The sequence below is a fragment of the Littorina saxatilis genome, linkage group LG2 (genome assembly GCF_037325665.1).
Source record: "Littorina saxatilis isolate snail1 linkage group LG2, US_GU_Lsax_2.0, whole genome shotgun sequence".
In the NCBI taxonomy this organism is placed as follows: Eukaryota; Metazoa; Mollusca; class Gastropoda; order Littorinimorpha; family Littorinidae; genus Littorina; species Littorina saxatilis.
In genome coordinates, this window is record NC_090246.1 from 51,718,160 (window position 1) to 51,789,679 (window position 71,520).

Consider the following 71,520-nt stretch of genomic DNA (forward strand, 5'->3'; position numbering starts at 1 on the left):
CGTTCCTATAGCAAAGTGGTGTCGAATGGCAAATTCGCTTCGTGACCGGAAGTTAATGCCGGAGTGTATACAAGATCCTGACCCCTGTATATTCTCCAAGCACGTATAGCCAGTGCGATAGGCAAAAGCTATACACACTCCGAGTGTGTATACAACTCTAAGCCTATGAAATTCCCTCTTACAAATCGTTAGGAAGTAGCCAATGAAAAATTAGTCTGAGGTATTGACTTCCGCCATCTCTTTTTCGGAGTGTACACAGGGCTGGCAATAATGTACACTCACATGGTATACAGCCATTTCTAGGTCGATACACACATTTAGTGTGTTCCAAACTGCCGTGTAGCATCAGTTTTGTGTGTGTGTTTGTTTTTGTCTGTGTTTGTCCCTAGCGTACTTTGATACATGTACCATGATCGCTCAGATGGTTGCGATTTGCTCTCAGGTTCTTGAGGTCGTTGGCTTGAAATTGAATCCTACCATGGTTTTTGTTTTTTTGTGTGTTTTTTTCCTTATCTATATATATACGACTTGTGTCTGTCCGTCTGTGTGTCTGTGTCTTCGCGATGCACGGCCAAAGTTCTCGATGGATCTGCTTCAAATTTGGTGGGCTTATTCACAGAGACCCCGGACACAACCTGATCGATGAGATATTTCAACACGTGCTCTCAGCGCGCAGCGCTGAACCGAATTTGGTTCCACCTCAGCTACCCGGGCCCCCATACCGACACACCAAAGCTGCTACACCACATCACAACGCCAAAGTTCTCGGTGGATCTTTTTCAAATTTGGTCACCGTATTCAACTACACCCCGGACACAATATCATCGATGAGATATTTCAACACGTGCTCTCAGCGCGCAGCGCTGAACCGATTTTGGTTTTTGTGTTCATTTCACCATTACAAGTAACTCTTCCTTATCTTCTCCAGGTTTTCAGCGTTTACCTCCCTTCCTTCGTATGGTGCACTATAGTATCTTCGGATATTCCCGGCGTTCTGTTACTATTTTTAGAAGGTCACCGCAGTGTCCAGAACGTAAATTGGACCCGTAAATTATCCTCACTGTAAAAGTGCAAAGGTCGAATCAATTTATAGCCACGCGAAAAATACACTGTCATCTATCCCTCTATATATACAGCTTCTCTGTTTTTGTGTGTGTGTGTGTGTGTGTCTCTCTCTCTCTATGTGGGCAACACCTGTGGATTGTTCAGTTCTGTTTGTGATGTGGTCTGGCGGCTTTTGTGTATTTGTATGTACTGGCCTTCCTTTGAGAAGCCATAACAGATCAAAAGGGCTTAGAGATAAGCTCTAAATTGCTCAATCCTGTTTGAGTGGAGTTCGCCTCCAAAGGTGATTAACACGATTACATTCATCGACAAGGATGGGACTCGATATGGTCAGGAATGGCATTATGGCCACTGAATCATTTTCGTGCTGTTCCCATTCCACGAATCTGGGAGGGACCTAAGCTTGGCGGGTCCATTGTTCGGACCCGGCAAAGCCGGCGTACAGCTCTAAGTATTTCATCCCGGCGAAGCCGGCTACCCGGCGAAGCGGGTATTCCTCTAGTTTTGTATAAATCTGTTAACTTTTTAAAATTGTATTCTTAACTCTCCTTTCCTTTTATTTGCTCTATTCTACTTTATTCCAAAGCATTTTGGTGATCGAATTGAGATCAGTGCACAAAGCTAGTCAGTCACGAGTCACTGCAGCCATTCCTCCGAGTACCAAGCAACGTGACCCGAGCCGGTTATGGGCAGCATTGGTTTAACAAAATGCAGTACACAAATGAACATGGAAACAAACAAAAAACACCAAATTGTGTTTGGCAAAACATAAGCCTGCTTCGCATCAAATTTATTAGAATTTAGACCTATGTCTCTGCTTCGACAGAATCTCTGAGACCTGTGAACCGATCTCTTGCTACGGTCAGTCGCGGTCATTAAACTTCAAAGAAATCTTTTAATAAAATGAACGAATCGGTAGCTTGAGGACAGTGTCGGTCCCCGAGCCAGGGAGCTTCAGAACCGACTTTACAGTGCTTGAGCCCTCATGCTCAGGTACCGACTCGTCGGTGCTTGAGCCCTCAGGCTCGGGAGCCGACTCGTCGGTTCTCCAGCCACAGCCATTCAGTATATGGACAAATAATTCCAACAAACCCGAGGAGAAAGTTTCTCTGTTTCTGTGTCATATTATACTGAATTTACAAAAAGGAATGAGGTTCTTGATATAAATAACTTATCATTTGCCAGAAAAGACATTTTCAACCAGAGGCTAATCTATTATAATTAATATATTATATAGTTTATCATCAGCTCTCTACATATCATTCATTTTTGTATTGTTTCAGAGTCAGGAGCAGCCATTTGCACATACTACCTCACGTCAATTTGCAACAAAGGAGCTGCCTGTCCATACCGTCATGTCAAGGGAGATCGCTCAGTTGTGTGCAAACACTGGCTACGGGGGCTTTGCAAGAAGGGAGATGACTGCGAGTTTCTTCACGAATATGACATGTCCAAAATGCCTGAATGTTTTTTCTTCTCAAAATTTGGTAGGTTATCACAACTTATTCAACCGTGCAAATGCAGTGTTCTCTGAACCTAAAAATTTATGTTACCAAATTATAAAACTGATTTTCAACCCTGAAATTGGTAAAACTGACAATGCTTTCAAAATTCTGCAAGTTTCAGAATGGCAAATGTCTGAGAATTTGAAAAGTCTGCAGTTTACCTTGTTTTGATGTTAGGTGATTTGGAACTGGTATTAGTACTGGATGGGCCTACTTTCCACCTTCCACATAATGATTCATTAATTGTTTTTGCTTTGCTCTGTTGCAGGTCAGTGTAGCAACAAAGACTGCCCATTTCTACACATTGACCCAGAGAATAAAATCAAAGACTGTCCTTGGTATGACAGAGGCTTTTGCCGACATGGTATGGGATCTGTTTTCAGCACCTGTTAAGTTTTGATAGCAGTATAACTGTCAGCAAACATTCTTTGCTAAATATTGTGCACATGTATCTCTTTTCCCCACAGTCACACATGTTTCAGACTAACTTGATGATGTGACTTATGACTACCACTGTCAGTGAATGAATAACATTAATGATAACAGAATACATTGAACTACGTACAAAGTGCATAATTCAGAACTTGGGCATGACACAGATGGTGAAGAAAGGCAGCAATGACTATGAGAATTCATGCCTCTCATATTTGACTCCATCAGGGAGGGTTTTGGCCACTCACATCAAATCTGCTTAAAATTGGTACATGTGTGTCACACTGGTCTCATCCTCCGGTTCTGATAGATTGAGAAGATTATTTTCTCAATAGCACACACTAAAAACGGTTTAGTGCCGAATAGTGTAACACAGCAAAGCTCCTTCTAGTTTTTGTACAGGAATGCTCAGATTGGTTTTACCACCTTGTTCGAAGAATGTTCAAGCCAACCACAACAGCATTCAGAAACTCCCTTAACAATAAGTTTCTTTTGTCTACAAACAGGGCCCAACTGCAAAAACCGACATGTGCGACGCGTTATCTGCCAGTGCTACTTGAACGGTTTCTGTCTTGATGGTCCCAATTGCAAATACGTCCAGTAAGTAGAACTGCCATTAATTAAAAGTGTTAAAGTAATTTTCACCGTTATTAGCAACATTGGGGTAATGAAGTTAGCTTTACTATAAACATGTGGATGAAAGATTCCAGGAATAGTTTCTTGCATTTTTAATATTGTGTGCATACAGAGTTAGTAACAGGCAAACATTTATTTCATGCAATTTTAACATTTTGCTTGCCTGCTTTAAGGGAAGCAAGGTGGGGTAATTGAACTTTACTTACAAAGCATAGCAAAACTTACATGTTTTAATGTAAATGTGAAGGGGAAGCACTGTAAATCTCTTTTTCATGCTATAATTAATGTATAAAGGGTTGTTTCAAAGATAATATTTTCAAAAAAGATATTTTCTGAGCAATAATCTCCTTGCTCATTGTGTTTACCAAAGGTGCGTCATTCTTCAGTATGCTTCACTGTTAGTGTTACTGTTGTGTATGTGTTCTGTTTGTATTTTCCCTTGTTTAATTTTTCAGTCCCAGCTTTGACATCCCGGCCCCTGACCCCCAGCAGCAGGCCAAGAAACTGGCTATTGTGTGTCACACGTGTGGACAGGCAGGCCACAAGGCCCTCTACTGTCCTCTCAACCCCAACCAACCTCCACAGTCAATGGTGAGTGGGACACACAGAGGAGACAGAATGCTCCTGGAATTTGTCAAATGAATGTCAAACTTGTCTCTGACCAAGGAGGGTAAAGCCCTGCTTCCTTTCACCATTATGCGACTATATAGCTAGTCTGATGAACACGTGGGGGAATTCGGGGGCTGTGATTGGATGGTATCTCCCGATCATCAAAGCATATTGCTGCCAAAGTCGGCCATTTTCCGCAATATCCAAAAGCATATTGAGTAAAATGGCCGACGCATGGTTCCGGTTTACACATCTGTACCACGCGGCGATGTTTCTATCGAAAACAGCATACACTGACAACTTAAAAAGCTGTTTCAACAACTGTGTTGTGAAATCGAATGCATTTGGAGTCAGTTTTTCTTCCAAAGTCAGAAAGCGTGTAGCTGCCGAAGTCGGCCATTTTCCGCAATATCCAAAAGCATATTGAGTAAAATGGCCGACGCATGGTTCCGGTTTACACATCTGTACCACGTGGCGATGTTTCTATCGACAACAGCATACACTGACAACTTAAAAAGCTGGCAGTTTCAACAACTGTGTTGTGAAATCGAATGCACTTGGAGTCAGTTTTTCTTCCAAAGTCAGAAAGCGTGTAGCGGTGTGCATGTCTGCGCGAACATGATGTGCGTAAGAAGTTCGTCTGCTATCAAAACCTGAGATCAACGCATCGACGCAAAAACTGTCATTTTGTAAGTTTGGAACAACGAATCAAGGTCATAACAGCTATATAATCGCTATTATGTTTTCAGCGTAGCAATAGGGTCCGATATTTAGACTCGAACAAGTATAATGCGACTCGTCTTCGACTCGTCGCATTATACTTGTCTCGTCTAAATATCGGACCCTATTGCTACGCTGAAAACACAATAGCTGTTAATGATGATGAATGTGTTTTCAAACTACGATGCACGTGGTTCAGCATAGGAGACTGGGTGAGGGTGGATCCTGAGTCTTGCACTGCTTGAGTCCTGCTCCATTTGAAATAATGTTCTCTTTATGATGATCAGAGGGAAAGAAAGTGTCATTTTCAAATTCAAAAACAATAGTTTTGAAGAAGAAATAACCACCATGGTTGCTCTTATTATTATGGAGTGTCTTCGGGTTTACTCTACACACTCATGGAAAAAAATAACACTGGATATATATACATTAAACCTTGAATGTTTTGGACAGTATAGTCTGATGATTTGATGTTACAAAGATTGTTGAGGTTTAGGGTAGGTATGAATATTTATTTATGGAGTATTAGAGAAGTCATTAACACATACATGTTAACTTTGTCAGTCAAGCTAAGTGAACTCTTGTAACCTAGCTAGAACCAGTCGCTATACTTATATGAATATTGACCAACTGAAGTTTGGGGATGCAAATGTACAGTGTGATAAAGTGTATCAGACATTTTTTTGCCAAAGGTTCTGTCTGTCTCTCTCTCTCTCTCTCTCTCTAAGTATATTCTTGATTGTTATGTCCTTTGGGACACAGTCACTCACTTTTGATTTATTGTTTTGTTTATGAAATTATGATGTTCTGCATAATATCCATTTCTTGCAGAGTTGATGTACTATTGCATAATATTCTGACTCTAATTGACTTGCAAATTTTTGCTTTGCACCTTGTCATGAACATTTATAAACTACAATGTTTCATATAATGCGCTTATGTACATAAACTTATACTGTTTCACTAATTATGTATGTATGTAGTAGTAGTTATTATAGTAGATTTAGTCCCTCTTTAGGGCGAGGGCCAGATGCAAAAAAGTATACCAATGCTTATTCTGTTACCCTCGTAAAATAAAGAATTGTCTTTGTCATTGTCATTGTCTCTCTCTCTCTCTCTCTTTCTCTCTCTCTCTCTCTCTCTCTCTCTCTCTCTCTCTCTCTCTCTCTCTCTCTCTCTCTCTCTCTCTCTCTCTCTCTCTCTCTCTCTCTCTCTCCTCTCTTCCCCCCCCCCCTCCCCCCTCTCTCTTGAATGTGCGAGATCTGCTGGGCAGGGCGATAGAACAAGAGTGTTGGTAGTTGGATGATGGTGTGACTCTATGAAGCTACAGTATGTGATTGTTTTGTCTCAGAGATATTATGTTCAGTATGTTATTTTGCAGTCGGGGGATGGAGATGGAACAGAAAGACATATGATGCGCCGCCCTCTGGAGCAGGTTACTTGCTACAAGGTATGCAATCCTAAATTTTGCATGTATTTTCTCTTTTTACCTGTGTGTGTGTGTGTATCACTATGTGTGTATTTGTCACTGTGTGTGTGTGTATGTGTCACCTTGTGTGTGTTATTGTGTTTGTGTGTACACATGTTTCAGTGTTGAGAGAAAGGACACTGGGAACGGTTTGTACATTTTGTGTGTTTGTGACACAGTTGATGTGTACTACCAAAATATGTACATGTGTTTCAGTGTGGGGAGAAGGGCCACTACGCCAACAAGTGCCCCAAGGGACACCTGGCTTTCCTCAGCCCCAGTGCGGCAGATGTCCAGCCCCACCAGAACAACTGGCACACCCAGCAGCGTGGAGGCTCCATGATCAGTAGTATTGTCACACAGTGACCCCACACTGTCGTGCTGTCTTACTGAGCCTGTGTAGAATTTGTTGTACAGTTGAACCTGTTGTACTTGTTGTACACCTTTACAAACAAACACATACACACACACTCACACATACTACTAACTTACGCACACTCACATACACACACCCACTCTCTCTTTCTCCGTCTCTCTCCGTCTCTACCGCCCTGATATGGCTCTTCGTGGTCGGCTGGGCGTTAAGCAAACAAACAAACAACAAGAAGAGCAAACGCTCGATCGAGTCACTTTCGCAGTTCTGAATATTATATGAGGCATCAGATGGACAGGAAGAAATTGCTATTCACAACACAATGAGTCACGTTCACATAAAATTTGAGCCCGGTCACTTTTATAGTTTCTGAGAAAAGCCCAACGTTAAGTTGTGTGTTGCCGAACAGAAAAGGCTAGTTATCTCCCTTGTTTTTCTGATAACGTTCGTAAAAGGCTACAGATGTAAATACTTTGATGTAAAGAATAATCCTACAAAGTTTCAATCACATCCGATGAACTTTGTCAAAGATATAAAATGTCTAATTTTTCCTTTGACGCTGACCTGTGACCTTGAAAAAGGTCAAAGGTCAACGAAACCATCGTTAAAGTGTAGAGGTCATTGGAGGTCACGACTAAACAAAATATGAGCCCGATCGCTTTGATAGTTTCCGAGAAAAGTCCAACGTTAAGGTGGTGTCTACGGACGGACGGCCGGCCGGACAGACTAACACTGACCGATTACATAGAGTCACTTTTTCTCAAGTGACTCAAAAACTCTCTCTCCCTCCCTCACTCTCTCACTCTCTCACTCTCTCTCTCTCTCTCTCTCTCTCTCTCTCTCTCTCTCTCTCTCTCTCTCTCTCTCTCTCTCTCTCTCTCTCTCTCTCTCTCTCTCTCTCTCTCTCACAGAAACAGATTGATGTGTTAAAACAGTTTACGGATTACCACCAAAGGGACCGACTTAAAGTAGTTGTTATAGATAGTTGGTCATTATGGAAAGGTGAATTAAAGAGAGAAGAAAGTTCGAACCTGTCTATATTGACAACTAAATGGACCGACTTGGTCATTATGGAAAGCTGAATTAAAGAGAGAAGAAAGTTCGAACCTGTCTATATTGACAACTAAATGGACCGACTTGGTCATTATGGAAAGCTGAATTAAAGAGAGAAGAAAGTTCGAACCTGTCTATATTGACAACTAAATGGACCGACTTGGTCATTATGGAAAGCTGAATTAAAGAGAGAAGAAAGATCGTCTGAGATCCCTTTGGTGGTCGTTTTTGTCAGGTGGTCGTTTTTGTCAGGTGGTCGTTTTTGATAGGAGATGGCATGGCAGGTTTGACTGTACCACATAATCGCTACAATGGAAACAAGATAATGTCAATAATGGGATTTGTTAATGATGATGAAATATACCTTTCTTATTATTTCACACTATGTGCGTGAATGGTTGAAGGAGTGTGTGACATTCATGGATGTTTGCTCTGCTTGTCAGCATGTGTCTGCATCACAGTTTGATAGGCTAGTGCATCTTGGTCAATATTACTTTGTGCAGGGGGCGGGGATGTAGCTCAGTCGGTAGCGCGCTGAATTTGTATCCAGTTGGCCGCTGTCAGCGTGAGTTCGTCCCCACGTTCGGCGAGAGATTTATTTCTCAGAGTCAACTTTGTGTGCAGACTCTCCTCGGTGTCCGAACACCCCCGTGTGTACACGCAAGCACAAGACCAAGTGCGCACGAAAAAGATCCTGTAATCCATCTCAGAGTTCGGTGGGTTATAGAAACACGAAAAAACAAACAAACAAACTTTGTGCAGGAAAAAAAAAGAATTTGAGATACAATGTGTAATATTGAATTAATACATAAAATAAGACAGATACATATTTTAGAAAAGGAAAAGAAGAGAAGCAGAAAGTGTGAGTGTGTGTTCGTGCATACATGTGTTTGTGTGTGTGTTGCTGACTAAAAAAGAAAAAAAAAGAATAAAATTTCCAGTTGAAGTTAAATGTTGACTTGCTTTTCTTTGTCAGAGTACGAGTGAGCGAGAAGCTTTGTGTATATGTACGTGACAAGTACTTATGAATTAATATACAATAACATACTATATGTTATGGCAGTAGTTTCTATCTTCTGGAGCAGATAGCAAGCAGAAAGGATTTTCTGTTGAGATTGACTGATGAGAATTCATCTGTTTTTCTGTGTGTAAATGACACCTAGTTAAGTGTTTTCAACATAAAAAATTAATTAGAAGTGCAATGCCAAGGCACTGCATACCCCCAGCGAAGGACACATCCGCTCTCTCTCTCTCTCTCTCTCTCTCTCTCTCTCTCTCTCTCTCTCTCTCTCTCTCTCTCTCTCTCTCTCTCTCTCTCTCTCTCTCTCTCTCTCTCTTTCTCTCTCTCTCTCTAGCTCTCTCTCTAGCTCTCTCCCTCTCTATCTCTCTCTCTCTCACACACACACACACTCCAAGTCACACGCACTCTCACTCTCTCACACAAACTTCGTACACACAAAACACACACTCATACGCACATATAGACAGACGGACACACACACCTTTACAAACACATACACACACACATACTACTAACTTACGCACACTCACATACACACACCCACCCACCCTCTCTCTCTCTCTCTCTCTCTCTCTCTCTCTCTCTCTCTCTCTCTCTCTCTCTCTCTCTCTCTCTCTCTCTCTCTCTCTCTCTCTCTCTCTCTCGCTCTCGGTTACAGAAACAGATTGATGTGTTAAAACAGTTTACGGATAAGTTTTCCATGACAGTCAGAGATGTCTGGCTGCAACAAGGTGTAGGCGATTTGAATCGATTTATAGCAGTATTCAGACAACGATTGTTTGATTGCTTCCAGCAAGACTGGCACGACAGCATCATGAACTCGGAGCAATTTGAATTTTATTCGCTCTTTAAACAAGAAATTCGCGCTGAAGTGTATATAGACCATATTCAGCTCCGCTGTTTTCGAGATGCATACATACTATTTCGATTTGGTATTTCACCCATAAACACTCACAAATGCCGCTATCGAACTGACGTTGTCCCGGGCCTTTTGATTTGCCCTGTATGCAGAGAGGACGTGGAAGACGAGAAACATGTATTGTTTGTATGCAAAGGATATTGTGATTATAGACTTGATGTCAAAATATTAAGAGAAAAAAACCAGAGTGAAGATGCGAACAGTATCATACGTGTTATGTCTGTAGATAAAGGGGATTCAGTGGTGCATGTGGCCAGATTCTTATATTGTGTTTTCCAAAAAAGAAAAAGTTTTTTGGACTAGTTACCCAATGTGGAACAGGTGAACGAGACGGCGATGTGTTATACATAGTTTGTGCCGTGGAATGTTAGAGCAGGTTTGATTGCAAATAATGTATGCTGTTGTAGTACACTTGTGTTGTTGTTGTACCTATTCAAATTGTTGATTTTTGCGCTGGAAATGTTTGTATGTTAAAAAGAGAGAGAGACTGAGAGAGAGAGAGACAGAGAGAGAGAGACAGAGAGAGAGTTTGTGCCGTGGAACGATAGAGCATGATTGAAAGCCGATAATGTATGTTAGTACTGTAAACTTGTTTGTCGTTGCACCTATCCATATTGTTAATTCATGCACTGGATATGTCTTTAGGTTTAAGAGAGAGAGAGTGAGAGCGTGCGTGCGTTCGTGTGAGTATATGTTAGAGAGAAAGAGATAAAACCGGGTGATTGTCCATAAATACAAACACACGGCATGTATTACTGACCCCCCACACCCCTCCCCACTGACACCCCGTTGAAATGAACCTTGTGTGTTTAATCAATAAAATGTCTTACGTCTCTCTCTCTCTCTCTCTCTCTCTCTCTCTCTCTCTCTCAGTCTCTCTCTCTCTCTCTCTCTCTCTCTCTCTCTCTCTCTCTCTCTCTCTCTCTCTCTCTCTCTCTCTCTCTCTCTCTCTCTCTCTCTCTCTCTCTCTCACATATACATACACACATGCACGCACACACACATAAATAACCACACACTCGCTCTCTTTCTCTCTATCTGTGGATTTTGCAAAGGCGTTCGATGTTATTGATCATTCTCTTCTCATCAGGAAATTGTCAATATCTGGCATGCAATGCACCACCATTAATATTCTTAAATCTTTTCTTTTAAATAGAAAACAAATTACATTTACTAATGCATCATATTCAAATGAAAGTTCTTTGAAATATGGGGTCCCACAGGGATCTGTTTTAGACCCATTATTGTTCTCCATTTATGTCAATGATTTACCACTTCAAGTTTGCATACGTAATATACCGGCACGGTTGGCCTAGTGGTAAGGCGTCCGCCGCGTGATCGGGAGGTCGTGGGTTCGAACCCCGGCCGGGTCATACCTAAGACTTTAAAATTGGCAATCTAGTGGCTGCTCCGCCTGGCGTCTGGCATTATGGGGTTAGTGCTAGGACTGGTTGGTCCGGTGTCAGAATAATGTGACTGGGTGAGACATGAAGCCTGTGCTGCGACTTCTGTCTTGTGTGTTGCGCACGTTAAATGTCAAAGCAGCACCGCCCTGATATGGCCCTTCGTGGTCGGCTGGGCGTTAAGCAAACAAACAAACAAAGCATACGTAATAACTGTGAGTTGTATTCAGATGACACTACTATTCATTCTAGTCACCATTCCATAAATTATTTATCAAAAACTCCCCAAGAAAGCATTGATGCACTCCTGAATTGGTCAGAGTTAAACCATATGTCTCTTAATACAAAAACCAAATTTATGCTCATATTAACCACAAGACAGAAACGACAAAATCTATTATCGAGCATTCCACCTCTTTATATTAAAAATCAAGTATTGGAAGAAGTGTCTCACCATAAAGTCCTTGGTGTAAAGACTCATGATTGATAATAATTTATCATGGCATGATCACATTGATTACATCTGTAAGATTGCTTCCCAAAAAATATATCAGTTATCAAAAATAAAACACTTCTTGCATCTCCACTCGCGAAAGATTTGTTTTTACAATCACATCTTGTCAAATATTGATTATGCATCCACTGTATGGGATTGTGCAAGTGCTAATGTTTTGAAACCTTTAGCCAGTCTTCACAGAAGAGCAGTTAAGCTTATTATGCTAAAAAAATCACACTCCTTCAGAATCTGATTATAAAAATTTGCAAGTATTACCATTTCAAAAAAGATTAATGTATAATAAAGGTGTTATAATGCATAAAGTGATGTCAGGATGTGCACCGGAGACATTACGTGATAATTTTATTTTGAACTATAACATCATAACACCGACTCTACGTATTGACATTTTCAAATCAAGCCTTCTTTATTCAGGTGCGGTCCTATGGAACTCACTGCCTATTTTTCTTAAGCATAAAACAAACACAGACAGCTTAAAAAAAATTATATGTCGCACATAATGCAACTAAACATGTGCTGAATGGTTCATCAATTCATTTAAAATGTATGTGCATGTTAAACAAAGTTATAATAATATGCAGATCTAAATTAAGTTATGTTAAAAATTGACACTTTTTATCATTGGAAATTGTACTTAAAATGCAGTATGACAATTTATTTTTAAATTTATATCTGTATATATAATATATTAATAAGTTATGATGTATTAAGTTTGATGTGATAGTTCTTTGATTATATTGTTTTCTGTTCTTGTTGACCCTATATTAGGGCGAGGGCTGGATGTAAAAAAGCAATATTCTTGCTTATCTATTACCCTCGATAATAAAGATTTTGTCTTGTCTTGTCTTGTCTCTCACACACACACGTACACACCCCAAGTCACACACAATCACACACACACATACACACACACACACACACACACACACACACACACACACATACATACATACATACGTACACACACATTGACTCACACAAATCTCATACACACAAAACACACACTCATACGCACATAGACAGACGGACACACACACCCTTGCAAACACACACACACTCTCTCTCTCTTTCAAGTTAAGCTCACTCACGCACTCACTCACTCACTCACTCACTCACACAAACTTCATACACACAAAACACACACTCATACGCACATATAGACAGATGGACACACACACCTTTACAAACAAACACTACACACTCGTACACACACAAACTCACGTACATACACATATCCCTCTCTCTCTCTTACGCACGCACGCACACACACAACTTGATGTGAGTGTGTGTACCTGCCACCACTGACTGTGATAATTACCGGGTAGCACATTCTGTGTGTACTAGTTTCTATATCTATATACGGCTTGTCTGTGTCTGTCTGTCTGTCTGTCGGTCACTTCGCGATGCACGGCCAAAGTTCTCGATGGATCTGCTTCAAATTTGGTGGGCATATTCAGGTAGACCCAAAACACAATCTGGTCGATGAAAATTTTCAACACGTGCTCTCAGCGCGCAGCGCTGAACCGATTTTGGTTTTTCTGTACATCCATTCCCAGTAACTCTTCCTTATCTTCTCCAGTGTTTTGCGCGTTTATCTCCCTTCCTTCGTGTGGCGTCAATCGCGGTATTCGGCTCTGGGTAGTACCCGGCGAAGCGGGTATTCATCTAGTCTTATATATATGCACTGTCCATACAGTACAGCTTTGAGAACACTCATTGAGATTAAAGCACACACTGCAGCAAACCTACCAGAACCAAAGTTCCCAATTCTAATATATTTAGTTAGCTAAGTCATTTCAATGGTTCATTTGTCTAGATAAAGATTTAGATAATAATTATTGTATAAGTTTTTCAGTTATGTATTTATTTATTTATTCAGTTATTTATTAAATATTTTGGCATTATACATAAGTCAAAAAATACTCTTCATAATAAAAAGCAAATTGGCATTCAAAAACGCTCCACTCAAACCATATTCCGCGTACACTAAATCTACAACGTCAACCGGCCCCAACAAAATCTCTACTCCCATCCCCATTTTGAAATACTGCAACTGACAACAGTCTTTCAGACTTCGGAACTTTAACACAATCATATGTGTTCTCTGTTTGCATGTCTGTCCAGTGTTATATTCCCCCATACAGCATATCAACTCTACCTGTCCCAAGATAGGCCAATCCGGCGGTCCTTAGAGGACGTACAACTTGAACTGATTAGTCAGTCAGTCAGTCAGTCAGTCTCTCTCTCTCTCTCTCTCTCTCTCTCTCTCTCTCTCTCTCTCTCTCTCTCTCTCTCTCTCTCTCTCTCTCTCTCTCCATCTTCCCCTCTCTCTCTCAGTCTCTCTCTCTCTCTCTCTCTCTCTCTCTCTCTCTCTCTCTCTCTCTCTCTCTCTCTCTCTCTCTGAAGTTGCCTGCCCCTTTTATTGCAGAATCCCTTACATATGTTTATAATTTGTGCCTTGACAAATCCTACTTTCCCACCAAATTAAAGGAGGCGAAAGTAATCCCGCTATTTAAATCAGGTAGTTCTTCTGACCCCGCCAATTACAGACCAATCTCAATTCTTCCTGTTTTATCAAAACCACTTGAAAAACACATATTTACACACTTGTCCACTCCGGATCTTATACATTCCAACCAGTCAGGTTTTAGAGAAAATCATTCGTGCCACACAGCATTAACAAACCTTCTTGAAAGTTGGCTTAGTAGCATTAATAATAATCAACTCTGTGGTGTCCTATTCGTTGATTTTGCTAAAGCTTTCGACGTTATTAATCATGAATTACTATTAAGAAAATTAGTTGAATATAGAATGTCACCCCAAACCTTATGCCTGCTCTCCTCTTTCTTAGCCGGACGAGAGCAGTCTGTCTGCGTTAATTCAACCGTATCCAGCAAAAGACCTGTGTTATACGGGGTTCCCCAGGGTTCTGTCCTTGGACCACTACTCTTTTCCCTGTATATTAATGATCTTCCTCTTAGTATTAATGATGACTGCGAACTCTTTGCTGACGATACGACCCTACACACTACTGATAAAAAATTAGACAAAGTTTATTCATCGTTGCAGAACAGTGTAGATGATCTCATTCATTGGACGGAGTATAACCACATGAGTCTTCACCCTAAAAAGACCAAATACATGTTAATAACAACAAGACAAAAGAGACAAAACATACGAAACAATCCTCATTCCATATTCATTGGTAACGACGCAATAGAGGAGGTAGGAGATCATAAAGTTTTGGGAGTAAATATCGATAATAATTTGTCTTGGGCCCATCATGTTCGGTCGGTATGTAAAACAATGTCGAGAAAAATATATCAGTTAAATAGAATTAAACACTTTCTTGATCAGCACTCAAGGTTATTATACTTTAACGCATATATACAAACCATCACAGATTATTGCTCAACCATCTGGGACTCTGCCAGTGCTAATATTTTAAAACCATTGTTTAGTTTACATAGGCGAGCGCTGAAACTAATTTTACTGAAACAATCCAGTCTTGTATTTGATGATTATAAGAAACTTAAGATTCTCCCATTAAAAGAAAGATTTAAATTAAATGAAGGCGTGCTCCTTCACAAAATACTTTCCGGCCGTGCACCACGAACTTTCGTCGCAAACTTTAAAGTCAAACCAAACCGAAAGTTTAACGTCCCAATTCCAAGGATAGATCTCTTCAAATCAAGCTTAGCCTATTCTGGTAGCGTCCTGTGGAATTCTCTCCCGGAATTTGTGAGAGTCCCAATGAGTCTCAATACTTTCAAAAAACACCTTTCATTGTATTTAATGTTAACAAGTTACGAAAAATCACAGTGATGGAAGACTTCGTTTAGTTATATTTTCATTTGTCCAAAGCATGAGTGTTCATTATATCCACACAAAAACACTCAAAGCTTTAATAACACATTTACTCATGCATGTGTATTTTGCATTGTTTTCACAACGTTACATATACGACGCTTTATATTTGTGTATAATATGTAATGTGTAAATATTCATATGTTGTTGTTTTTTCTATCTTTTTTTTCTACGTTAATATCCGTGTAAATATGTGATTAGATTAGTCCCCTCTCTGGGCGAGGGCTGGTTGAAAAAAAGCTCGTTGTATTGCTTATGCCACAACCCTCGAAAAATAAAATTTGATTTGATTTGATTTGATCTCTCTCTCTCTCTCTCTCTCTCTCTCTCTCTCTCTCTCTCTCTCTCTCTCTCTCTCTCTCTCTCTTTCTCTCTCTCTCTCTCTCTCTCAGTCTCGAGTCTCTCTCGGCTCTCTCTCTCTCTCTCCATCTCCCCCCCCCCTCTCTCTCTCAGTCTCTCTCTCATTCCTACCTTCGATCACATACAGCACATTAGAGTATATCTCCTATATCTCCCCTCTCCCACGCCCCCTCCCTCCGTCTCCTACCCGTCTTCTCCCCTCTCCGGCAACCTCTGCTATTCTTCATTTCCCAAATTTATTGCGATATGCTTCGCCCGAAGAAATTGACACATTTAATGGGAGCAGAATTTACCAGTATAATGAGTCAGAGATCCCAAAACAGAAAACATAAATCTGTAAACATCATGGCTGCTGCAGTTGCCAGTGTGTGTAATGAGTCAGTGATGCAAGCAAACACTTCTGGTAATACTCCCGGCTTTAAACCTAATGTTTAAAACAAACACAAAAACACCGGCTCACTCTCCCTTCCTTCTTTATCACACAAGCACACACACACACACACACATACACACACCACACACACACTCACACACACACATACACACACATATACACACACAGACACTCACACACACACACACAAACACACACACTGACACACACACACACACACACACACACACATATACTTGCAACCGACCAGTCTATTTTTTTTTAAACTTTATCATTCTTTTCTTCTGTTTTTGTTTTGTTTTAGCTTAACAGCCAAAAGCCCCTGAAAGGTCGCGGGTACAACATTTCTTCAGATAACACCTCTTCTTAATCATTATGGCAGTTCCGTGTGTGTGTCACAGTGTGTGTGTGTTTGTGATTTTTGGTGCCGATTATAACTAAGTGCATGGTCGACATGTCCCGAGGTGCAAGGATGCTCTGATCCCTGCAGGGATCTTTGTTGGTCAATGGGACAGTAGGTATCTTTAAAATCATTCACATTTTTCAATGAATTAATCAGATTTTCACTCTTGTGTTTGATATGAGGAAGAGCTAGAACATATATTATTTGATAACTCGGAGTGGAGTAGCAGACGATGCATTTGATCAACTTACATCGGATGTTGCGGATGATATTGAATAAACGAAATATGAATAGAAAAATATGATCTTTAACAACAAATACCTTTTCTGAAACATGTAATTCGAGATTAGTTTGTGTTTATTCTTTCTAAAATAATTTTTTATGATCTGTAAATTCCTAAATTTATAAAAACCAACATGGCGGCCCGTTTGACTTTCGTTTGTTCTCTCCACGAATCAATTTCATTTTTGTGCAGGTGTCAGTAGACCTGAGAATAGGATTGCGGCAGATGCCTGTAGCCTCAAGTTAAGACGAGTTACTATTGGTTTGCTTCGCTTGAAAGGTAATCCGACACAATTTGTGAAACTGACTGACGAAATAGAAGTCGATGTAAAACTGCATGGCACGGGTCCTTCCACTGGATTGTTTTTACCTAAAATAAATATAAATCAGTCATTCAGTGTAGTCCTTTTTCTCTCAAATATAACTGTCTTGGGTCCTGTCTTGTTTATGCAAATATGAAAAAAATACAGCTTAGTCGGATTTCTGGGTGTAGTTTTTGCTTCTTCAGCATGTGCTCGTGTTTGATTCTACATACATCAAGCATTTGTCGCCCAAAAGTTGCTGATATGTGTGTAGTACACTTTGGTAAACAGTAATAAAGGACTACATGTATATTGTATAGGCCTCACTGCCTTATGCACGTCCTATTCATAGTTCTTGCAGTCCTATCACAATCATTAATATAATGTTTTCTGATAAAAACATTTAATTTAATCCAGCAGATTTTTCAGAGGATTAACAATAACACTGTTAGTACCCTTCATATTAGTTTTGTAAATGAATTCTAATAATTTATGACATGAAGAAATTAAAGAAGAAGAAACTAACCTAAAATCTCTACCTTTCTGTCTTTCATGGCTGAATCGCCGTCAAATTATTATGAGGAGCTGTGGTTTTAATTGATATAATCTTGCTTAACTTATAAATTTTTATTTTTCTTCAGGTCAACCATGCTTCGTTTCTTATCCCGCATTGTGCTGATAGCAGTGTCATCATCGGTTGTGGTTCCTTACACCGCTGCCATGTTGTGTCACTTGCTGTACGGTCGTCAACCCCTGAAACCTCGCACTTTAGTGCGCTCCCTGCATCCCAGGCGTGTGTATGCTCTCAGTGTCGTCATTGTTCAGAAACTGGCGCTGTGTGTCCGCTATGCACCTCTCTACCTGCACTGGCGTCAGTACTACCTGACTGCTAGCCGTGCTATCCTGTTGAAGGTAATAATCACATACACATGCTATAATATGGTAGCAAATGATGCAGTTGCTGATTTTGGCAGCTGCTTTCATTAGCTCTGCTCCAACTGCCAACTTATTTTTAACAATTTTTGATAAAGGTCTTCGATCACGTCATTTCCTGCTTTTTGCAAAAGTTGACTTCACGGTGGTGATTTTTTGTTAGTAAATTCTTTGATTCAGTCCTGATTATGGCATTGCATTTCAGCTCGGAAGCTTACAAATTAATTAATTAGTTTATTCATTAAAGTTGCCACTGAAATCAAATTTGTTATGCAAATTAGGTCTTATTTTAGCATGCTTCACCGAGACCAGCTAGCTCGACTCGTCTCTGTTGAAGGATTTTGACTAACCAGGTTCTAGAAGTCTTGATGATGCCTGATCCCAAATTGTCTTGTAAAGCTGCGGTTATGTTCACTCTTGTTAATACGCTGAGGGGAAGGAGAAAACAAGAAGACAAATTAAGAAATAAAAGAAAAATCTCAGACTGGTGTGTTGCAATAATTTTATTTTTAATCTGAGGATAAATGATAGCTTAGATTGTGTGTGTGTAGATTTTAAATAGCTATCAGTCTTATGGGCTACAATTTGGATTAAACAAACATCGTTTCATAATTTTGTTCAGAACTTGGCGTTTGGAAGGAATAACTGCTGCTTGGATCTGCACTTACCTGTATCACACCGTGTGACTAGCCCCTCCAATAAGCCAGCAGCCAAACCAGTGGTGATGTTTGTGTATGGAGGAGCGTGGTCGTCTGGAAACAAGAGCATGTATGGAGCTGTTTGTGCTCAGCTGGTCCAACGGATGGATGTGCTGGTTTGCTGTCCAAACTACTCACACTATCCACAGGTATCTTTACTTGTTTCCTTGCTTCACATACTGTACTGTAACTGCTTTTACTAGTTTTAGATAACGGTAAAGGTCCCAGTCCCATATCCAATTTTGGTTGTAGGGGAGCGAGATGTTGGGGATCTTATCAATTATAGTTGATATAAATTATATTGCAGACCTGCCAGGAGCATTCTCAGATACCAAGGTGGAGGAGAGTTTTGGATGTGATGTTTGCGGGTGGAGGGGGGTATTTTGTTTGAAATAGATGAGAATGATTTTCTTAGGAAGTTGTAAGAGCAGGTCATGTTTTTTTTTATGTTTCCTTCTTTACCATGAGTAGCTTGATCATGTGGTTGCTCATTCTCTGCCCTCTTTGTGTGGTAATGTTATGTGTTTGTATGCTGTGCAGGGCTGTGTTGATGACATGATTCAGGATATTGTTGACTGTGTCCAGTGGATCTATGACAACATTCATGATTATGGAGGAGACAAAGTAAGTCAAAGCTGGGTCCTCTGCACCATGGTCGTTGTTTGTCATTGAAAAAAAATCGCTATCTATCCCTCATTCAGTTTGTTGTTTTGATTATGGATAAACAATCTCTATGAACATTGGTTCACACGGCTGTCCTCAGTGCTTTATTTCTCCTTAGCTGCAGGCAGGCTGAGCTATTTTTAGCATCCTTTCCACCACCGCTCTTTTCAGCAGTGCTCGCTCGCTCAGAGCCATACACTGATAAGTACCATCTTCCGGTGTAGTGGGGTGTAGCGTGGAAGCATTTGGGTATAACAAGCAAGTGAGCTAAACAGTGTGCTGGCTGCAGCTGTTGTTAGCCTCTGCATTGACTATTTTTAACTCGCACTAAACTGCAGGCCAGGAACAGCCGTGTTCAGCCTTCAATGTTGACACATATTGTGGTCTCTGCTTCTGAAGGCTTCTTGATGGTGACAGTGTGTTATCTGCAATTTTTAAGGACCAAAAGGTATCAATGACTAGCCATTCAGTTAAAGTGATGTCTCTTGTATTCAGGACAGGGTGATGATGATCGGCCACTCTTCAGGGGCTCACCTGTGCACCATGGCCCTGCTGGAGATGCTTCACGACCAGCGACTTCATATCAGTCCCTTCCCGCCAGATGTCTCTGCTGCCGCCGGTATGCTCTTCCATGAAAGTCATTATGGCCGTTTACTGTCAGACCCGGGCCGGGGTGGAGCGAGAGACCCCTTGGAGGACAGTTCAGGATCATCCGAGTCTTTCGCTGTGGTTAGCGAAAATGGCAACGGCAACGGGGAAAGTCAGGCAACCAGTATGCTAAGCAGTGTTGGCAGCACCTCATCAAGCATGGTGGAAGTGTCACGTGAAGACACTTTGCCGGAGGTCTCACCACCACCCCCCAGCACTCAGCAAACAGTGAGTCAGACTGAAGAGTCTGCGGACGCCCACACCCAGCAGGGAGAAGGGGAGGTCAGGGCCGGTGGTGACGGCAGCGAACCGGTCAAACAGTCTCGGCAGGACAGTGGCGAGGGAGAAGAGGACAGCGGGGAGGAGGAAGACGACAATGATTCGATTGTGACCGTGCGGCCTAAAGAAATCGAGAGGCATGCTACACTTATTGAACTGGCCCGCTCCATCAAGGCTTTTGTTGGTAAAGTATACCCTCTGTTGTCAAGAGATACTTTTTCTTTGGAACTAGATTGTACAAACAGCAGCAGTCCTCTGCTTCTTCTTATTTTATTAAGTTACAAGAGATTTATTGAAGTGTAAAGAGTGAAATTGAAAGTTTATTGGTTACAGCTTGCATTGACATTTTTCTCATTGCAAATGATCTTTTTGTCGTTGGATTTCTGGGTTGAAATAGAGAAGCATGTTACCTCAATTCAAAAGTTGAATGTGTTCTGATGCAGGAGCTGCACTAAGTAATTGAAGCCTTCTTTTTTCATCAATTGACTTGCAAGTTATTCAGAAGTGTACACTATTTATGCCTTTGTATTTTCAGGACTTGCTGGTGTGTACAATATTGGTGATCACTACAAACATGAAGCATGGCGTGGGATAGAGGATCTTTCAGGCATGGCTCCTGCTATGTATGGGCCAGACCACTTTGAGCGATTTTCACCTACCACCATTCTTTTATCACTGGACGCTCCAATTAGGTGAGAATTACATACATTGCCAGTTGGTTGTACTCTTTATAGTCTTTTCTGGTCCTCAGCGTTATAGTTGGGTCAGGCATAGGGTAACCCTCCTTTCAAGACCAGAAGAAATGTCAAAAACGGGTCTTATAAGAGAGTTTCTGTAACAGATGATTTTCTGATGGCCGAGTGGTAACGCACTTGTGCTCAGAAGTGAGAGGTTGCGAGTTCGACCCTGGGTCAGGGCGTTAGCAATTTTCTCCCCCCTTTCCTAACCTGGGTGGTGGGTTCAAGTGCTAGTCTTTCGGATGAGACGAAAAACCGAGGTCCCTTTGTTGTACACTACATTGGGGTGTGCACGTTAAAGATCCCACGATTGACAAAAGGGTCTTTCCTGGCAAAATTGTATAGGCATAGATAAAAATGTCCAACAAAAAAACCCGTGTGACTTGGCATAATAGGCCGTGAAAAGTAGGATATGTGCCGAAATGGCTGCGATCTGCTGGCCGATGTGAATGCGTGATGTATTGTGTGTAAAAATTCCATCTCACACGGCATAAATAAATCCCTGCGCCTTGAATATGTGCGCGATATAAATTGCATAAAAATTTATTTAAAAAAAAAAATCCCTGCAAGAAAAGGTCAGTCTCCCACAACCCATACAGACCCGACGGGGTTATTTTTGGAATTCGTCTATTGAGATCACATGAGAGGCTTCATAAAGACAACACAAACTGAGAAAACAGGGTTGTAAATGTAGGATTCAAGGTTGTCTTATTTGACATTCTTGAAAATTCTTCAAATTGGTTGGAATCTTCCTGTAATGTGACACTTTGCTGCTGATAGAATTTTTAGTGAAGTTTAAAAAATCAATTGAATTTTTTTGACGAGGACATTGTATGAGAACCTTTTGTATATGTGGCAATCAATGCTAAACTGCCCTTTTTTGTCTTCTGTGTTTCAGCTTGCCGCGTATGTTGCTGGTACATGGCACAGCAGACTATGTGGTGCCCATCACATCCAGTCAAAAGATGGCAGAGAATCTGGCGCGGGTCTCTGCTGACGTGTCTTTACGTCTGATTCCTGACTGTGACCACTACGACATCTGCTTTGACTTGATGAACCCTTCACGCCGCTATCACTCCTCCTTGATGACCCTTCTCCTTGAGACAGCTAACAGTGTGTTTTGATGACACCTGCTCCTTTAAGTGTGTTATGCATCAAGTAACTACAGCAGTCCAAGGGCATTGATATTAAAGCAGTAATGTTGTGTGTGTGTATATTCTGGCAGTGGCAACAGAGTGTTTGAAGGCTGACTGTGATTGTAGGGCTTTGATTTTCTGCAGCTGCTGCTTGAGAATGACATTAAAAATGCTGATGCTGTGTGTGCATATTCCCAAGTGATGAGAGAGCGTTCAAAACTATATGACTGTGGTTTGAATTACTGTATTACAGTAGTATTAAAGAAAAAATGATGTGTGCATTTCCCTCAACTGATAAGATTGCATTTGGATGGTTACTTTGTAGTTCTAATCTACTTTTTTGATATTTTATTTATTATGAAGTGGTAGTACATGTACTTGTAGGTGAGAGCAGCTAGTTGGATTCTTCAGTGCAAAAACTATGTTATCAGCAAGAAATATTTTGACATAGTGTAAATTGTTTTTGTGTGGTTCTCAGGCGATATGCAAAGTTTCAAATTGAGAAACATCGGGGTGGTTTGTAAGATGGATTTTCTGTTTGACCCGTCAACAAAGTGTTGAATGCTAATCAGAGGGCTGCCAGTGTGTGTGTGTGTGTGTGTGTGTGTGTGTGTGTGTGTGTGTGTTGTAGTGTACTGTATTGTAGCAAAGTAGCTTTATATGTCATGTTTTTGTGCAACTGGTAATTTATTTCTTGACAAATTCCCTCACATAGCAGACAGGCTGGTACTGACTCCTAATTTCCATCTCCTCCCCCAAGACTACACAGACATAATAGTCTGGCTGAGGGGTCAGCGGTGGATGTTTTTTATTATTTGAAAAAATAAAAGCAGCTTTTATATAGTGCTTAAGAAGAAAAGTTGTTCAAAACGATAAATGATATCTTGTGTTAAACCGGCACGGTGGCCTAGTGGTAAGGCGTCCGCCCCGTGATCGGGAGGTGGTGGGTTCGAACCCCGGCCGGGTCATACCAAAGACTTTAACATTGGCAATCTAGTGGCTGCTCCGCCTGGCGTCTGGCATTATGGGGTTAATGCTAGGACTGGTTGGTCCGGTGTCAGAATAATGTGACTGGGTGAGACATGAAGCCTGTGCTGCGACTTCTGTCTTGTGTGTTGCGCACGTTATATGTCAAAGCAGCACCGCCCTGACATGGCCCTTCGTGGTCGGCTGGGTGTTAAGCAAACAAACAAACAAACAAACAAATCTTGTGTTAAAAGAGTTTAGTGCTATTCTTAATAATTTTTGCTCTACCCTGGTTAATTTTTGAGTGATACATATACATGTATGACCAACAATTGGTAAATTTCAACCCTGGAGAAGCCTCAGTAACAGGCAATACTGACCTTTCTAGCCGGTCAGGTGTGCTGTGTGCATGCTTATCACACCTGTCAAGATCTGTTTCATTCCATTCTTTGGTCAGCTTCTGTCCAATGAGCTTGACAGTTTAAAGAAGCACAAGAGTTCAAACAAATATATTAAGATGTGACGTTGAGCGTGTGGCTCTTTTCGGGTATACAATTTACAGTTTTTCTCTCTGTTTATGAAAATATATGTGTACTGGGCCCAAGGTCAAACTGCGCAGCACATGGGCAGTGCCTGTACTTTTTAAATTGACACTGACCTTTCAATCCATGCTGTTTAACCAAGAGATTTAGCAATTTGTACAGATATTAGCTGAACGCTCTGAATTTGTACAGATATATGCACATATTCTTTCGAGTTTAGTCCATTAGGAGGACACGTTTGGGTTAACGTACAACAGCATGTTCTTTTCTCGGGAAAGATTTCTTTGCTTACTATACCGGTACGGTTGGCCTAGTGATAAGGCGTCCGCCCCGTGATCGGGAAGTCGTGGGTTCGAACCCCGGCCGGGTCATACCTAAGACTTTAAAATTGGCAATCTAGTGGCTGCTCCGCCTGGCGTCTGGCATTATGGGGTTAGTGCTAGGACTGGTTGGTCCGGTTTCAGAATAATGTGACTGGGTGAGACATGAAGCCTGTGCTGCGACTTCTGTCTTGTGTGTGGCGCACGTTATATGTCAAAGCAGCACCGCCCTGATATGGCCCTTCGTGGTCGGCTGGGCGTTAAGCAAATAAACAAACAAAAAATTCTTTGCTTACTTTGTTTTGTCTGAGTAGTTTCCTCTTTTTTTTGTAATAGATTTTCTGTCTGTGTTGGCAGAACAAAATTGCGAGAAAGTTAATTAATCAAGATTTTCTGTATGTACATTTTTGCATTCCCCTTTTTTTCTCTTTTGTGGTTGAGCAATAAGCCAGGGGTCATTAATTGCAGAGCCATAGTCAAATGATGTGCATAATTTACATGGAAGAAAATATGGCATGGTGTGCATGTGAGTGTATTTGCTTTTTGTTTGCCTATTTGATGTGATTTAATTTGTTCAATAATCATTTGCAAATGAAAATGCATCACTTTGCTAAAATATTACGCAATCATGAAAGATTCTTTACATTTTTAGCCCTGTTACTTCTTATCATCCCTCACATTCACATTCACATTTCACTTTATAATAATTGTATCATAAAGGTTATAATATTAATTTTCACACTGTTGCATTCCTCATCTTGTTCTGGTTGTTGTTGGTACTACTTATTCTTTTTGATTTCAGTGTATGATAAATATTGTCTCTTTTAGATTTGGCAACTAAACTGAACTGATGACACTTGAAAGACATATTTGAATCGTCTGTTCAATACAGCATTTATAAGTACCCTTTTTAAAACCTTGTTTACTTTTTTTTTAATAATAGTTTGTTCTTCGAAAGCTCAAACTGTAGTTCTCTAAATGCGCATTTTATTATGCTCATTCTATAAATCAGTGTGAAATAACTAGAACGTCTTTTGCCTGAAACATTGCGTAATATGGAGTTAAAATTCTGTCTTGGCCAGCGAGCAGTTCCTCTTAACAAGAGTCTTGGTCATGCAAGGATATTTTTTCAAGTCACAGTGTGAAGGCCACAACAGCACATTTTGATTGGTTCTTACCCCGCAATTGATTCATAGAGAATTGAGTAGGTTCTATCGTCTGAAGCAACGGGAGAATCATTTGCGAGCGACTCGTAGCTTGATCATATGTGAAAATTTGCGTTTGCGTGTGACAGGGCAAATCGTGGCAGACCCATTATTGTCCATCTTCTGTGGTTTATTTAAAAATTGAGATGTAACCTGTCAAGTAAAAAAAAAAATAGACCTCATTACGAACAAATCTAAATCTCTTGCTCTCTGTATGCCTGTCTGTGTGTGTCTGTCAATCTCTCAGTCACTCACTTTTTATTATTTTTTATATCATGAGTTTGTTGGAAGGATTTCGGGAATTATTGGGTTGGATACTTACTTGTTTTGGGTGATAAAATGAAAGTTATTTTTAAGCTATTCACAACCCCCCGCGGGTTAGGGGGAAGAATTTACCCGATGCTCCCCAGCATGTCGTAAGAGGCGACTAACGGATTCTGTTTCTCCTTTTACCCTTGTTAAGTGTTTCTTGCATAGAATATAGTCAATGTTTGTAAAGATTTTAGTCAAGCAGTATGCAAGAAATTTTGGGTCCTTTGTACTGGAAACTTGCATTCTCCCAGTAAGGTAATATATTGTACTACGTTGCAAGCCCCTGGAGCAATTTTTTGATTAGTGCTTTTGTGAACAAGAAACAATTAACAAATGGCTCTATCCCATCTCCCCCCCCTTTCCCCGTCGCGATATAACCTTCGTGGTTGAAAACGACGTTAAACACCAAATAAAGAAAGAAAGAAAGCTATTCACAGACTTGCAAACAAATTTCACATGTAAAACTGGTGTTTGTACGGCTGCTGTTGTAGCATAAAGATTTAACGTATATCTGACGTGGCTGTGTTTGTATTGTCTGATCTGACCTTGCTGTGTTTGACCTCAGTTATCTTACGCAGTGTCTGCTCATGCAAAATGCTGGCGTTGTTTTGCTTTGCTTATTTCATTTATTTATTATTTGATTGGGTGTTTGGTTAGTTTTAAGTTCTTTTGTGGTTGAACTTCTCAGTGCATTTCCAAAGTGAAAGGATTTTGATAAAGCCTATTTCTCCCTTTTTGTATGTGAAACTGCAAGTAATGAAGGTTTGCGTTTAATGGTTGTGATGTGTCTGTTCGTCTGCAGTCTTCTGTGTTAATGACTGTTCATGTATTTATAAGCTTTTAGATTAAATCTGGTGGACTTGTCCTCTGTCATTTAAGTCAGAAGACTTTCATTGATACCCAAGTACTGAAGTTCTATTATTTACTGTCAGTTCCATGTTACTAAGATCTGTTGGCTGTAATGAAATGCATTTGTGTTGTGTTGCATGGCAGATGTTAGATCATGTGTAGGCAGCTCGCACAGCGAGTATTTTATCAGGCGTTGCGTAATCTTTACAAGCAAAGAATAGGTTTGTGCATTTGAAAGAGAGAGAATGGGTCCACTGCCTCATGTACGTTTATTTGTGTGTTTGTGTGAGTTTGTGTTTTTCTTTCAAAGTGATGTTATATTGCTGAAGATCTGCTTCATGCAGTCTGTCTGCCTTGAGAAATGTGTAGACCCTCGAACATGAGGACTGTTAACACTGGGGTCTCTCTCTTCCGTTTTATATAATGATGAAGACTTTACTGAAGCCTATTAATGTGCATGCACACACACACGCAAACACATGCACACGGTATCTTATCATCCCTCGTGAGGTGCACTCCAAACTACAAAATAGACATTCTGGTTCTGAAGGCTGGTAGAAGCCAACATATCAGTGAACAAATGCAGAGAACTTCAGTATCCTAGGCAGATCATCTTGTTTTATTGGGCTAATTGCACATATTGAAGACTTCAACTGAAAGTGTACAGGTATGGAAAAATCGCACACTGTTCAATAAAATGTTGAAATGTATTGATAGGAAAAAAAAAAGCCTGGAAGGTTTGAACAAACCCATTGAATTAAAATGTACACTCCATGACAAAAACCTGTGATTGAAAAAAAACTAACTTTGCAGAAGCTGAACACTACACCTTGCAACTGATATTAATGAAAACTGTTGATGACTATGGCAAGAATGACAAACATGAAGAGCCTGCACTGAACTGAATGAAAAGAACGACTGCCAAGCAATTGTATCATCTCAGAAGGTCCTAAACTGAAATTTAAAAAAAAAGTTTCAGACTACATCATATGTGACAAACGTATGTGTGCAGTGGTTGCACCCGTGAGTCTCACTCGTTGACAAAAGTACATAATGGTAATACTTGTTTGAGTTTAGTTGTACATATGTATTGCTTATTGCATTGTGGCACATACAAGTTACTATGTATCGTCTGACAAGCAAAAAAAAATTAAAGTACAGCTTTCACATTTTACCAGACTTTTTAAACCAATCAGAATCATACAATGCTGGAAAAGTAAGGATAGAAGTCATAGTAACATTAAAACAGTTTCAATCCCAAAGCAAACACTGGAGAAAAGTCACAATAGTAATAAAGTCTCAAATAAAATGTGGACTAATTAAACAAACCTTCCCGAGCTCTCCACAGACTTTTCAGAATTCTAAATGGGTTGACTTGTGACTTGATAAAACTAACATCAAATGCACTGTGTTACAATCCAGCCTCAGCTTTTGTGTTTGTACTTCTAGTGGAGATAATGGCTGATCGTTTTTGAACACATTTTTGGGGGACTGATTTTGAACTTAAATATTTTGACTGCCTTGAACAAATGTATTTAGTACGCCAGAGACAAAATTGTAAAACTGTTTACAATTTTGCAACAGTATGCCTTTATAAGACTTTAAAAAAAAATTAAATTGCCAATGTGGGTTTTTTTTTATAAATAAAAATGCGCATTTAAGCAAGGGACTTCATAATTTTGATTCTCCTCACTAGCGTACTTTCGGGACTATAAGGAGCAACTTTTTTCCTCAACTTTGACCCCTTGGCTCTCTTGACCAGTTTCAGCTGAAAATATTGGTCAATGGCCTCCTGCAAGGACAGAAGCCAGTGCCTTGCAGAACAAAAGAAAACACTTTTGTATGTCTTACATTTAATAGACAAACATGTAAATGTAAACCACAACTCCTATGACCTCAGAAGCTAAACTCAAGTTCCCATTAAAAAGCTGTGTAATTCAACACTCTTCTAATGAGAGGACTTATATTGTTACTCTTGACGCTGCAGCAAATGTATAGCCATTATTAACATTAAACAATACTCATTTAATAGTACAGTAGTCTTTCTTTATTTGGTGTTTAACGTCGTTTTCAACCACGAAGGTTATATCGCGACGGGGAAAGGGGGGAGAGGGGATAGAGCCACTTGTCAATTGTTTCTTGTTCACAAAAGCACTAATCATAAATTTGCTCCAGGGGCTTGCAACGTAGTACAATATATTACCTTACTGGGAGAATGCAAGTTTCCAGTACAAAGGACTTAACATTTCTTACATACAGCTTGACTAAAATCTTTACAAAAATTGACTATATTCTATACAAGAAACACTTAACAAGGGTAAAAGGAGAAACAGAATCCGTTAGTCGCCTCTTACGACATGCTGGGGAGCATCGGGTAAATTCTTCCCCCTAACCCGCGGGGGGTGTACAGTAGTCTAAATAAACTCTCAGTCAAGTATTTCACGTTGTAAACTCTGCATGATATCTAAAGGCTACAATTATGCCACAGTCACTAACATTATTGCATACATATATGGTTTATATTCATGCAAATTTAATCAAATAAAGAAAAAAGTAGTCACTAAGACATGTTCTTATTGGCTGCCCACACTCAATCAGTTTTATACAGTAACTCAACTGTACTTATTCTTGACTAGCTATTAGCTATTTAGTCAGAGTGGTCTAATTTATTATTTTGAACATAGCACCTGAGAAAATACATCCAAACCAGACCAGTTGACCAGTTCCTACTTTTAGTACATTCCTTGGTTCTTACATCTCTTCAATTCTGGCAGCTGATTTTCGTTGTTTATTCTTCTAAAAGGGTACCACTAACTCAACTTTAACAAATAATCTTGATCTTACAGCTTTTACCAAACCTAGACCAGTCCCCATCTTCTTAAATTTTCACAAGTTTATTTCCCTTTCGCCTTATTTGAAGCAAGTGTTTTTACCACAGGGGGCCGTGTCCTGCATTCCACTTGCTTTAATATCTTGAAAAGTTTCACATGCATTTTATGTACAAACTAAACTTTGCCAGGAAAGACGAACAGTTCACGCAAAATATACATGTATAAAGATGCATTGTGTACAAGTCTTGTTCCCCAGCAATATCAAAACACACATAATGATTCTGAATCTATCCTTTCCACCCAAATCATTCAAAAACAAGCTGTCAACTTGGAAACTGACCATCCACTGTATTCAGTACAATGGTGTCTAGTTATATATTACAATAGCTGGAATTAAGTTACCGATACTGTACAAACTTAGCGTACAGATATTTACAAGAATTCTCATTTTCCATTCATACCTCAAAACCTTCATACATAATGTAAAAAGCAAATTTATTCATACGTTGCGAAAGGGGTGTATGTTCCTTACTTTTGTTTAATTAAGGTAAAATGTTGAAAATCTATTTAAAAGTTTCAGGTATGATTCATATCTGTAATTATATTTTAACTCTACCCGATAGACAATGCTGAAAAGTTGAAACAGTGACAATTTTGGTTATCCCTAGCCAAGAGATAATAAGACTCCACATTTACTGTTTTGCTGTGAGGTAGCATGAGTTACCATGACCAAAAGGTGGAGGCCGTACAGGAGAGGGAGTGTGATGAAAAAATAGACATGTTCTCTGTCTTAAAATCAGCTGCATGAAAGAGAACTAACCAGATATAAATTTCTTTTTCCTTTTTCATGGTAAAATGTACGGCAAACCCTGACTCAACCTCGGCCATCAAAATCTGCTCAGAACATGAATACTTACAATTCTCTTCGTCACAGTTGCCTTTTTAAGACCAAAGTCAGATCAAATGTAATAGAAACTGAAACATACTTTTACATGATAAATACCAGTAAAAAATAAAGATTGGAGAGAGTCTAAAATCAACAACACATGGATTTACCATGCCAGAGGATTGAGTCTGGTTTTTCAAAATTACCCTCCACAGTTTCAGCCAGACCACATAATGTCTGTAAGGTAACCTTAAGATCTATCTTGAACAAAGGAGTTCACACAAAAGGCCAATAACCATGAAGTTTTCACAAAAATGAGACAAAATAGTGAGACCATCGTTAAAGCAGCTGTCAATAAATGAACTGAAAACCTGATTGGCCCTGCTTTTTTATTTTATTTGACCAACCATTAAGACAGAAACTATTGTATTGAATCGGAAAAAAACACAATTCTCCTCTATTTTGAAGAAAATTACTAATACAAGGTTAAGATGTACGGAAACATATTTACTCCTACACATACCTAAATCTAGCACACTTCACAACACATTACATGATCATATGTTAACATCTATGTAGACCACAGAAAATAGCAAATTGCACTGTTATACTTAATGTACATTTCAAAGAGACAGAACACATGTATAGTGAAATATGTTCATCTCCTCTCTCTCATTTGCACACATTCTTTTGCATTCACACACGTCTCAATGTAATAATTACTCACAACAACACACTACACATATTATACATACATATACATCATTGCAATAGCTTATGAATTTTACACTCTGTAAAAACTTGTGTTACTTACAGCAGGTTAAAAACACAATACCTTAAACATCTGTGTAACTACTTTGTAACTACACTGGCCAGATGCGAAGATTTCAACCTGATGTTATGAAAGATTCAAAACTTGAACATGGCTGACCACCCCTCTAAACTGAAATAAACAGAACCACTACAGCTGCTACAGACTTAACAGTTAAAAATATAAATTATGCATGATTGAATTTACCACACATGTGATGAAATACTGAATGCCATAAACTAAGACTGCAGGCTCATTTTTAGTGCGTGGCCAATACATTATAGTGTCTGGAATTCCATGCATTATTACCGCCAAATCAAGATGACAATGCAGATGCTCATACTACACATTTTCCAAGCTTTTTAGTCGTAGTCTTCAGATTTCCTCTACTAAGCAGGAATTCTTACTGGCAGCATTTCAGGAAACTGGACGCAAGTGTCCGTTGCAGCTGACACCACAGTGGGGTGACCTCCCAGGAACACAAAACCAACACGCAGGAGGCATGAAGCATCTAATACCCTGACCGTCTCCTCACCCTCTCCAGCTGTAGGGTTTGACTGCTTGGATATGAACCGTATCACACAGACAGCCACACTTGCTGTCAACCGCACACCTCCATATCTGTCACCAACATCTACTGAGTTATTTGTGAAGACGGTGACAACGTCCGCACACCACACTTAGACGTCTATGGCAAAGAACTGCACACCCCCTCTTGATGCCATCCCAGTGAGGAGGAAGAAAGGAAAATGATGCAGAAATGTTGAAGACTTGACGAAAACAAAAGACGCCTCTGGACGCCCTGCTGCTTCCATGACCCCTCACCTCTTGAGTGGACAGAACAAACACAGGTGTACAGCAAGTCATGTGACATCAATGGTGATTCTGATTGGCTCCTGCTGCTGCTGCCTTCCCAGCCTCCCCGGCAGCCTTGGCTGCCTGAGCATCTAATTGAAAAAAAAAGAAAAAAAAGAAAGTAAGAGACACAGGAAATTGACATAAAAAATAGCAAGGAGCGTACGCTTTTTTCACTCACTTCCACCAACCAACCAGAAAAAGTCACTGCGGCAATTAGCAAACATCTTCCAAATTATTTTCCCTTTGAAGCTAAGATGATTGAAAAACGCCATCAGTTGACAGTTTTAAACAAGCTTCTTATTGTTTATAAACATGAACTCAAAAATGTTCCCACCATTTCTAAAAACTAACACATGTAAACCTTAGGATACCCAATATTTCTAATACATGATTATTATATATCAAAATGCAGGAGAGTCATTGGCAACTGTTTCAACAAGAAAAGCAAATGCTTACATGACTCTCCTTCGTCATTTCCCATTACAGTGGAACTCCCCTTAAAAGACCTCTCCCCAAAAATAAGACGTACTCCCTCCCCTTTAAGACCATCCCCCCTCCCCACCCGATAGAAGACTCCCTCCCCTTTAAGACCATCCCCCCTCCCCACCCGATAGAAGACTCCCTCCCCTTTAAGACCACCCCCCCTCCCCACCCGATAGAAGACTCCCTCCCCTTTAAGACCATCCCCCCTCCCCACCCGATAGAAGACTCCCTCCCCTTTAAAACCATCCCCCCTCCCCACCCGATAGAAGACTCCCTCCCCTTTAAGACCATCCCCCCTCCCCACCCGATAGAAGACTCCCTCCCCTTTAAGACCACCCCCCCCTCCCCACCTGATAGAAGACTCCCTCCCCTTTAAGACCATTCCCCCTCCCCACCCGATAGAAGACTCCCTCCCCTTTAAGACCATCTCCCTCCCCACCCGATAGAAGACTCCCTCCCCTTTAAGACCATCCCCCCTCCCCACCCGATAGAAGACTTTCTCCCCTTTAAAACCATCCCCCCTCCCCACCCGATAGAAGACTCCCTCCCCTTTAAGACCCCTCCCACTCCCCACCCGATAGAAGACTCTCTCCCCTTTATGACCACCCCCCTCCCCACCTGATAGAAGACTCCCTCCCCTTTAAGACCATTCCCCCTCCCCACCCGATAGAAGACTCCCTCCCCTTTAAGACCATCCCCCCTCCCCACCCGATAGAAGACTCCCTCCCCTTTAAGACCACCCACCCTCCCCACCCGATAGAAGACTCCCTCCCCTTTAAGACCATTCCCCCTCCCCACCCGATAGAAGACTCCCTCCCCTTTAACACTATTGTGACTAGCATTGCCACGGCGTTAACGTCCTGCCTGCCCAAGCTTGCCACCAAGAAACTTCCCAAAAAACAGTAACTGTAAAGAAATCTGTCTAGCAAGCTTGAATTAAGTCCAATCACCACCAAATTTTGTGTACTAATTACAAAATGGATGCCCAGTTCAGTCGTGCTATTTATAAGTTTGTCACGCGATTTGTTTTAGCAAAGGGGGGGTGAAAGGGGGATAATTTGTGTTTTTTAACGTTTTTTTGTGTGTGTTTTCTTTTCCACTGCTTTTTTAAAAGTTATTTTTTAACAGAAAGTATTATAAATAATTTTATAACCAAACAAGGTGTAAAACCTATGAATTAGCTGAAATATTGTTAAAATTCTACACAGAAATAAGGAGACAGTACAAAGAAAAAAACAAGCAAATCCCGCATTCACTCACAGCATCCTGACTCAAATGAAACAAAACTGTGACACTCACCAAATGATGTCTAGGTAATCCATATTGAATATAAGTCACATTTTCACAACAAAGTCCCAACTGTACACCTATGAACATTTCCAAAAGGATTATGCTCCAGCCATCCATTGTTATCAGTGCTGCCACGCCCCCCTTGCAACTACACATTCGAAGATTCATGCAGTACCACCCTAACACGTGTAGTTTGCCGACTCATACTAGCAGCAACAACGGGACTGTTTCTTCCTCAATATCACTGCTATTATCGCTTTCTTGAGGCGAAAACAACACGTCGGAATCATGATCTACAGGGTCCTCAAGATCCAACATCCGGAGAATCTCCTCCCGTGACAAGGCTCGCCTTCGATTCATTTTTTTTCTCGAAAAAACCACACAAACCAGGCTAATTTTACATATGGCGGAAGGGCACACCAAGTGTGTCAAGGGAAACAACTCAATTTACTGCAAGCTTCAACAAGTCGCGTAAAGCGAAAATACAATATTTAGTCAAGTAGCTGTCGAACTCACAGAATGAAACTGAACGCAACGCAACGCAGCAAGACCGTATACTCGTAGCATCGTCACTCCACCGCCCGTGGCAAAGGCAGTGCCCGTGGAATTGACAAGAAGAGCGGGGTATTCGTTGCGCTGAGAAGGATAGCACGCTTTTCTGTACCTCTCTTCGTTTTAACTTTCTGAGCGTGTTTTTAATCCAAACATATTATATCTATATGTTTTTGGAATCAGGAACCAACAAGGAATAAGATGAAAGTGTTTTTAAATTGATTTCGAAAAAAAAAATTTGATAATAATTTTTATATATTTAATTTTCAGAGCTTGTTTTTAATCCGAATATAACATATTTATATGTTTTTGGAATCAGAAAATGATGGAAAATAAGATAAACGTAAATTTGGATCGTTTTATAAATTTTTATTTTTTTTTACAATTTTCAGATTTTTAATGACCAAAGTCATTAATTAATTTTTAAGCCACCAAGCTGAAATGCAATACCGAAGTCCGGGCTTCGTCGAAGATCACTTGACCAAAATTTCAACCAATTTGGTTGAAAAATGAGGGCGTGACAGTGCCGCCTCAACTTTCACGAAAAGCCGGATATGACGTCATCAGAGACATTTATCAAAAAAATGAAAAAAACGTTCGGGGATTTCATACCCAGGAACTCTCATGTCAAATTTCATAAAGATCGGTCCAGTAGTTTAGTCTGAATCGCTCTACACACACACACAGACACACGCACATACACCACGACCCTCGTTTCGATTCCCCCTCGATGTTAAAATATTTAGTCAAAACTTGACTAAATATAAAAACCGGGATGCAATCACGAGTCGTGTACCTTGTATGTCTAATACTAAAATAGTCACTTCCCGTCCATGGGCGTTGCAGCGCTATTACTAATACAGTCACCTCCCGTCGCGAAAGTGTTAAGACCATTACCCCCCCCCACCCGATAGAAGACTCCCTCCCCTTTAAGACCATCCCCCTCCCCACCCGATAGAAGACTCCCTCCCCTTTAAGACCATCCCCCCTCCCCACCCGATAGAAGACTCCCTCCCCTTTAAGACCACCCCCCTCCCCTCCCGATAGAAGACTCCCTCCCCTTTTAGACCATCCCCCCTCCCCACCCGATAGAAGACTCCCTCCCCTTTAAGACCACCCCCCCTCCCCACCCGATAGAACACTCCCTCCCCTTTAAGACCACCCCCCCTCCCCACCCGATAGAAGACTCCCTCCCCTTTAAGACCATTCCCCCTCCCCACCCGATAGAAGACTCCCTCCCCTTTAAGACCATCCCCCTCCCCACCCGATAGAAGACTCCCTCCCCTTTAAGACCATCCCCCTCCCCACCCGATAGAAGACTCCCTCCCCTTTACGACCATCCCCCCTCCCCACCCAATAGAAGACTCCCTCCCCTTTACGACCATCCCCCCTCCCCACCCAATAGAAGACTCCCTCCCCTTTAAGACCTCCCCCCCTCCCCACCCGATAGAAGACTCCCTCCCCTTTAAGACCATCCCCCCTCCCCACCCGATAGAAGACTCCCTCCCCTTTAAGACCATTCCCCCTCCCCACCCGATAGAAGACTCCCTCCCCTTTAAGACCATCTCCCTCCCCACCCGATAGAACACTCCCTCCCCTTTAAGACCATCCCCTCCCCACCCGATAGAAGACTCCCTCCCCTTTAAGACCATCCCCTCCCCACCCGATAGAAGACTCCCTCCCCTTTAAGACCATCCCCCCTCCCCACCCGATAGAAGACTCCCTCCCCTTTAAGACCACCCCCCTCCCCACCCGATAGAAGACTCCCTCCCCTTTTAGACCATCCCCCCTCCCCACCCGATAGAAGACTCCCTCCCCTTTTAGACCATCCCCCCTCCCCACCCGATAGAACACTCCCTCCCCTTTAAGACCATCCCCCTCCCCACCCGATAGAAGACTCCCTCCCCTTTAAGACCATCCCCCTCCCCACCCGATAGAAGACTCCCTCCCCTTTAAGACCATCCCCCTCCCCACCCAATAGAAGACTCCCTCCCCTTTAAGACCACCCCCCCTCCCCACCCGATAGAAGACTCCCTCCCCTTTAAGACCATCCCCCCTCCCCACCTGATAGAAGACTCCCTCCCCTTTAAGACCATCCCCCCTCCCCACCCGATAAAAGACTCCCTCCCCCCCCTCCCCACCCGATAGAAGACTCCCTCCCCTTTAAGACCACCACCCTCCCCACCCGATAGAAGACTCCCTCCCCTTTAAGACCATTCCCCCTCCCCACCCGATAGAAGACTCCCTCCCCTTTAAGACCACCCCCTCCCCACCCGATAGAAGACTCCCTCCCCTTTAAGACCATCCCCCCTCCCCACCCGATAGAAGACTCCCTCCCCTTTAAGACCATTCCCCCTCCCCACCCGATAGAAGACTCCCTCCCCTTTAAGACCATCTCCCTCCCCACCCGATAGAAGACTCCCTCCCTTTTAAGACCATCCCCCCTCCCCACCCGATAGAAGACTCCCTCCCTTTTTACCCCCACCCCCCCCCCCCCCCCCCCCCCCCCAACCCTCCTACCAAATAGACGACTCCCTCCCTTTTAAGACCCCCAATCCCCGATTAGATTTTCCACCCTTCCAAGACCCCGTTTTCTCAGATTTTCTATTAATAAAATTTACCCCTATTTTAAGACTCCTTTTAAAGACCTAATTTTCTCAGATCTTTTTTTGAGGTCTAAAAAGAAGGGTTCCGGCCGACTCCTTACAGCTCAGGTTAGTCAAAAAATGTTACATGCACAGTTAAATGTTTTTCCCTTCACCTAAACTTTATTCAATATCTTACAGGAAAATAGCCTTACCTTTGTGATTTTGCTGATGTTGTTGCATAGTTTTTTGCCTGTCTTTGATTTCAAACCCAATCACTTCATTGTATATCAACGCTGAAAGAAAAAGAAATTCACAGTATGGGTTAAGAGATGCAGTGCAGGTCATATTGCTGAAGTAACGATGTGTCTTTTTTCTCACAGATTATGATATAAACAGTCAAAAGCTTTACACAACTATCTCACAGATGACTACACATACCTTTAGTGTTGCCAGCCAATGGAAACTTTATGTGGTTTATCAGTTCGCATCTCCTGACAAAATGTATAACTGTGATCACATTCTGGGGCTAAAGGCTCTATGCAGTACACCAAAATGGACCCAATGACCATGTTCTTGTTTTCTTACATAATCAAACACAATGTCTTGACGTAAAGTACCCAAGATAAAAAATGTTCTCCTAACAGACTTCCATGCAGGCCTTTGACGTAATTAGTTTACGTGCAAGACCTGATGTGGGCCTGATCGAGAACCACGCTGTCCTGCCCAAATAATAACGAAAAATTCGTAAATAAATTGCAGTTTTGGACTCCTTGCAAGAAGGTCAATCAAACGTAGTATAATTTTAAATGGATTGATGCCTGAGGTATGACTGAGGTATGACCGAAAGCCCTGGAGGCTCCGTGCACCATGAAGGGTCAAGCACAGTCACTTGAACAACACTCATTCCCACTGGAGCTCTCTGTAAGATCATTGACCTCTTGAGCTACTCTCATAAGTAATAAGAAATGTCTTTTTAAGGCCAAAAACATCTTGGAGGATGTGAAATAAAATATATGTTATATTAAAGCAGTCTGGTCATGTTTACAGCCTCAGCATTTCAACCACTCCCACAGATCCTTACTTTTCCACTCCTCCACTGAATGCTCCCGTTCATCCACAGAGTGATCGTACGGTAATGGGGACGGCTGGAAAACAAATAGAACAAGATTATATACAACTGTAACAATGACAGTGGTAGCAAGAACAAATAACTCAATAATTCAAACAGGCAGGGTGTATTCTTGTTCATGTGGCATCGGTTGTGGAGCATTCATACAACCTACATCTGACCACCTCTCCAAAAAGCAAGAGTTGTGCCTGCCCACATCATCCGGACATAAAGACCATCATCAGGCAATGGTTAATGCACACCCCTCTTTCCTGAAAGTCAACTGAAACAAGTGGAAGAATAAGGCAGTTTGCCAAGTCAGAATGACAGTCAGCCACTTCTGGTCACAAGAAACACTCGGACTGTTTACAGCACCAATCCTCAACAGAGACCATCACCTCAAAGACTATAATTTATTTAATTTAAGTCGCAATTCTAGCCATTAAACCTCAACAGTGAAGCTTGAACAACGACACTCACCCCATTCACTTCGGACTCGTCAAACCACACGTTGATGTACGGATGGCGCAGTGCGTCATCCACAGAGATTCTCTTTTCAGGGTCGATGACGAGCATCTTGGAGAGAAGATCACGGGCCACACTGGCCCTCAGACCTGGGTGCTCTGCACTTTCTGCCGGAAACAAGACATCTGGGAAGAGCTTTTCAAAGGTGTAGCCATTGTGCCGCGGCCTGTTCTCCACGTAGTTTCTGACTGTGGGCTGCAGTCGCATCATGAAGTCTTGACATGGCGTCCCCAGCTGTTCAATGATCTTATTCCACTGGTCAATATCTGACTTGGTTCAGGAAAACACTAGTCAGCTAAATTAAGCTCATGAAAGCAGTCTTTCAGAAGGATGAGAAAGGAAATGATTGAATGAAAGAGAAGGTTGTTAAAAGTACTCTCTAAAGCCTTTTTTTCTCTCCTCATGTTGATGTTTTTAAACATTTGTAAGTGGTCACAGGCAGAAGTATGATTGCACTTTCTTTTTAATACAACTTACAAGAGGGACATACATATTTAAATGCATTCACATACATGAACATTGCATAACGTCAATGAGCAATAAAACAAGGATACGATCACTGCCGGGAAACATGACGGTCCCACGTATTAATTCTGCCATGATGCACCCCACTGACCAGATGTCCACTGAAACAATAAAAATTATGCATTATATATGCCTCATCAAGTACGGCACAAGCTTAGAAAAATTTCGCCGTAAAATTTGTTATCCTAATATTAATACATGTATTAGAAAATGTTTCAGCAGCATCAGAAGCAAAAGAGTTGAAAGGTGACATCAAGCAATCCAAAAGTAATAATCACAGAATAGCGTTCAGCATATGTGGCAATACATAACAAGCAGGCTTACCGTTGGCCTTGTAGCCCATGCCAAGGATGACCTCGGGTGCTCTGTAGTAGCGTGTGACAACGTACGGTGTCATCATGAACCCTGTACCGGCTGTGCGTGCCAAGCCAAAGTCCAGGATTTTCAGTGTGCAGTCAGACTTTACCACAATGTTGCTTGGTTTCAGATCCTGAACACAAATATATCAACATGAAATAAAAAAAATTAAAAAAGCGTGTTAGCGTTAACAGAAACAATGAAAATCTTAAGTCTATGATGTTGATATCTTTATAATTTCTGCTGTTGCCCAAACCCTGACCCTCCATCATCTAAAAAAAACCAACAACAACAACAAAAACTTGGTGGCTCAACCTTTGCATGATTGACACTTGAGATATAAAAAGAAACAAAAAGGAGAAAAAACTGACCCTGTGAATGATGCCTGCGGAGTGCAGGTGTTTGATACCACACAACATCTGGTAGAGTAAGTAGGACATGCGTTCATGATCCAGGTCCATCTGTATGACTTGACAGAGGTTGGCGTCCATCAGCTCCATCACCAGATACCTAACCCAGCAAACAGAATCCACAAACTGACAAATCCGACCACTGTGGTTGCTGCTTCAAGGTGAAACAATATCAAATACTGCATTCTTATATTATCTGAAAAATGATGCTATTGGCAAAAACAATGTTTGCTGATTTTTTTTTTATAGACCATCCCAGATACTGGGGTCACAAAGCTGGGACAACAATATCAACCATATTCATAAAATAACTGAAAAAAATAGAGTCCCATAAATTTCTGATCTAATTTGTTAAATACACCATCAAAATACAGTTCACTCTTCTTATACAGGGGTGGGCATCTGTAGCATTTTTTGCAACACATCAGCAGCAATTCTGTTAGTTACCTAAGGGGTATGTCGCACAGACACATAAAGACAGCATCGCATCTATTGTTTTCCTATTTAGCACTGTTCAGTTTGATAGAATTAAAAAGTGATATATCATGGTGATTGCTTTTTCCTGATAATACCAAGCTGCTGTGCCTCTTCCTTTTTTGCAGAGCCTTCCTGTAAACGAATGTTGCTAGCAAAAAGCCAAATTTACCTTTTAAACGTTTCTCTTGAAATCGTGGGAAAATACAATTTTCTCCTGTTCTGTCTTTGCGAATGGCAGCTTCAAATAACTTTATCATGCATCAGAAAACACAGGATTCATAGATAACCAAAAAGTAAGGGCACCCCAGGATGCCATTTTTTTCCCCAGTATCTTGGATGGTCTCTTTTGGTAATGAAAAAGAGCTTAACTCTGACTGATTGTTAGTGTTACAAAACTGGAACAAATGACATTCACAAATAAGTTGTCTGAAATACTTGCTTGTTGAAATTTATCATGAAAAGTCTTGTAGAAACAAGAGAAATACTTACACATCTTGAAAATCTTCCAGGGACTTCTGAGGTGTGAATGCATTGAGTAATCCTATAATCTGAAATATGGAAAGAAAGATATCAAAACATCTGCTCAAAATTACATAAAAGAATGAGAAAGCTACGACTAAGAGTTACTAAGTATGAGACTTAAAAACCCCAGTCAAATGGTTTTTTCTTTAACTGTCAAGCAGAACCTTTAGATTAGAGGTCTGAACAACACTTTTTGATGTGACTAAACTGAACAACTGCAACCCCACTACTCATAACTGAATGTATGTCATAAAACACTGACAATTAGAAAATCTTTTTTCTTTGTCAGTTTATGCATCAATTAAGTGATACTACTCCTGTGCTGCTTATCAATTGACTTTAGAGTAAACAGAGTCGCTTACATTTTTATGGTTCACCAGCTTCATCAAGACAAACTCCCGATATGCGCGTTTTGCATGGGTTACATTCTGGAATGGCCGACTCAACTTCTTGATGGCGACGTTCTGCCCTGATACTGTATCACATGCCGCACTGAAAAATATCACATGTATACATCTCAGATAGTATTTCGCACATTTTTTTAAACAAAAAATTTCAGGAGAGAAGAAAATATGCTCTTTTGTGACTATAAACAGGGTTCCTGCAGGGCAGAGCTGATACAATTCAAGGAGTTTTCAAGGACATTTCCAGGACCAAATAAATGCTTTTCAAGGACATGATTTTCCCAAATTAATGCAAAGCACCAAGCTTACCTTCAGGAAGGGAAGCAACTACAGGTGACTAGTAATAGTTAGTTCGTCTGCTTTTGTTTTCACTCGATCTTTTATTCTCCAAAATGTGTGTACTGTATTTTGAAAACAAACAAAAGTAGAATTTTTTAAGTGAGAGAATTTTTGGGCTCCCAATTTCTTTTTATAGCCAACCTTGTAATTAGCCTCCCTTTTAGTGTAACTTACCATCAAAGCTCATTACTTATTAAGCTCAACACACAAATTTGAACATTCTTCAGTATTCACTTATCATCTTGTATGCTGTGGAGTCTCTGCTGCATTACATCACATTTACAACTTATACTTTTCCTTGTAGTACAATTACTGAATTAATGAGTTACAGACTTACAGTTACACTTTCATTTATCAAAAGTACTAGTCCTACATAGTCAAAGAAAAGCTTGTTCAGCATCTCTTCAAATTACTACACTCATTAGGGTATTATTATCAAGCTGGATCTAGTGATCAGATTCAGACAGATACCAAAGGGGACTTTGTCAACAGTTCTGCCAGCAAGATGCATTACATTGATTTTTCTGAAGAAAAACAGAAGCTTGGGTTAGGTGTAAAGAAATGAGGTAAGCAAATCACAACAAAAACTAGAGAACCCTCAACATACCAGACAATGCCTTGTGCACCAGAACCAATCGGTCTCAAGTTGCAGTATCGCCGAAGTATTGTGAATGTCGAATCTCCAACCTCCACAGTGATGAACTGGCTAGGGCTCTTGCCAGTTTCTACTGCCACATACACATGGGGCTGTTTACTCATTTTGATCAATTTATGCTTTAAAATCCAGGTCAATAAGGTGACAGAACCTGCGTTAGATTCCCCCTGCTACTGAATGCAAGTGTCTGAAGTTACATTCAAGGTAAAAACAATGATATATTAAATCAATCACAAAAAGGATCATCAAGCAGCAAGATTCAGGTCTATGTGATCAATTAATTAAGGCCCTAATCAAATCAGTTGCACGCACTGCTTGCTGATAAATGCTGGTTTTTTCTTCAACGTTCTACAGCACTTTGAATGTGATGAATGGGTGAGGCCATTTGGCTGAAGCTTTGCCAGGAGGTGTCTCCTGGTTTTTGGTTATTTGGAAGCTGTCAGTCACATCACCTGAAAAACATAGAGTATCATATATTTTAAAATAGTTTTTAATCTACTGAATCAGTGAATGCGATACTTTTACAACTGAACTAGAATACTAGTATTTAAGTCATCATATTAATCGGAGAAGGGAAAGAGAGAGGAAGAGAGTCTTGTCTATGTAACAGACACTGCCACAGACAACCATACAAACCAAACAGTTTTCAGATCAAAAGGGTGCCGAAACTGACATTTAAAATTCGAATGCCGCTCCTTTATCAATCAGAAATAGTTTGGGTCAAGTATTTTAGTCATGCAATTGTACATGAATATATATAGCTGTAGTATAAACTACAAGTACAACACTTGTACATATATAATATATTTTATAAAAATATAAGACTAAAAGTAAGAGTGACAAGTTAATAAGACATAGTGTACCGAATTCCAAGTTGAGTCAACATACTGACAATCTCGATACTGTCAGAAAGCAGTGCAAATCAGCCAATGAGCCAATGTCTTCAAGTATAAATACTACTGTGGTATGTTGTGAAAACTAAAATACGTGCAGTTAGACAGTGACAACTTAACAGTAACACTGGCACAATAGTGGCAGCACACACACACACACACACACACATCATGGGCGAGAGTTCTAGGTAGCATGAACACTACCAACCAACCGTGGATGTGTAGTACCCAGGATGAAGCTGTCTGATCAATCGAGTTTGTAGACCATCTATTGATTAATCGTGTCCATTCACGCAAGAGATCCAGCCCCGATAGAGTAAAGCACAGAAAGAATCAGAAATCTGTTCTTATGTTCAAAAAGAAACGCAGGCTTATGACGTTATTGGTTTTTTTCGGTTGGTAGTTGGGTTAATCATCAACGACAGTGTCGCAATGGAAACTTCGTAGTGCCAGCAGCAGACGGCTGCAGTCGACTCAAGAGGCTGCGATTGTAGTGTCGCTTAGTTCTATAATTTCCTGTAACGAATACAACCGTACTTACTTCTAAGACGATTGAATTCATCCAAATATGTTCTTGTAAATATACTCCAAGCGGATGATTTCAAGACCAGGAACTGAGCGTAGTTCCACAAACAGAAGATATATATATTTCGTCGTATAATATTCAGCAGCCGAAAAGGCTATGTCAAAGCAGAGCGCTGACGTAAGCTACTGTTGTGTATTTTACATTAACGTTTAGAACGAGAATTTTCTTCCATCTCCTTTTTCTTATGTTTACTAGAGACTTTACATTATTCTTATCGATTGGAACGGTTTGATTGCATTGTGTATAATTTTGAAAGTAAATTGAGTATTCAATATAAAATAGGGATATGTCGTCATCAAAACATGAGCACAAGGGAGGTAACCAAGTCAAGCAAAGTGCCAAGTGGGAGGAGGAAACTTGGGTAGGGATTGTGATGGGTATGTTGCAGAAAGCGTAAACTTCAAAATGTTGCAGCCATGACACAGCCCTGGGGTATCATATAACAACTGCAATCTAAGTAAGTATACAAACAGAAGTTCACTCGTAGCATGCAATCTCGCATTCACTTGCTTATTTGCATCTAAACAACTGTCGAACTGCCAGGAAGCAAGATTCACTTTCAGCTGCAGTCGGCTAAGTCAAGCAGAAGATCCTGGTGGGTGCTTTTATGATTTATCCGTTCATGTTGGGACGCTGTTCTTCAGAAGAAAGAGTTGACCAGTTTATTATTAAGTTGTAGGATAGACAAAGATGCCACATTCATTTTAGCTTCTTATGAAATCATGTAATCAGGAAAGACACTATACTTCATTAGGGTCACGAAAGGCTAATTGAATTAAAGGTGGTGTGCTATGAAGGCTGAAAGGCTTCGGCTAGTAGGTAAAACAACAGACAAGAAAAAAAAGTGAAGACATTGCTTGCAGGGTACAATATTATCTGCACAATTACACTTGTGCCATAATATTCTTAAGATAAATAAATCGGAGCCGGTGAGTCGGTTCCGGAGCCCCCAGGCTCGGAACTGGCAGTCACCAGTATCTCACAAAATAGACCTTCCTATGTTGCCTTGTTAGCTCAGTCGGTAGCGAAATGCATTAGAGTTCATAAGGTCGCAGGTTTGAGCCTTGCCATTATACTGGCGTCTTTTTTTCCTATTTCTTTTTTTCTTTTAGTTTTAACAAAAAGTCAAGGTCACTATATATATGCAATCAATCTTGGGTCAATCAGTTGGAAATTATCATATTCTTTAACTTTTATGGAGCAAGAGTAACAGATGATTTGTTTCTGATTCAAAATACTTACGATGAAGGTGAGTCGTATTAAGCATTTACTTTTCTTGTTACAGAATGGAGGAGCCAGGTTTGAAGTTCATACTTGGGAAGCCTTTAAGAGGATGGCTTCGTCGGCAGGGGGGGATGATGCGAGGATGGCAGCGCAGGTTTTTTGTTCTCCAAGAGAACTGCCTCTTTGCCTTCACTCGGGAGGATGACACACGCGTTTCCCACACATACCTTCTCGACGACTACCAGCTGAAAGAAGTCCCAACCAGCTGTGATGATCCAGACAAGTTTGCATTTGAACTTGTCTCAGGTATAACAGTATGACTATGAGGCTTAGATTGTGTGACAGTTTAATATACAGTTGCTAGGATATGTTGATGTGATAGCAAAGAGCTAGGAGTCCTTGCAGCAGTCTTTCTTCATAGCATACATCCCCTACTACTTTGGCATGTGCATCGTCTGATTTTGTTACAAAAAAAACTCAGCAAGTGATTCGCAGTACAGTGGAACCCCCTAATTAAGACCATGTTTCACCTTTCTGTTCATAAGGTCTGTAAAGTTATCTCTATTATAAGACTTCCTCCCCTTAAACTTTTAAAAAAAAACCTGATTTTTTTATATGCTGTAGGTCTTGAAGGAAGGTTTGATTGTATTAATTTATAACAGTTGTTTGTGTTGATATTTTATGATAAAATGGAAAGGCTCATTTTTTAGTTAACCTGAACATGTGGGAACATTTGCAACATTTAAAGTTAAGAAGCAAAATGTCATGGGTACATTCTTGGGACCAGCATGTATCTCGGTTCATTTTGCTAAGACGTACTGCTTAACACAGAAAGAAAAGGAATGGATCTGAGTGCTTTGGATGTTTTTTTTAACAATTGATTACAGTTTGATTTCTTGCTTTTATTGCAGAAAAGAGCAACGGTGATTCTGTAACTTTGTGTGCTGCCAGTGACGAAGAGAGAAAGGAATGGGTTAAAGCTCTGTGCTACCATATTTACTCGGGCAAAGGTGGAGGTAAGTGTCACACAAACTGCCATTTGATTACCTGAAGAGACTGGCCAAAAGTTGTGAAAGAGTGAGCATGTTTTCCCCTGTAAATGACAGATATGCTTTTTGACTCACATGCGAAGCAAAAGTGAGTCTATGTACTCACCCGAGTCGTCCGTCCGTCCGTCCGTCCGTCCGGACGTCCGGACGTCCGGAAAACTTTAACGTTGGATATTTCTTGGACACTATTCAGTCTATCAGTACCAAATTTGGCAAGATGGTGTATGATGACAAGGCCCCAAAAAACATACATAGCATCTTGACCTTGCTTCAAGGTCAAGGTCGCAGGGGCCATAAATGTTGCCTAAAAAACAGCTATTTTTCACATTTTTCCCATTTTCTCTGAAGTTTTTGAGATTCAATACCTCACCTATATATGATATATAGGGCAAAGTAAGCCCCATCTTTTGATACCAGTTTGGTTTACCTTGCTTCAAGGTCAAGGTCACAGGAGCTCTTCAAAGTTGGATTGTATACATATTTTGAAGTGACCTTGACCCTGAACTATGGAAGATAACTGTTTCAAACTTAAAAATTATGTGGGGCACATGTTATGCTTTCATCATGAGACACATTTGGTCACATATGATCAAGGTCAAGGTCACTTTGACCCTTATGAAATGTGACCAAAATAAGGTAGTGAACCACTAAAAGTGACCATATCTCATGGTAGAAAGAGCCAATAAGCACCATTGTACTTCCTATGTCTTGAATTACCAGCTTTGTGTTGCATGACCTTGGATCACCTTGACCTTGGGTCAAGGTCACATGTATTTTGGTAGGAAAAATGTGTAAAGCATGTGAGTCGTATGGGCTTTGCCCTTCTTGTTTATGCCAAAATATGGAAAGTGGCATTTGAGCTGCATAGAATAATAAAGTGTTCACTAAAACATTCCAGCGCAACTGAATTTGAACTATGTGTAGCTGTTATCTTACTTTGTACCAAAAGATAATGTTTTCTTTGTTGTGATTGTAATCAGATCTACTGAAATACAGACTTTTGTGGGTGTTTTATAAATTTGAATGCTTTGGGTCAAACAACATGCATAAAAAGCTAAATGTTACTGGAATGTTGCTGTTTGAATGTTTGTGTTTTCTTTCTTTTTCCACGTTTATGACATTGACGCAAACTGTGTGATTTCATGCATTTGTACTCTCTGTGACTTTGTCATTTACTTCCTTTCTGTGAACTTATTGGTTTTTTAAAAATTTGTTACAGCAATATTTGGCACACCACTGGAAGTGACAATGAAACATGAACACCAGCATGGACGTAATGTACCATACATTTTAAAAGCTTGCGTTGAGCACTTGGACAAGTATGCCATGGAAGCTGAAGGCATTTTCAGGTTAATATCGTCAAGATCTCTTGAAGGCATTCTATGCTAGCTTATTTCTTGATGGTACATGTATGTCTATTTGTTTGTTTGTTTGAAAGAAATGAAGTTTCGGGTTTGTTCTTTGCGATGGCTGTAGAAACATGTCACTTGGCATGCCAGCCCAGTGACACAGAATAAATAGAAGAAGCTGCAAGGAGGAGTTGAGTTTAGAATTGTGTACAGCTGCAATACAAACCAAACTTTTGCCTTCACCAATCTGGTGCTTAGCTCAATAATGTTGGTCAACATCAGTGTTCAAAGGTCATATTCCTGAAATAGTAGTAAGGAACAAAATTGAGTATTGAAACTGTGCCTTTTTAACATTTTTGTACCTAGTTAATATACATGATTATATGAAATCGAACATTCAAACCGCTACTTTTCTTTCTATTTTTCAAAAAGTTTGAACCTTAGAGCTTTTGACTGCTTGGCGAAGTCACTGCCTAATGGCATTTAAAAAAAATTAAGAAATGAAACTCTTTACAGGGTTCGTACAGGTCATGGAAAACCTGAAAAGTCATGGAATTTGATTTTTAATTTTCCAGGCCTGGAAAGTCATGGAATTTCAATTCAAGTCATGGAAAGTCATGGAATTTAACAAAAATAAGAAAGAAAAATTAACCTTTAGCACGCCAGCGGCGATTTTTGTTGCCCAGCCATTCCCCCCCCCCCCCCCCCCCCCTCTTTGCTAGCCAGCAGCGATTTGCATCGCCAGCACAAGGCTTGATCGTATGACCAAGTTCTCGTTCGTATTTGCATATGAGAATAACGGTATTTTTAACGGCACTTGAGCCAAAGCGAGGCTCACTTCCTTCCTTTATCTCGTCGTGTCGTCTGCGCTGCATTTGAGTCGGTTTCGTCGAAGTTTTCTGCTTTTGTTTTTGCATCGATAAAGTACTTTAGCGCTTCGACAAGCAAGATGGAGGATGATGAGTTTGAAACTTTCTTTCGAGTTGTTTCTTGACAACAAAAAGTATGCGGAATTGGAACGAATTACCGAGGAAGATCTTCGCAATGAACTGTGTATCGCGGTGAAAAAAATGACAGTTCGTCAAGTCACAGTGACGGTTACGAAACGGAATTTACGAAAGTGCAGATGGATACAAACAGTGGCTGGTCCAGTTTAGTGAAATGACAGGACCAGCAAACATTAGCCTACCGATAATCTGACTGGGTAGCAAATGCTTGACTTGCTTGTCGAAGAGACACTGCGTAGAAACTGACTCAAATTCAGTGCAAAGCAAGCCAGTGTCAAAAAGTCTGGCAGTGACAAGACGTAAAAGTTTGCTTGTTCGGAAATGGCGACCTGTGGATCTAGTCATGGAAAATGTTATTGAGGCTCATGGAAAGTCATGGAAAAGTCATGGAATTTTGTTTCTAAAAACCAGTGGGGACCCTGTCTTTACCAGTATTGTTTATCTGTTGAATACACACTAAAGTCAGTTTGCAATGATAGCCACAGTGAATAAAATGTTAATTATTTTGTGCTGTGTTTATGATTTCAGGTTGGCAGGGCGGGCAGGCTTGCTGAAGGAATTGCGAGCGAAATTTGAGACAGGTCAACGGCCATCACTGGAAGATGTGGATGTTCACACCGTGGCGTCCCTTCTCAAAGCTTACCTGCGTGAAATGCCAGAGTCCTTGGTGCCCCCTAACCTCTACCAGCGCGCCATGAACTGTGCTATGCGTTATGCTGATGCCAGTTCAGCCGAGGCCAGGGCAGCGGAAGTGGCGTTACTGGCAAAGTTGCTTGAAGAACTTCCAGACGTCAAATACACAACGCTGGCTTTTATCTGTCGCTTTTTGCACCGCCTTGCTGCCAATAGTGACAAAACAAAGATGGACACTCGCAACTTGTCCCTGGTGTTTGGCCCTAACCTGATTCGTCACATGGATAACAACCCGGAGCTGATGATGCTGACAGCTGACCTAACCCAGCACTTGGCCTACATGATAATCCAACACTGTCCAGATGTTCTCCCACTCAGGTCTGACCGTGAAGGTGTCCCATCCAAGTCGCAGTCTTCGAACAGCCCACATCTGCGGAAGAAAAACCCTGTCCTCAATGCAGTGGCCACAGCAGACCTGCTAAGACTGTCACAGCCAGTGGATGTGAGTGACCCGTCCCTGCTGATCCCGGCCACTCGCCCCAACGCTCTGGGAGACCTGGCCGGTCTGGACTTCACCTCCCAGCAAGGTGAGGTGTTTGACAACAGCCAGACTGCATCCCCCTCTACCGGCTCCTTCGTCTTCGTCAGCGACCACTTTGAGGGTAGGAGGGATGGTTCTACCTCCAGCGAGGCAAGCGGAGGACAAGGAACACTTGAAAGAGGGTTAACGGGCATCCGAGGGCCAAAGCCTATACCTCCCAAGCGCACGAAGTCAAGGACGTTGCGCAGCAGACGCTCAGCTGTTGGCCCTCCATCTCCGAAGAGCCCAGAGCCGTCTCGTCATCTGGACTCTGGGGATATTTTGAAGGCGCTGTCCACATCTGGTCACATTCAGGGGAATGACTCGCAGTCAACAGAGGGAGACGATGGCTTTCCAGCTGCCACTTCCAGGAGCAGCCCAGGAGAAACAAGAAAGCCGGCACCTAATGAAGGTAAGGGAGGGGGTGAAAATACTGACCCACAAACTGACATCAAGCAAAAGACTGGCACTAGCAAGTTCTACGTCTCTACTGATGCTTCTGCCTCTGACAGCAAAGGTATAAATGGAGATGTTACATTTGTCAGTGGTGGTTCTAAGTCCCAGCAAACAGAGGGGACCAGTGATGTGAAAGCGGAGGCTACCAGCAGTGACAACAGCAGTAGGTGTAGCAGGAGCACTGGGAAGGTAGGCCCATCACACTCAGACCTGGAAGTCCAAGTGACTGCTCTGAAGACAGAGCTGATCAACAACAAACAGCGGTCTGATCGCCTGGTGAATGCGCTCAAGAGCCAGCTGACAGAGATTCGCTCAAAGTACGAGGCCAGGATCTCCAGCTTGGAGAAGCAACATCGACGACAAGTTTTGGATCTGACTACCAAACTGGATGCTGAACGTAATGCACGGGCAGAAGCTGTGGAACGGACTGTCAACTTGCAGGCCCAGTTGTACAAGTACAAACTACAGTATGGAGAACTTAGGGACTCTCAGTAACGCTCCTTCTGTTTTATTTTCTCGTTGTACAAGCAGAAGCAGTGTAGTAGTGTCAACTGAGAGACATGCGGTGCTCAATACTTTACATGAACTTGTTCTTAAATCTCGATTTTGACGAAGAAACCAGAGCCGTCTCTTGTAACCTGTGCTGCGAAAGGATTGATCAGTCACTTTAACAATCCCAATGGACACATACTGATTGGTGTGATGTGGTTAAAAACCCTGTTACACTGTTTGAGGTCCATTGGTACTGAGCATAGATGAACATGACAGATAGAACAAGTCGCGTAAGGCGAAAATACAACATTTAGTCAAGCTCAGTCGAACTCACAGAATGAAACTGAACGCATTGCATTTTTTCCGCAAGACCGTACACTCGTAGCATCGTCTGTCCACCGCTCGTGGCAAAGGCATTGAAATTAACAATCCAGAAAAGCGCGGTAGCGGTTGCGCTGAGGAGGATAGCACGCTTTTCTATATCTCTATTCTTTTTAACTCTCTGAACATGTTTTTAATCCAAACATATCATATCTATATGTTTTTGGAATCAGGAACGGACAAGGAATAAGATGAAATTGTTTTTAAATCGATTTCAGAAATGTTATTTTGATCATGATTTTTATATTTTTAATTTTCAGAGCTTGTTTTTAATCCGAATATAACATATTTATATGTTTTTGGAATCAGAAAATGATGAAGAATACAATAAACGTAATTTTGGATCGTTTTATAAAAATTACAATTTTCAGATTTTTAATGACCAAAGTCATCAATTAATTTTTAAGCCTCCAACTCCCAAGCTGAAATGCAATACCAAAGTCCGGCCTTCGTCGAAGATTGCTTGGCCAAAATTTGAATCACTTGAAAAATGAGGGTGTGACAGTGCCGCCTCAACTTTTACAAAATGCCGGATATGACGTCATCAAAGACATTTATCGAAAAAATGAAAAAAAAAATGTCTGGGGATATCATACCCAGGAACTTTCATGAAAAATTTCATAAAGATCGGTCCAGTAGTTTACTCTGAATCACTCTACACACACACACACACACACACACACACACACACCACGACCCTCGTCTCGATTCCCCCCTCTATGTTAAAACATTTAGTCAAAACTTGACTAAATGTAAAAACGACCGTGTGTAGCTTTCCTGGAACTGCTGTTTTCCAGAGCTCTTGTAACTGATCAGCACAGCAATGCAAACAGCAGTTAGCTGCATGCACCACTCCCTGGTGTTAACACCTTTTGACTCATATGAGTACAAACTGCAGTTGATCATCTGAAACAGCCTTCAGAACTACAGATGTTCAGTGTTGCAAACTGCTGTGTGGTCAAATTGAAAGTGCTACATTATGAAACGTATCAGATTAGAATGTGCAGGTTTTCTGTTTGTTATTCACTGCAGGAGAAAAAAGACGTGCCAAGAGTGTGATCTTTAGCAGTTTAGAGAAGTGAGGAAGAGCAACTTGCTTTCTTTTTTTGATTGATCATGACGGGACAAACTCGCGAAGTAGCTGAACTGCATTTGTACTTTCTCAAAGATATGAAGCAAGTATTACCTAAGTGTACGGATGGCATTTGGACTGATTAGTAGATCTCGGCAGTATCATTTTCAGGTTGGTGCCATATTATTTACAAACATTTAATGTTGCAGGGTACATGTATCAATTTTATTCAAAGTTTAGGTTTTACACCCCAACACATCTCCACATCACAAAGGTTTTTTTGTATAACTGCTTCTTTAATAAAAATCCTAATACTTAAAGATGACGAAAGCTTGACAACATGAATGTAAGATAAAGGCTTGATAACGTGAATACATGTAATGATAAAAGCTTACTTTTTTTTATCTGTGTTGGGCCAGAAGCTGCATTTCAGTCTGATATCTTATTTGAAGAATATGACATAGCCTCTGAAAGTTGCTTTCCTTGCAGCATGCATGACTTGGTGAAACATGTATATTAAATGTACATGTAGTTTACCTGCGTCGAGTATTTGGACTGTCCTCTTTCTGTATTCTCAAAATATACATTTGAATTTTCTGATCTTACAGATTGCTTTATTAGTTATTGACAAAGCAAACTTTCACCATTCTTTTTTTTTTTTATTGGAAACCAAAAGAAAAACAAATTTAGGAATGAATCAACTGTTCTTTTTGGGTTTGAGAAATATACGTACATATATGAACAGCTGGTCATTTGCATAACATGTGGTGAATTTAATGTTTATGTATTACATGTGCTTGTTTTTATGGTACCATTGATAGAATGAAGATATCATGACAAATTGTTGATTAAATGCAAGGCAAATGAAAACAGTATCAAACATTTTCACCAGCTGAAAAGGTTAATAAGATGTGTGATGATTCACTCAGTTTTTCAAAAGGCTAAATTAAGTGCCTTGTTCTGTAATTTAAATACAATTCAGTAAATGACACTGTTTTGAATGTCTGACAGCACAGCATCAAGAGCTGCGATTAATTCGAATGACTTTTTGAAATATATCCTTTGTCGGATATATTCTTTAGGTGTAGGATTATGCACATGTGTATCGACTATCTCACATAAATTGATGTACAGTGCGCTTGAAGGTGCGCACTGTTATTAGTCCCATCTATATGTTCTTCCATGTTTTGAAAAAAAAAAGGTTTTGTATTGTACATAATTTGTTAGCATGTCCTTGTGTTTTTTGTGCGATATAGGATTCAAGGCTCATGAAATTGAAATCGGTCAAAGCATGCATGTACCCTGAGTCACACCCTTCAAAAGTAAAAAGCAAGCAGATGAACAAGCTGCAGATTGCTGATGGGCTTCTTCAAACAAAAGTGATTAGTTTTTTTTGTTTGTTTACTTTTGCTTTCGGTTCAAGTTTGAGGAAAGACACTCGGCTTAAAACTCAGTAGTTTTGTTAAAATTAGTTTGAAAACAAAATGTAACGCTGTTTTAAATACCCCCCGCGGGTTAGGGGGAAGAATTTACCCGATGCTCCCCAGCATGTCGTAAGAGGCAACTAACGGATTCTGTTTCTCCTTTTACCCTTGTTAAGTGTTTCTTGTATAGAATATAGTCAATTTTTGTAAAGATTTTAGTCAAGCAGATGTAAGAAATGTTAAGTCCTTTGTACTGGAAACTTGCATTCTCCCAGTAAGGTAATATATTGTACTACGTTGCAATCCCCTGGAGCAAAATTTTGATTAGTGCTTTTGTGAACAAGAAACAATTGACAAGTGGCTCTATTCCATCTCCCCTTTTCCCCGTCGCGATATAACCTTCGTGGTTGAAAACGACGTTAAACACCAAATAAAGAAAGAAAGAAAGCTGTTTTAAATACTCTGCTTAGTTCAGATGAAACAGTTTGAAAAAAAGCTTATGTGAAGTCAAAAGTTTTGAAGGGATGTTTCTTTATCCTGACAAACACCCTCTAATTGACACAGCTTCCCTTCTCCCACCCCCCTTAACTCCTAATAAGAGGAATCACTATCATACACTGTTGCTAGTCATTCATAATGTTTACACCTTGCAGATCTTTTCACTTAATTTGTACATTCCGGGCTGACAAAGATTATACGCTTTTGTATGGGTGCTGTTCACATTTACTGGTATTATTGTCTGTATTTAAGCTGCTTCTTGCCACAGTTTTCAGATATATGTGTGTTATATGATCAGTGTAGATTAACAAATGTATAGTATTATTTAAAAGAAATGATAGTTGGCTGTTAGTATCAGGTGAAAGAAACTGGTATACAGTAATGATTTCCCGCAGTGGGGCACTGCGGTTATGAAATTAAAAGCCCCTCCTGTTTTTGGAACCGCAGGAGCTTTCTAGTTTGCTGTTAGGTAGATTTTTGGTTCCTCTTTCCTGTCATGCTCTCTTTTTCTTCATGAATTCTTTTCCTTTTTCTGCCTTCTTGCTCATTCACCTGTATTTTTTCCAAAAATCTCTTCTCTTGCCGCTTGTCTCGCGATTCATGTATAGTTTAATCTGTTAGTGTTCTGATGTAAGTCCAGCAGTAGATAGGTTAAGCCTATTTTAACATACTGGAAACTGGTAATCTTCCAGTAGGTATTAATTTAGTTTTACTAAAGCCTGCTGGGACACAAGTAATGGGTTAGTGCATTTGTAAACAGGAATCGCTTGACAAGTGGCCCCCTTCATCCCCCCCTTCCTCGTCCTGATATGGCTCTGCGTAGTCGGCTGGACGTTAAGCAACAAATAAACAAACAAACAAACAGTAATGATTGTGTTGATTTACAGTAGAGTGGTTTATAAAATAGCATTGATAGTGCCAGAATTTAGGTTAGTTTCAAAGAAACCTTTTTAATGCACAAAGTAATTACCATGTTCTGTTGAGTTCAAGAACATTTGCAAGGTATTAAATACTTGATATTTTTCAGTTAACTGCCCTTCAGCAGACCTATTCAGTTTGTTATTGTAGAGCCGGCTCTGTCAATGCTGGTGTGTATGACTTGTGTGTGTGTGTCCCCTGCCCACACACACACACTATTTTGCCAAATAATGTATACAAAGGATTTGCATAATTTACAAACTGTTGACCAGTTAACATGTATGTATGGTTACAGTATAATTGAAACATTTTGCTTCTGTTAGAATGTTACATCAGAGGAGAAGAAAAACATATATTTCTTGTCAGGAACGTTCATCCTCTTTTGAATGCCAATTGTTTCTGAACTGTGGGAAATTTCATCATCATGTGTATTAATTATAGCTATCTAATTTTGATTTCCTATGCTGTGATTTTGAGTTTTTAAGTGTTAAAGCGTATTAGAAGAAGAACTGTACCTGATCTTTTTCACATTTACTGAATGCACTACATTTCATTCTGTGCAAATGTTGTTTTTCTTACAAAAATCCTCCCTCAATCAGTGTACAGATTTTGTGTTGTTGAATGATAATTGTAATATGTTGATGTTCATTGTGATCCCAGAGAGTAGTTCTATGAGGAAGAGTAGCAATAGATTAAGTTTATAACTACATGATCATATGATGTCTTACATTATACGTTATTTGCGTTTTTGACCAAAATATGAATATTTACACAGATCGAGACAGTCATTGTTCTCCGAGACCGCGATAGCGGTCGAGGTGAACAATGACTGTCGAGATCTATGTAAAATGTCATATTTTGGTCAAAAACGCAAATAACATTTATGTATCGATCGAATTCCTTTCAGGTACTGACTTTGTTGTTGTTTTGATGATTGAACGAGCACACACACATGCAATCAAACACATAACTTCATAAGCTTCATATTTGGGCGTTTCAGGTTGACCGAAACTTCAAAGGAACTACAAAACACACGTCATGTACTGACTTTGTTGTTGATTTGACGATTGAACGAGCACACACACATGCAATCAAACACATGACGTGTGTTTAGTAGACTTTCCTTTGAAGTTTCGGTCAACCTGAAACGCCCAAATATGAAGTTTTGTAGGCCTCTGACGTCACATGGCTCAAAGAAGGGAAATCCAATGTCCAATCGATACATATGTGTTTGATGCAGTCCTAATTTAGGTAGATTGTTGGCACTTCATTCATTCAGTTATTCTTCAGATTACCTAAGCTAATTATACATGTATTGATCTGTTTATAACAACTGGTTTAGAATACGTTTTGAAAAAGCTAGCAGACATCAAAGCAATTATAATTACATATTCTTACGCCGAATCACATAATTTGCATTGACCCACTTCGATGCTTAGGTTATGATAAAAGCTACCCCGTCTAGGTATAAGGGGAGCAACCCCAACTAAAAAAGTGACTGCACCAGAATGACTGACACCCTGGGTTACGTCCCATGTAGCCTACTACGTCATCAATGGTGCTGGTCACGTGATACGTTAAGGGGAGCAACCCCAACTAAAAAAGTGACTGCACCAGAATGACTGACACCCTGGGTTACGTCCCATGTAGCCTACTACGTCATCAATGGTGCTGGTCACGTGATACCCCTTCAATCGACTACTATCACTCAAGGGTGACGGTTGTGTTCGCTTTTGCTCTGGCTGGTTTTGTGTCTACGGCACCCACCGGCCTCGGCCCCCGTCTACTTCTTGCTGGCTTGCAGCTGGTGAGATCGTTCATTTTTTCTTGTATGTTTTATTGTTTCTGCTGTGAATTTCGCATGTCCGTTGGACTCTGAAGTTTTCAGCAGTTGTTTGGCTTCCTCACGGTCGCCATTTGCATTAGCACGTTGTCTGGCTTCTGTTGTTTTAGCCGTGTTCGGTCTATTAACGCTGTCGTAGCTTGCTTTGTAGCTGCCGTCGGTAGCTTTTACGTACGTGCTTATCTATTTGCTTGCTTGCTTCTGAAATGTTTGTGTCTGTACGGACTTTATTATTTTCAGACTTGTGGCTTCCTCCTTGGTCGCCATTTTTAGCTAGCATGTTGTTGTTATGTTGATTTTTCGTCCGTACTCGGACGCTTAACTCTTCGTATAGCTAGTTGTTTAGCTGCCTTTGGTAGCTCCTAAACTGGTTTTAGCTGCCCTCTTTGCTGGCTTCTGAAAGGTTGGCGTCCTTTCGGACTTTGCTAGTTTCAGTTGTTTGATTATTTTTCTCTCGGTGCTTACATGGCCGTTAATGAGAATTAGAGGGAGCTAAGGCCGAGGGTTAGGGCTTGGGCCCTGCTAAGCTCTATCCCTCAGCAGCCTCTTATTTTGAAGAACTCCGTTGTTGTTCATGTTGGCACAATTTTAGGCAAATTTTTACGTTGTTCTGTGCCGTTTTTTATGTTACGGACGATTGGCCGTCTGGCTCTCTGCCGTCCGTTTTGGCCTCTAAGGCTGTCGTTTTACGTCTGTTTCGGCTCCAGAGTCTAGGGCTCTGGGGTCTGCACTTATCTTTTGCTTATTTCCAGAAATAGATTCCCTCGTTCGCGAGGTTTGCCGCGGCGGACTTCGTCGCCAGCTCTGCCCCCCGCCTGGGGGTTAGGCGACGTTCTCTCCTTCAGACTCTGGGTCTTCTCCGGACCAGGCTGCTGTCCACCGCGATGTTTCTGGTCGGTCCCTTGGGGATCTTCTTCTCCTCTTCCTGGCCGGCATTTGTTGCCTTCCGCTTGCGGTAGCGCAACAGTGCATGTCCCTCCGGGGATCCGGCCACTTCAAGGTTGGCGTCTGCAGCAGCCGTTTACGGCAGCTGCACTTCCGGTTTCCGGAATCGGATGTTCTCCTGCTAGTGAGCGACTTGCGTTCACGTCGGGTCAGAACCTCTCCGTACTCCAGCAGTCGGTTCCGACAGCTGGGCTTCCTGCTTTGGCAGGAAGTAGGGGTTCACCGTCTAGTGAGCGACTTGCGTTCACGTCCGGACCGAACCCCGCCTTACACCAGTTGTACGCGACAGCTGGGCTTCCGGCTCCGGCCGGAAGCAGTGGTTCTTCCGCTCGTGCGCAGCCTGCTGTCACGTCCGGTGCGTCCCACATCTTACGTCAGCAGTCGTCCGCGACAGCTGCTTCCGGCTCAGGCCGGAAGTAAAAGGCTCACTGGCTAGTGTTCGGACTACGTTCACGTCCGGTTTGAGCCTTGCCTTACGTCAGCAGTCGTCCGCGGCAGCTGCGCTTCCGGTTCCGGCTGGAAGTATCGGTTCACTGGTTAGTGCACAGGCTGCTGTCACGTCCGGTTTGGGCCTTACCCTACGTCAGCAGTCGTCAGCGTCAGCTGGGCTTCCGGTTCCGGCCGGAAGTGTAGGTTCACTGGTTAGTGCTCAGGTTGCTGTCACTTCTGGTTCGAGCCTTTACCTACTTCAGCAGTCGTCCGCGACAGCTTTGCGTCTGGTTCCGGCTGGAAGCGTAGGTTCACTGGTTAGTGCACAGACTGCTGTCACGTCCGGTTTCGAGCCTTGCCCTACGGCAGCAGTCGTACGCGACGGCTGTGCTTCCAGTTCCGGCTGGAAGTATCGGTTCACTGGTTAGTGCACAGGCTACTGGCACGTTCAGTTCGAACCTTGCCTTACGGCGGTGGTCGTACGCGACCTCTGCGCTTCTGGCTGCGGACGGAAGTGTGAGCTCACCGGTTAGTGCACAGGCTGCTGTCACTTCTGGTTCGAGCTTGCCCTACTTCAGCAGTCGTCCGCGACAGCTTTGCGTCTGGTTCCGGCTGGAAGCGTAGGTTCACTGGTTAGTGCACAGACTATGGTCACGTTCGGTTTGAACCTTGCCTTATGTCGGCGATCGTACGCGACCTCTGCGCTTCTGGCTCCGGCCGGAAGTGGGGGCTCACTGGATAGTGGACCTGCTATGGTCCCATCTGGTTTGAGTCTGGTTTTTTCGTCAGCAGTGCCCTTTGGGCTTGCAGGCTCCCTGCCTCAGGCGGATTAGCAGCTACCACACACTTCGGTAGTGGGTTCTGCCGTTCTCCTCACTTCCTGTGCCTTTGGTCTTCGACGCCTCTCATCCTCCTCTTAGTCAGGGGTGAAGTTTGGCCGTTGACCTGCAGGAAAGGGGCTTCAGGCTCCGGCCTTCCCAGCTTCGGGACATTAGCGGCTCAGAGGAGGTTGCCTTTGCCCAAGATGTCCCGGAATTTGCTGTCGTCTTTTGCCCCTCTGCGTGCACCTTTGCCGGTCACGCCGGAACTTCTTCTTTGGGGAACGTTTCGAGTCCCCTGCTCTCTGAGCAGACTCTCTTCCCCTCTGAGGAAGTGGGCAGACAGCTTTTGGAACTTGCTTCCATCTCGGAGACACTCCTTTACGGAGTTCTTTGCGCCCTTTACACTCAGTTAAGAGCAGGACGCAGGGGATGCTTTCTCCACCTTTGCTAGGGCGAATTTAGAACGGAGAAGGCCTTCCTCTCTGCACAATGCCCATACGGTCATGCCCATACGGTCATGTACAGACAGGACTTGTTCCTCGCCCATTCCTAGTTTGTGAGGAATCAATGAGACACCCTTAGTTCTTCACCCTTGGTGGATGGGTCTCTCTTCGGCCTCCTGGCCTCTAAGGCCTCCTGGCCTTCAAGTCCTCCTGGTCTCTGAAGCCTCCTGGTCTCTTAGGCCTCCTGGCCCCCAAGGCCTCCTGGCCTCTAAGGCCTCCTGGCCTCCAAGGCCTCCTAGGCCTCCTGGCCTCTAAGGTCTCCTGGCTTCCAAGGCCTCCTGGCCTCTAAGGCCTCCTGGCCTCCAAGGCCTCTAAGGCCTCCAAGGTCTCCTGGCTTCCTATAGGCCTCCTGGCCTCCATGGCCCCCAAGGCCTCCTGGCCTCTAAGGTCTCCTGGCTTCCCTGGCCTCTAAGGCCTCCTGGTCTCCAAGGCCTCCTGGCCTCCAAGGCCTCCATGGCCTCCAAGGCCTCCGGGCCTCTAAGGCCTCCTGGCCTCTAAGGTCTCCTGGCTTCCAAGGCCTCCCTGGCCTCCTGGCCTCCAAGGAGATAAAGATTTGTAGGGACCTTCAGGTCTCTTCTTTTGCTCTTCAAGCTTTGAAGCAGCAAAACGGGCTCTACCTAAGCAGACTCAGCTTTTTCAGGCTAAGTCCTCAGCTCAGGTTTATCCGGAGAGGTTCTTCCTTTCACAGACGTCTTAGTCTGTGTTTTTTGGGAACAACAGCCGGCATTAGGGCATCCGGGTTTTTTAGCCTCGGCTGGTACAACAGCCATTTCTTCCGTTGGTGGTGGTGGTTGTTGTTTGCTCTTTTGGACTCGGTCCTTGTGGGTCTTTCGCCGATTTAGACTCTGTCTTTCTCTAGCGATCGGACTTGTTCTGGTGTTTCGTCCAAACTTAAGGTTTACTTGAGTTGGCCTCGGAAGTTACATTCAGATTTTACTGAGTTTGCATTGGTTTTAGCAATGCATGGTGAGGGGTCATTCTTGTGGCCTATCACTTTTCTCAGCTTTATTGGCTAACCCTCCCCTTTCGGTGGAGGTCTAGTTAATTTCCTGGTTTCTTGGTGCGGGCTTTCAGCCCAGCATCTTTGATGGCAGGTCTACGGGCGTTCCGGCTCTCAGCCTTAGCTCGTGTAATAGTCTCCTGCCTGGCATGGGCGACTACGGTCTCCGTGTCTCTAGAATTTGTGTCTTCCTCTTCTCCCTCATCCTGCCATGAGGCGAGTCGGGTCGACTTCCGGTGGGGTGGGTTGCCTGTTAAGGTCACCCTTCTACCACTTGCATCTATTACGGACTCTTGCCTGTTGTGTTCCGTGTCTGATTCTCGGTTCTGAGGTATCAGACGTGTTTGGTTTTTCAGCCAGACTCAGGAATTTTCTGGGCTCGGTCGGCCGCGAAATTTACTTCGGGCCCTTCTTCTTGAGAACTCTCGTTCAGGGAGTCTTAAGGCTGGTTAGCTTCACAGTTTTCCGTTTTTCCTTTCCAGTCTCGTTTCTGTTTTGGGTTTTTGATTTTCTTTCATTTACCTACAAGCAGACTGCTTTGTGATCACTCTGACTTTAGTCATTTCGGTTAGAGTCACCGGTCACATCAGGCTTTGGCCACCGCGTTCTCCGCTCTGCTGGCGGCTTACACTTTTCGTAGGCCGCTTCTTCCTCTGTTTACCTCCCTCTGTGCTTCTGCATGGACTGGTAGTGGACTTCTGGTGACCGTCTCTTCTGAGTTGTTTCTTTGAGTTTGACTCTGGTTTTTTGTACTCAGACGTCTCTCTCTCTTTCTAGGAAACAGGTCACTCCTCTCTGGAGCTGACCGTTATCTCTCCGGCCTTTCGGGCCCCTCTCCATGCCAAGGCTGTTTCTTTGGCATGATTGTCTTACGGTCCTGGGGAAGGTTGGTGCTTTTCATTTATGATCGGTCAACCTTACGCTTAGTCGTTTCCAGGGTTTTTGGCATTTCCTTCCAATAGTAAGGGGGGGGGGGGGGGGGGGGGCAGCTTGTCTGTCCCTCTACTCGGCTCGGGTTATTCAAGACTTGAGCCCCTTTCTGGGCTGTTTTTTATGGTTCAGGAGATGGGAAGAAGTGCTGAGCACAGCTTACGGGCTCTCTGATGCTGTCTTTCGCATTTTTTGCCTGAGCGGCATTGCGACTGTCATTTAGGTTGGTTCTCGGTCCTCGTTCTGTCTTTTGGCAGTGGGCCAGTTCCTGGCAAGGGTTTTAGAGTGAGCTAGATGTTTTCTTTCTCACCGGCTCTTTCCCTGATGTTTGGCAGTGGGCCAGTTTTTTGGCGAGGGATTCTCTTCCCCTCCGCCTTGGCGTAGCTATCGGCTATCTTTCCCCTAGGTTCAGCCCGAGCTCTTTTTCCAGGGCCTGGGCCTCCTCCTCGGCCGTTTTACGGTCTGGGAGGTTGGATGATGTCCTGCACACAGCTTACTGGTGCTCGGCTTTTGTCTTTATCAGTTTAATAGGGAGACATTGCTGCCTTGGGCCTCTTCCTTGGCCGTCTTGCGGTCCCACAGAATGAGCGAAGTTTTGAATACAGCTTATTGGCGATCAGACGATGTATTCATCAGCTTTTATCTGAGAGACATTGCTTCGCTCTGTAACGATGGATCAAGGTCCCTGCCTGCCTTGGTGGCAGCGGGCCAGTGCATTTCCAGAAATTGATGGTGAGTTTGAACTTTTTTGATCTTACCCACCGCCTGGTTGGAGTTATCTGCAAATTATGTGATTCGGCGTAAGAATATGTAATTATAATCGAAAATTTTTATCTAAATTTTGATTTGATTAATATACTTACCCGAATCACATAAGTAATTCCCTCCCGCCTGCCCCGCTCGATATTTTTAGTATGCTATTAGTCGATTGAAGGGGTATCACGTGACCAGCACCATTGATGACGTAGTAGGCTACATGGGACGTAACCCAGGGTGTCAGTCATTCTGGTGCAGTCACTTTTTTAGTTGGGGTTGCTCCCCTTATACCTAGACGGGGTAGCTTTTATCATAACCTAAGCATCGAAGTGGGTCAATGCAAATTATGTGATTCGGGTAAGTATATTAATCAAATCAAAATTTAGATAAAAAATTTCGATTTTGTATCAATGTTTATGGTGTATAACTATGAACATGTCCTTTATGTTTTTGAGAATGATCTTTGTATATATGCAGATATGTTGACAGAGGCATGCAGATCAAGACATAATAGAGTATCTCTAGGATTATACTGCTATGAGATTACACAAATGGGTCTTCATATTTGGCCAAAATGTTTGACAAAGGAGCTTCTCAGAGTTTGTTTTTTTTAAATCATTGAAGTTGTGCTTCCTGTTGGCTAATATTTGAAACAGTTCAGCCAACAATGTTTCCAGTATATTTGCTCAATCTGGTTGGGGAAGTATGGGTGAAAATATCTTTGATAGATGAAAGTACACATGTACAACATTTTGGATGTAAGCGGACACTTTTGCTTATGCTAATAGAAGAAAACAGTGAAGCAATGTAGACAAAGAAAAGCAAGACAAAACCTCTTCACACATATTTTACAATACAATTATCTTCTGTATTTTGCTCAGAATATTTTGGGTTGCCTTTTTTATTTTGACGTGTTTTGAAGAAACCCGAATACATTTATTTGATTGTGGCAGTTTTGAATTTGGACCAAGTGATTTTTGTTTTTGTTTATTATTGAGTGTTTACATTTTCATTTTTATTTTATGGCAGCATTTCTACTACAAAGAAAGAAGAAATCATTGGAGATATGTGAGTCCCACTTACCCTATTTTCATGTGGTCTTGCTGGAAATTTGTGTGTGGAATACATCATCAGACTAGACACTTTTGAAAAACACTGAAAACAGAGCAGTGCTCAGTATTCAGTGTTACATGTATCTTTTCAGTGGCATAGTTTGAAGTTTGCTTTTGTTGTTGTTTGTTGTGGGATTTTGTTGCCTTCCTTTTAAGTTTAATTTTTGTATTGGCTTTCAAGAAAGACTGATTGTAAAGTGCTGTTCACATGGCAGACTTGCAACCAACTTTCCCCCAACTTTCAAGCGATTTTAGTCAGTGGCAAGTCAAATCAAAATCGCTGCCCATGTAAACGCGCACACTAGTTTAAGTGGCGATTGTCCGGTCGTCTTTGTTCTTTTCCGGGGAAGAGAAGTAACAGTATTTTGCTGTACAAGGCAATACCACATGTGGAACTGCAGTTTACCAGTAGTATACCCTGTCTTTGTGGCAATACTGGCCTCTGTCAGGTTACATGCAGTAACAATGATAATGTATGAGTGAAGTATGTGTATTTGTTTAGCCTGTCATCCCTTGGATACACACAAGTACAGGTGTGCAAGAAGTTTTTAAAATTTATTGCAATGCGGCTTTTCTTTTCTGTTAAACAGAACATCTTTAAAAGGTGTTGGTAATGTGCGGGTTCCATAGCGTTCTCTACTACTTGTTAAGATCGCCATGGCGGGTTCCTAAGTAACAGCGTATGTGCTGTTTTTGTACATATAAAGGTTTAACAACACATTGGTGCCTTCCTTTTTCATGGATGTATTTTTGCCTTTATTTATTGTGTTCATGTTCCCTTGCCTTTTTCCCTCTGTGATGAGAATACTTCATGCGAGCAAGGGTGCCTGTAGGACTAAAAGGAAACATGCATGGAATATGGTTGAAATGGTGCTTTAAGAATCCTTTGACATTTAAAATATCCTGTTTGTGTGTGCAGACGCTTCCAACACAACAATTCGGTTTGTGCTTTCTAAGTTTTATGCAAAACAGAAACTTACTTCTGGAGAGTTGTTAACATATGTTTTGACTAAATAACTTGGATACGAGAACCTATTACGCAATTGAAAGCAACATTGTATGAATATGTGTTGATTTGTTGACTTGTGCTGCTTTCCGCACATTTAAGAAATATATCTTGTTATTTTTATTGTTAATCCCAAATGCTCAAATGTATATATCTGTTTCAGCTTTTGTTGAATTGCAGATAAAAATGGTGTCACATTAACTGTTGTGCTGAATCTACCCCAGTATGTGCTAACTTGGCATTGTATGTCATTAGCTACTTAGTTTGAAGTACAATGTATAAGTATTGATGTTATTTTGTCTTTCAGTAAATTATATGCCTGTAACCCTGCAAGCACATTGAATTTGATTTTGACAAAGAATTACGTGGTACTTATTAACGTGGGTTGATCTGTTTATTCATTACAGTCAGGTGCTGAACACAGTTATACACTTCTAAGATTGCAGTGTTTCACTCATTTTATTTACGTCTGATCTCTTTTGTTATCACAGGTTTAAAATATATCACAGACCCTGAAGCTAAAGAAACAATTTAGCTACTGTAACTCTACTTTATTTACAAACACATGAGCAGACAACCGCACATGCTCCCCCCCCCCCCCCTTTCCCCGTCGCGATATAACCTTCGTGGTTGAAAACGACGTTAAACACCAAATAAAGAAAGAACCGCACATGCACATAGAGAGAAACTAATAATCAAATTTTTTCGATGAAACCACACTCTTCCAGTGAAACAATCTACAGAGAATTTTCCAATTGAATTTAGCAAATGTTTGCGATTTGCATGTAATCGTTTTGAAGTAACAATAAGAAACGTCACTTTTATATCTCCTATGTCTTGCCAAATGATGTCACAAATTGTATTTGCCATGATGTATCTAAAAAAAGGACATAATGCTAGCTGATGATAACAAATCTAGCCAAAATAAATATATAGTATTAGGACTACTTGTGAATCTTTTAGACCTTTAGAGTGCAAATGTTGTGGGTATTTTTTCGTTTTGTTTTAAGCATAAGAAGTCGTCTTGACAATCTTCAAATCATGAATGGCATTCTTGCTTTTTACATAATATTTTAAAGCTTTGATATTCAATATTTTATGTTCATAGACAAAGGATGGTACTGCTTTAATTTAACTTTACATTACAAGGTTCTTCCTCTTTCATTTCTAAATCTTTGGGAGTAGTTTTAATTAAACTTTACATGACAAGGTTCTTCCTCTTTCATTTTAAAATCTTTGGGAGTAGTTTATCTCTTAAAAAACCCAACTGTTATGCTTCAATTACTTTGCTTTTCTGAGCTTTGCATTTTCACTTATTGTCTTCTTTTTTTTTATAGAAATGCTCTGGTAATGTTGCGTTTCTACAGTACATATGGAATTTGAGAAACACAATGTTCCCATTTTGCTGTTGGGAAACGGACTGAACCCATACGGTTCCTTCCAACCTATATCTCTGCCTCCCCCCCTCCCTTTTATTCGTTGCTCATTCTCCTATTACCTCAACACCGCCCTCCCCCCTTTTCCTCCCCTCCCCATGTGCTAGACCACCCCACCACTCTGACCACACACCGACATCTGTTATCTCTCACAATTAACTTTCTCACCTATCTCTCACAATTAACTTTCTCACGGTGGCACCACAGCTACACCCCCCCCCCCCCCCCCTTCCTGCTCACAGCAACATACAATCTTAGTTTGAATTAACTTTCTTCCAGAAACTACACTTTAAAATCTTTGGGAGTAGTTTATTTCTTAAAAAAAAAAACTGTTATGCTTCAATTACTTTGCTTTTCTGAGCTTTGCATTTTCACTTACTGTCTTTTTTTTTTTTAATAGAAATGCTCTGGTAATGTTGCGTTTCTACAGTACATATGGAATTTGAGAAACACAATGTTCCCATTTTATGATGCTGCATTTACTAACATAACCGGAAGAGCTTTGACCCAGTGCCAGGAGATTAACAATTTTAAGCATAATTACTTACCCAATACCAAATCCAGAAATATGACTGAAAGACCTTACTCTTGGTTAAACTTCTTATATTGAAATGTAGTAGAGAATTTAGTGAAGAACAAACACTGTCTCAGCAGATGACACATACATAAATATCAGCAAAGTGCATGAACTAAAGTTTTGAAAGTGAGGACCAATACTTTTATTCTTTTATTTCACTTTTATTTCATTTTGTGGGTCATATAACCCTTGCTTTACATGACACTGACAGTAATATTTGGTGACAAGGGGCATTGTTGGCAAAATCGATTGAGTGCACTGAACAGCATGCTCTGTCAAAATTCTCTGCAGAATCTTTGACACTATGAAGCTGTTGGACAATTCAAGTACATAACTAATTTGATGACAAATTCATGGCAGTGAGAATAAATTTCAGTAAAACTATTCAGTGTTCATAGATTCCAGATGATTTTAGCTTTAGTCCCAGATTATTAAGTATTACCAAACCACAGTTGTAGGGTTTTTTCTCAGGGTGATGGTTGGATCTAGTAGAGTCGGCCACAGACAGACATCAGGTCATAAAAAGGGCACCATCTGTGGTCATCCTGGTTTTAATGTCATTCTTCTTATTTTTAAACGTACCAACTTAGAAGGGAAGTATGCAATTAAAAAATGGATTTCTGTACATGTACTTGTCTTTCTTGAAGCTTTTTATGTTGTTAAAAGTATAAACTGTGGACGATTATAATCCTTGCAACCCTCAGTGAATCAGAATGCTTGTCTTAAATATCACAAATAAAGCATGTTGGTGCAATTTTCTTGATTCCCGTGTTTTATGATGAAAGTTGCCTTCCATTGCAGCAGACCGACAGGTTTGCATAATGGAAGAAATGAGCGATTTGACAAAAATGCCTGAAAGGTTTCAGTTCACTTATAAGGCTTTAAAAAAAAATCTTCTAAGGTCTAGGCGTGTGCGTGCCGGAGTATAAACAAATACAGCCTGGCAGCGCATGTTTGTTTGTTTGCTTAACGCCCAGCCTCCCCATCATGTCGTAAGAGATGACTAACGGATTCTGTTTCTCCTTTTACCCTTGTTAAGTGTTTCTTGTATATAATATAGTCAATTTTTGTAAAGATTTTAGTCGAGCAGTATGTAAGAAATGTTAAGTCCTTTGTACTGGAAACTTGCATTCTCCCAGTAAGGTAATATATTGTATTACATTGCAAGCCCCTGGAGCAAATTTTTGATTAGTGCTTTTGTGAACAAGAAACAATTGACAAGTGGCTCTATCCCATCTCCCCCCTTTCCCCGTCGAGATATAACCTTCGTGGTTGAAAGCGACGTTGAACACCAAATAAATAAATAGGCCGACCACGAAGGGCCATATCAGGGCGGTGCTGCTTTGACATATAACGTGTGGCAGCGCATATACATGAGTGTGCAAATGCAGAGTATTAAACACAGGTGCACATTATTTTCATGATAAAAAACAAGTGATTTAGTGAGACCATAGTGCTTAAATGTGGTTGGAGGATCAATTAACTGCTCAGAATACAAGACAGTTGTAAGTGACAACAATCAACCTGCTCCTTGGATTATACTGAGCATTGAATAGGACAAGCAACTTACTATTTCCATAAAGTATCACACAGACTTTAGAATGAGCTGCTTGTTCCATTCAATGTTTCCTTCTGCAAATAAAGCCAGGAGTCTTGTTCCACATCTCTCGCTAACTACCGTCTTGTATTCTCAGCGTTTACATCCCCTTCTGCTTTTATGCCAAATTCAACTTAAAATGGTCCAGTGTTCATTCAGTGTTTGTGTAATCACTCAGCAAACATTCATTTCACACGCACAAGTAGACACGATTATATCTTGTCTGTATCGCATTGTATTGCTTGATACCAGTCATCACAAAACTCCACATTCACACTCTTACTAAGAAGCTCCAAGCAAGACATGTCAACTTCATATAAACATTCATGTAATTTGATCCTGCGTTTACATTTTCCACAAGCAGTTTACAGAATGCAAGTATGTAGAGGCAACAAGTCTCAAATGATGTTTCTTTCTATTAAAAACAAAAAGCCAACCTCTGCTTAAAAAAACTGTCATTATAACTTGGTGCATTTTTTTAAATTTATTTACAGGAGCACTCAAGAAGAGTCCTACTGGGAAAAAAAGCATCACAAAGACAGACACAGAACAAGACTTATTTATATATGACTAAGTGCCAAAAGGTGCGCACGAAAAGCGGACAAAGGGGCTAAAAAATAAAAGTTGACAAACACGACTGATATTGTGATTTTTCTTAAGACAACAGATGCTGGAACCCAATTACGAAAAGAAAAGATAAATTTACCCAAATGATTTTACAAATAACGATAATTTTGTTCGTTATATCATTCAAAACGGCACTGAGTCATAGCATTAAGGTTATCTCGCACGTTTTTAAAGCTAGGGCTTTGAAACTTGGCACACAACCAAAGTATAATGACCTCCAGGTATGGTGCACATCACATTAAACAACATTGAATTTCAAGGTCACAGCGAGGTTAAATTTCCTTTGCAAACTGGAAAATTGTCGTTGTCACGTCTTACATGTTTTAATACTAGATCAGTTAGACTTTACATACTTCACATACTTTCAGCATTTTTATAAAACCTCATTAAAAGTGACCTGCTGGTTAATCTTTGTCAAAGTTCAAGGTCACAGCGGGGTCACATCTGGTCCAAATGTGGAATATTTTCAATTTATTCAGCGCGTTTATAGCACGAGCTTTGAAAATACACACAGTTCTAGTGTATAATGTTCACACACGATTAAAGTCTGGTTGAAAAAGTCAAGGTCACAGCAGGGTCGCGTTGAGGTCAAACATATACATTTTTTCAATGAGGTTTTCTCATATGTTTTTGAAGCTAGGGCCTTGAAACTTGGCACACTACGCAAGTTAAATTAAACCTCATCAAATTCCAAGGTCACAGTAAGGTTAAAGATCCTTTAAGGATATTTTCTAAAAAAGGTGACCGCCTGGTTAATGTTTGTCAAATTTCAAGGTCACAGCAGTGCCATCTGGCTTAAACTTTGAAAAATTGTCAATTTCTTCAACTAGTTTTATAGTGTTTGAAGTCATTCACACATGATGAAAGTCTGGTTGATAAAATCAAACGTCAAGGTCGCAGCGGGGTCGCATTGAAGTCAGACACATACAATTGTCATTTTCACGAACGCCTTTTAAGCAACACCTTTGAAACTTCACACATTCCAAAGTTTTGATGTTGTTTGGTTATAATCAAAGTGTGGTCAATTTCCATGATTGAGAGCATTCAGAGGGGTCAAGTTGAGGTCACACAAAAAGTGATAATCTTTATAAGACTCACGTTTGCTGCTATTGCTCACTTGACATTGGTGAAAGTGCTTATTTTATAATTGTTGATCTTGATGTTTTGACTAATTAATATTACCAGGATCAACCATACCAGATTTCAAAGTCCAGAAGTTGTCAAACCTCAAACCTGTTGGAAGTTTCAAAGATTTAAGCATCAACAAATTTCTATTTGATTTGACCTTAAATAACAGATTTGACCTTAAATCTTAAAACAGATCAACCAGACTTTGGTTTTATATAAATTGAAGTTCAATACAATTTCCTTTTTTTTTTACCCACGCGAGACCCTGCTATGACCTTCACATTTCTCAAGGATCAACCTTGAATTCTCCATGTTGAACAATCATTAAGCAAAAGCGTTGTTTGAAGTTTGAAGGTTCTAGCTTCAAAAATCTCTGAAAAAATATGTTTCATCCGTTTTCTGAACCACATGTAACCCAGCCGTGACCTTGAAATCTGACAAGGGTCAACAAGACTTTTACCATGCATGGGGGCGATTAAACCCCAAATGTGTGTGAAGTTTCAAGGTTTCAACTTAAAAAACGTCTGAGAAAAATATACATTTTCCTTTTTGGACAATGTGTTGCACGCAAGACAACACGACAAACGCTCGTGTTATCATTCTTTTACTTTAAGGTCGACTTGCGTGCCCGCTCTTTCGCTAATCTCAATTAAAATTCATCTTGGAAGTTTGGTTTTATTACGCTTTTAATTAAGAAGATTAAACTAAGACAACAAATAGTTAGTTTTACCCATTAAACTCGATAAGGTAGTGACATTTTATGTTGAACGCAAGATGGTGTCGCACGCAAGATCTGAAAAGATGTTGACGACATAATTTCAACACTTGATAGCGCATTCGTGGTTCATGATTTCTTCACAAATTTTGAACACAGAATGTGTCACGTGGTTCCGTAGATGAAGTAGATCTTTGTACATGTAAATTTTGTTTTTAAAAGAAAATAACCGTTAATTACCGAACATTTTGTCGCACGCAAGATATGACGAAATTTTCAAATCGTTTTCAAAAATGCTGTTCAAAAGTTCTGCAGTCTTTGCTGGATTACTTGAAAGACAGCAGTTTGATACACCGTTATCGCTTGACGTGTCGACATCAATTCCAGAGTTTTTGAAAAAGAAATTTAGTAAATATCTGCGATTGAAAAATGTATGCCGTGATGACGACACATCTTGCGTGCGACACCTTAAAATTCGGTTATCGAAAAAAAAAAAATTCTCTCGAGATTTAGATTTGACGTTTGGTCTCGTCTGTAAAGCGATGTTTCAGGCATTCAATCAAACTAAATGCAATTCATTTGTGCTTCTTGTTATTTTTCTGTGGCATATTCAAAACACGAGGTATCACGATGTCCTTTTTCAGTTGGCCGGTTTTGGCGTTATTTTTGACTTTAAACAAAGATAACTTCAAAACCGTTCAAGTCAGACACACGAAATTATGTCCACTATCTCTTCGCACATTCATCCACACACACACCAATTTTCAGCAGACACACGTTTTTAGAAACATTTTTATTGTAAAACAAAGTCGTCTTCTGTTCTGTGAGCACCTTTTGGCACTTAGTCATATGAAAACAGTGCAGCACTGCATCCTGCTCAGTTCATTTCTGGGGATACCAGAATCATGTGTGCACACTGACACAGTTAAAAAAGAAATAAGGATACCATGACACTTCACTGACAATTCAAATGAAAAGCGGTCCTATGAATATGCTTGCCCTCAAAACTTGAACACACAAAGAGTGGTACAAACAATTCAAACATAAACCCAGATACAAAAAAACAACAACCTCCCTTTAAAAAGAAAAGCAACTGAAGACTTTTCTCACTTTCATGAATTCGTTCAAACTCCATTTTACTTTTTAGAACATTTGATATTTTAAGTCAATAATTCAAGTAAAGATAAACAAAGTCCATACAGAGTTTTCGACCCTGTGAAATCAGTCACAATGATTCCCATATAACCTCTCCTGTAAAACAAGTCCTGCAAAGCTACACACTTCAGACACACTCC

General features: G+C 41.1%; 5 protein-coding genes across 5 annotated transcripts in view; 3 read left to right on the forward strand and 2 right to left on the reverse strand.

The window, feature by feature from the left end:
- Positions 1–8,813, forward strand: part of LOC138959175 (cleavage and polyadenylation specificity factor subunit 4-like) — a 9,553-nt gene extending 740 nt beyond the window's left edge. The window contains exons 2-7 of the mRNA XM_070330553.1: positions 2,349–2,552; positions 2,839–2,934; positions 3,509–3,602; positions 4,094–4,229; positions 6,349–6,417; positions 6,652–8,813. Coding sequence (XP_070186654.1) covers positions 2,349–2,552; positions 2,839–2,934; positions 3,509–3,602; positions 4,094–4,229; positions 6,349–6,417; positions 6,652–6,801 — 749 coding nt within the window. The 3' untranslated portion in view covers positions 6,802–8,813. The remainder of the gene's footprint in view (positions 1–2,348; positions 2,553–2,838; positions 2,935–3,508; positions 3,603–4,093; positions 4,230–6,348; positions 6,418–6,651) is intronic.
- Positions 8,814–17,162: 8,349 nt separating this feature from the next.
- Positions 17,163–26,868, forward strand: LOC138959176 (uncharacterized). Its single transcript, XM_070330554.1, has 7 exons — positions 17,163–17,307; positions 17,971–18,241; positions 18,885–19,109; positions 19,501–19,584; positions 20,119–20,734; positions 21,086–21,242; positions 22,186–26,868. Exons 2-7 carry the CDS (start codon positions 17,978–17,980, stop codon positions 22,409–22,411), a joined length of 1,572 nt encoding a protein of 523 aa, XP_070186655.1. The 5' UTR covers positions 17,163–17,307; positions 17,971–17,977; the 3' UTR covers positions 22,412–26,868.
- A 349-nt stretch (positions 26,869–27,217) lies between these two features.
- LOC138959177 (stress-activated protein kinase JNK-like) lies at positions 27,218–43,829 on the reverse strand. The gene is made up of 11 exons (XM_070330555.1): positions 43,673–43,829; positions 42,191–42,690; positions 41,203–41,332; positions 40,808–40,866; positions 39,803–39,941; positions 39,399–39,564; positions 39,104–39,175; positions 38,505–38,815; positions 37,998–38,061; positions 37,129–37,209; positions 27,218–32,092 (listed from the first exon to the last, which is right to left on the reverse strand). The coding sequence occupies exons 2-11, from the start codon at positions 42,340–42,342 to the stop codon at positions 32,019–32,021; spliced, it is 1,248 nt and encodes a 415-aa protein (XP_070186656.1). The 5' UTR covers positions 42,343–42,690; positions 43,673–43,829; the 3' UTR covers positions 27,218–32,018.
- A 209-nt stretch (positions 43,830–44,038) lies between these two features.
- LOC138959180 (rho GTPase-activating protein 24-like) lies at positions 44,039–54,750 on the forward strand. Its single transcript, XM_070330557.1, has 5 exons — positions 44,039–44,174; positions 45,003–45,247; positions 45,853–45,957; positions 47,210–47,339; positions 48,875–54,750. Exons 2-5 carry the CDS (start codon positions 45,004–45,006, stop codon positions 50,508–50,510), a joined length of 2,115 nt encoding a protein of 704 aa, XP_070186658.1. The 5' UTR covers positions 44,039–44,174; position 45,003; the 3' UTR covers positions 50,511–54,750.
- A 16,249-nt stretch (positions 54,751–70,999) lies between these two features.
- Positions 71,000–71,520, reverse strand: part of LOC138959179 (H/ACA ribonucleoprotein complex subunit 1-like) — a 9,664-nt gene continuing 9,143 nt past the window's right edge. Inside the window, exon 7 of the mRNA XM_070330556.1 lies at positions 71,000–71,520. This exon is cut by the window's right edge and continues 314 nt beyond it. The gene's annotated coding sequence lies outside the window, so the exon portion shown is untranslated.

Excerpts from the sequence above, each read along its gene's own strand:
- LOC138959176 (XM_070330554.1), top strand. The coding sequence starts at position 17,978 with ATGCTTCGTTTCTTATCCCGCATTGTGCTGATAGCAGTGTCATCATCG. Across the intron at positions 18,242-18,884 it reads GCCGTGCTATCCTGTTGAAG|AACTTGGCGTTTGGAAGGAA; the intron begins GTAATAATCACA and ends AATTTTGTTCAG. Across the intron at positions 19,585-20,118 it reads ATGATTATGGAGGAGACAAA|GACAGGGTGATGATGATCGG; the intron begins GTAAGTCAAAGC and ends TCTTGTATTCAG.
- LOC138959177 (XM_070330555.1), bottom strand. The coding sequence starts at position 42,342 with ATGAGTAAACAGCCCCATGTGTATGTGGCAGTAGAAACTGGCAAGAGC. Across the intron at positions 39,565-39,802 it reads CCGCAGGCATCATTCACAGG|GATCTGAAACCAAGCAACAT; the intron begins GTCAGTTTTTTC and ends ATTTGTGTTCAG. Across the intron at positions 38,816-39,103 it reads CATGTTTCCCGGCAGTGATC|ATATTGACCAGTGGAATAAG; the intron begins GTATCCTTGTTT and ends GAACCAAGTCAG.
- LOC138959180 (XM_070330557.1), top strand. The coding sequence starts at position 45,004 with ATGGAGGAGCCAGGTTTGAAGTTCATACTTGGGAAGCCTTTAAGAGGA. Across the intron at positions 45,248-45,852 it reads TGCATTTGAACTTGTCTCAG|AAAAGAGCAACGGTGATTCT; the intron begins GTATAACAGTAT and ends CTTTTATTGCAG. Across the intron at positions 47,340-48,874 it reads GAAGCTGAAGGCATTTTCAG|GTTGGCAGGGCGGGCAGGCT; the intron begins GTTAATATCGTC and ends TTATGATTTCAG.